Source organism: Parasteatoda tepidariorum, chromosome 4 (assembly GCF_043381705.1).
Source record: "Parasteatoda tepidariorum isolate YZ-2023 chromosome 4, CAS_Ptep_4.0, whole genome shotgun sequence".
In the NCBI taxonomy this organism is placed as follows: Eukaryota; Metazoa; Arthropoda; class Arachnida; order Araneae; family Theridiidae; genus Parasteatoda; species Parasteatoda tepidariorum.
The window spans coordinates 51,211,816-51,273,752 of record NC_092207.1 but is presented as its reverse complement, the minus strand read 5'-3'; the positions used below and the strand labels follow the sequence as shown (position 1 = coordinate 51,273,752).

General features: G+C 29.4%; 4 protein-coding genes across 6 annotated transcripts; 2 read left to right on the top strand and 2 right to left on the bottom strand.

Moving 5' to 3' along the window:
* Positions 1-2,516: 2,516 nt before the first annotated feature.
* Positions 2,517-18,017, top strand: LOC107457005 (tektin-2). 2 transcript variants are annotated; one of them, XM_016075021.3, is made up of 6 exons: positions 2,517-2,596; positions 9,023-9,236; positions 10,107-10,349; positions 12,630-13,046; positions 13,466-13,722; positions 17,468-18,017. In XM_016075021.3, the coding sequence occupies exons 2-6, from the start codon at positions 9,060-9,062 to the stop codon at positions 17,775-17,777; spliced, it is 1,404 nt and encodes a 467-aa protein (XP_015930507.2). In that variant the 5' UTR covers positions 2,517-2,596; positions 9,023-9,059; the 3' UTR covers positions 17,778-18,017. The 2 variants fall into 2 exon arrangements, with proteins under 2 accessions (XP_015930507.2, XP_042898092.1); XM_043042158.2 differs by lacking the exon at positions 2,517-2,596 and adding an exon at positions 7,157-7,237.
* Positions 18,018-22,777: 4,760 nt separating this feature from the next.
* Positions 22,778-23,679, bottom strand: LOC107457001 (tRNA 2'-phosphotransferase). The gene has a single exon (XM_016075018.3). It carries the CDS (start codon positions 23,551-23,553, stop codon positions 22,927-22,929), a length of 627 nt encoding a protein of 208 aa, XP_015930504.2. The 5' UTR covers positions 23,554-23,679; the 3' UTR covers positions 22,778-22,926.
* A 3,903-nt stretch (positions 23,680-27,582) lies between these two features.
* LOC107457008 (R3H domain-containing protein 4) lies at positions 27,583-37,360 on the top strand. The gene is made up of 7 exons (XM_043042159.2): positions 27,583-27,832; positions 30,202-30,350; positions 30,525-30,643; positions 31,841-31,955; positions 32,676-32,761; positions 34,124-34,265; positions 36,643-37,360. The coding sequence occupies exons 1-7, from the start codon at positions 27,765-27,767 to the stop codon at positions 36,756-36,758; spliced, it is 795 nt and encodes a 264-aa protein (XP_042898093.1). The 5' UTR covers positions 27,583-27,764; the 3' UTR covers positions 36,759-37,360.
* Positions 37,361-39,533: 2,173 nt separating this feature from the next.
* Positions 39,534-53,020, bottom strand: LOC107457007 (transcription elongation factor A N-terminal and central domain-containing protein 2). Of its 2 annotated transcripts, none has more exons than XM_016075025.2 (5): positions 52,525-53,020; positions 49,455-49,547; positions 48,653-48,794; positions 46,964-47,157; positions 39,534-42,120 (listed from the first exon to the last, which is right to left on the bottom strand). In XM_016075025.2, the coding sequence occupies exons 2-5, from the start codon at positions 49,491-49,493 to the stop codon at positions 41,932-41,934; spliced, it is 564 nt and encodes a 187-aa protein (XP_015930511.1). In that variant the 5' UTR covers positions 49,494-49,547; positions 52,525-53,020; the 3' UTR covers positions 39,534-41,931. The 2 variants fall into 2 exon arrangements, with proteins under 2 accessions (XP_015930511.1, XP_071035884.1); XM_071179783.1 differs by lacking the exon at positions 52,525-53,020 and adding an exon at positions 52,339-52,391 and having other exon boundaries at positions 41,754-42,120.
* Positions 53,021-61,937: the final 8,917 nt, after the last annotated feature.

Sequence of the window (61,937 nt, the reverse complement as noted above, 5' to 3'; positions counted from 1 at the left end):
AAAATGTCACATGCCAAATCTAGCTGAGGTGGCTCAACATATAGCGCTTTTAAAAACGGAAACTGAAATAACCAGAGAGCATCAGTTGCGGCAATCTCATACTATTAAGCTAGGCAGAAGTGAGTAGTCTTTGCCGATAGATCTTTTTTAACGCATTTATATATTACGAATATATTTGACGATTTTTTATTTATATCACGAATTATACTATAGCACATTTCTAATAGGTTTAACGAATTACATGTCATTTATTTGAATTAAAATTTATTTTAATGACTTAGTATTTACTAAAAAGATGTAATTTTTTTTAAAAAAAAAAAGTTTTTATATAGATTTGAATGATTGCTTTGAATTCTTAGAATTTTGTGCATTTGCAATGTGCCTAAGTAAGTAGCGAGCAAAGCAAACCATATAAGACTGCGTAGCAATTTTCGGGGGTTGGCGAGCGTTAGCGAGAAGTGGGCGCAGCCCACTAGTATAACAAAACTCTGTAACGTATTGGGAATTTGAACTGTAAAACACAAAAGTGACATTGTTGGAAGCTACTTAATATCACGTCAGCTGTAATATATAAATGAAAGATTTCAAATGAAAAAAAATTGTTTTTATTTAATTAGAAATAGACAAAACCAATGATCTCTATGTTATTTCTTTAAACCACTTAATGATTCTGCAAGCATTATTCACGCTCTTATGATGAATGGTTGAACTGACACTTTCATTAGCAGCCATATGTTCATCAGTACGTGCTTAAAATATCAAAAAGAGTAACTGGGTGTATGAAAGTTATGCTCATCCCATTACATTCTGAGTCATCAAGCTATGTGGAATATCGGTGATTTAGCATTGTTCACCGGTGTGCTTCATTTTAAAAATAAATGATTTTAGATTTGAAGAAAAGTTTTCAAAAAAAGGATTATATCTCAACGATTTTATGGTGATAAGAAATCTGAAACCCACCATACTTAGCATTAAATGTAGTCGTAGATGAAAATAAATAGAAAGTAGAATCATTGTCAAGATAAGTTTCGGTTTATTGAAATAAGATCAAAGACAAATTTTTGAAAAATGCGATTTTTTTAAATACGTCGTATCATTTTAATTCTTTCAAGTATAACTGTTATGGAGATTTCGTACTTTTAAGTTGCATTTCTCCTCCTCCTGTACACTGTAACGAATTACGGCTCAAATTACGGTAAAAAGTGCAGAAGTTAGGGTATCTACCATGTCAACCGTCATTTATCTCAAGGTACCTTCAGATAAAATCGAGTTAACATGTTTTATGTATGGGAATTTAACGAATGAAAATTTAATAATTGCATGAATGGGAATTTAATAATTGTAATAGTAGATACGCTACAAAAGTACTGACACATTGTGTATATCATCCGTAAAATTAATTTTAACGTAAAGTCCATTTTTGCCCTAAAATTTTGATCCGTATATTTTACAGTAATAATTAAACTACTATGATTCAGGGATTTTACTATAAATATTATTGTTATAATTGTTATGCGTTATAATTTTTAGTATAAGTAACGGTTTTATCATTTTTTTTTTGTTCCTTGAAATTTTACAGTAAAGAATACCGTCACACTGGGTGTCAGAACATTTTATCATAATTTTTTACAGTGTACATAAGAATTTAAGCAAATTGCACGCGCGCACTTGAAAGCGTTAATTCTAGAGAAATGCGCATGCACTCTTGAATAGAATATCTAACTTACGTAAATGAAAATAAAAGATTTGGCAAAAACATTTAAGTTAAAAACGATAACGTAGTAGAATATCATCTTAATTTCGATCAAGAAATCGAGACAAACATTTACATTGGATGTAGGTAGTTTTGAAGTTAAGCCCCTTCGAACTAAATTGCACAATTAAAATAAATGTATTCTATAATTTAAATAACGAAAAAAATATTTAGTTTCTTAAGGATCTAGAGCAATTAGGCAACAATTATTTTAGACAAAAATCTATGAAGCTTTTTTTTAATGAAATCATCGGATTGCTGCAAAAACACACGATTCATTCTAACATTTCGTAACTACGAATCATTTATTTTCATTTTGTGTTGGTGTTCTTCTTGATCTATCTATCCATATGGTTATATGTCCTATATCCTATGTCCATATGGTTATATTTATATTCAATCTGTCCTTAGCGTTAAACTAGCTACAGCTATTGCCACGTCTCCAAACGCATGGCAACTAAATACTTCGTGTGCTGTACACTTATTGGTTTTAATAGTAAGTGGCTATTTTGTTTTTATTGTAAGTACATAGGATACTTGAATACCAAATGAACTCCGGATGAGGATAATATCATGTAATTTTAAGACTCTAAATTATTTTTCGACAAAAAGTAGAAAAAAAATAATTTAAATCTGGTAACTTAGCCCTAAAATCACTTAGTCTAGAAATATCGGTCGCCATCACATAGAAAATCGTAGCTCGTCCCTAACATTTTGTAAAATTTAACATTGAGGCAAAAAAATTACACTATTTTCTATTCCAGGGGTTTCCAATTTTCTTTTCGGGTACGGAACCCTCCAAATAATCAACCTTCTCTCGGCGGAACTCCAACTTTAAAGAAGGTAATTGTCAACTTTATGTTATAACCTATAAAAGACTATATAAGTTTTAATAAAGAGGTATGAAGATTTTTCATCGTTTCATCATTAACAATCTTAAATTAGGTTCCATGTCAAACATTTAAATTTGCAGTCCTTAAGTCATATCTAGTTTAGTAACGAATTTCCTTCTGGTGTATATAGTTCTATTCCACGGAACCCTAGGGTGTCGTGGAACACTATCTGGGAACCACTGTCTATTCCATAACATGCTATCTCCAGAAAATCGGTCAAAATTATTCATTTTTGCTGACCTTTGATCATTGAAACATGCTTTTTATTGATTGAAAAATTTCAACTGAGTTTGCCTTGTACAAACTATTTTTAATACCTATCTATTTAGAAAAGATGAACCAAGTAATACCTTACAGAATATTAAACATTTTCACTTTACAAGAAAATTAACTTTTTGGTAAAGATTATTTGGGAAAAACAATTAAAAATGAGAAAATGTCAATATAGTCATTCAAGCTTTAAAACTTTCTTTTTCAAAAACTGCGACAAAGATACTAGTAAATCATAACATTTAAGAAAGAATCTAATTATTGGTTACCATAATTCATATTATTTAAATGCTTACTATATTTCCCTACATGGATGACCCTTTTTTGCAAGTTTGTAGTAATTCTTTAGTCAGATATGTTAACCAAGTTCTCTGAACCTAAAATGTAATGAAATTAATACTTGTATGGAATCATTGTTGTCCTAGTTTTTTTTTAAGGAACACCAGTATGTCATGATAATTGTGCAATGTATGAATGAACAGCAGTTGAGCAGTACTTAAAAGATATCTATGCTGTCTTGGAACAATGTAATAAGAAATAAGATGTTGGAAGGTATTACGTTGCTATGGTTATTTTCAGTGTTTGGTTAGAGAAAGCACGCGAATCTTTTGGTCCCCTATCATTGAACCCAAGAATCACTAAGAATATACATTTCTTTCATAAACTAAACTTTATACCTTGGTAAGCATATTGTTTTGAGTCATTCTAAATAGTGAGTTGATTAATGTGTATGTGCTTATTTTCAATTCCTCTTATTATTATTTTGATTATTTTTTCCACTATATTGAAGAATTTATAAATTGTAAACTAATCTATCACTGTTGTTTAAAGAAACAATGCGAAAATAAGTTTCTCGTGCTATTGAAATTGGGAACGTTAGAATGTTAAGGATGATAATAATGTTTATGGGAAAATCGTAACGGATCTATGCTCCCCATCTTTTTTTTTTTTTTTTAAACGTTGTATCTTAGTTATTGTAGCTTATTATGGAAAGAATGATAATATTTTTGTTTAAGGAGGGTCCACAGTATATCATTCAGTGACATGTTCACTCTTAACAAAACGTTCGTATTTTTAAAGATTCAGCAATTCAAATTTTGACAAAACATTAACATTCAAATATTCAATAAAGCGGCATTCTCACTCGTGTGTCATTTCAATGCATTTCGAGAGTTTACCGACATTTTTTTATAAAAGTTCTAAGATATTTCTATTGCATGATAGAACGGTACAAGAGTTAGTGAGCTGAATTATCAAGTAGGTTTCCTGCATTTGATTCCACTCAGCGGCTGAGTACTTATTATTCGCATTTAATGCTACATTTCCTAATCAACTCTGTTAGCCGGGATAGCCTGGTTGATAAGGCACTGGGCCCCATGTCCAAGAGTTCGTGGGTTCGATCTCCGCCGGCAAAAGTAGTAAATGGTGACTGGTGCACGTTAAATCTGTCAAGTCTCTAAGCAAGTCGATGTTCCCATAATAAATCAAGTCTGTAAGTCCATGTTCCCATAATAAATCAATACCTCTGGGGGTACTGATCCAGGAGTGTCCTTGTCCTTCAGATTTGTTCAAAATTACGAGGCTAAGGAGTTGAACATTAGTAGTCGTAAACCCAAAAATTAGGTCGGCTGTTCAACGACGGATATAAAAAAATAAAAAACAACTATGTTAATTTATATCTTGAATCAAGTCTAAAGGTATTGGCGAAATTCGTATCATCAAGCAAGTGAATATAGTATGTTTATTCGAACCGTTTCTCTAGAAACTGTTCTGCCAACAACAAAGAAAATTTCGTAAATTTTGAATATTCATTTTTTACAGTATTTTTCTTTTAAATCTTTTGCACTCATTTTAATGTGGGTCTCCGTACAATTGAATACCTCTAAGTGACGCAGTGTGTGTATTGGATGCTTTGCGTGTGCTTTCGGATAATATTATAAACGGAATTATCCCTAAATCAGCTTATGATATTATAAAACTCCCAACAAGTAGGGTCCCGCAGTGGACTGATCGTTAAGACACGGTTCCCAGCAGATCACCGAAGTCAAGCATCACTGACTACGGTCAGTGTGCGGGTGGGTGACCACTTGGATAGTCTGCGTAGGGACCTAGGGTGTGCGGTATTGGTCCTCGTTAAACTGTGCTACTGTAAAGGGCTCGACTTCGCGCGCAGGTCGTCGGGCTACCGAAGCGGGGGTGCCATCCCCTCCGCAGAGGATCAAAATTGTGATGGCATGTCTTCGGATCATCCGTCGGGATGTTTCCCAGACCGTCGCCAATAGCCCAATGTGCAGCTCTAGTGCGACGTAAATTAACAACAACAACAACCAACATGTAGGGAATTACATAATAATACAATCTGATCTGGAGAAAATTCCGTTTACACTTTCATCCCTAAGCATGCGGAAGCATTTGAGACGTCATGTATCTGTGTATTAATGATCTTCTTCATTTTTTTATCTTTCTTCTTCTTAAGTTACAAGTACCCAATTGGGTACTTACAATCAACTTGCAAGTACCTAATTGGGTACTTGCAAGTTGAAAAGAATACCTATGAAATTCCATGGTTGTGGCCTAATCACATGGTTGTGGTTTACGTTGCAGTGGTTAATTATCATGCTGAATCAGTTTTCGGATCAAATATAATTAGAAAGCTACAAGCGGAATCACAGGTGTGGGACGAATTTGATTAGCTGCTGTATCGTGGCGTAAGCGAAAGCTACAATTAACTCAGGTGATTCTTCTTGCAGATAACCAACTCATTTACTGCTATTCTTCAACATATAAACACCTATGATCGAACAGAGAGATTTCTTTCTGCACCATTCATCGAACTAAAACCAGTTTTTTTATTATAGATTCTAAATGTTTATGAAAGTTTCATTAATATTTACCAGTATTTAGCTTAAAAAGTTGACATTTAATATTAAAGTATCCTTGTGAGGGAAGGTTGCCATCTTTCAATTCAATGGGCTTTAAACAATATTTCAGTAGTGAAAACAAATGCTATTGTTAATACAAGCTTTAAAAAATTATTTTGTGATTTTATTTTATAACCGTCGTTGAACAGCCTATTCAATTTTTGGGTTTACTACTACTGATGTTCAATTCCGTAACTTTGTAATTTTGAACTCGAAACAGAAGACAAGGGAACTTTTGGATCAAGTATTGGGAGAAATTTGCCTTCGTGGAGGTGTATTTTTGATGGAACTAACCCACATTTGCGTTTCATGGAGGAGAAAACCACGAAAACCTTCCACGATTAGCCTGACAGCAAAGGGACTCTAACCGATAATCCGTCTACCACCGAGGATATTTTGCGTCCGCACTGTGGTCAGTGCGAGCCGGGTGCGGAATTCGTATTGACTAGCCATCGCTGGGATTCGAACCCGGTTCACCTCATTGGATGGCGAACCCTCTATCCTCTGAGTCATCACGGCTCTTTAAAAAAGTATTGTCTATTTCTTTTTTTAGGAAAATAAGTGGAATTTTATTTAAAGATTCTAAAGATTGTTTTAAGAAAAATAGCTTTAAAGATCCACGTGATGAATAACGTGGTTTATCTAAGACTTAAATGCTTAGAAAATAAATTTCCATTTGAAAGTTTGAACCAAGAATTTTGAGCCTTAATCGAATTTCGAGACAATTATGAAAAGCAAAGAAGATCGGGAGAAAAGATCCTAATAGACTTAAAAATGACAATCACAAAATAATTTTTATTCGTCTAAAAATAATGAATGCCCACTTATAATGTGAAGAATAAAATCAGACAATGATTTAAAACTAATAGATGACAGCGCACGTTTTCGATAGAAATAATGTTGCCACCAAGAAAAATTAATTATTACAGTAAGAAAGACAGCTCACAATTACAAGCTACAGCATTTTTTTAAGGAATTTACTTGATTTAATGTAAATGAAAATACATATAAAGCTAAAATAATATCTTAAAATGAAAGAGCTGAAAATATTAAAATTATTAGAAGACAATAATTCATTTTATTTATATAATATTAAGCACTAATAAATGTCGTCATAATAATAACTTTAATAAAATTATGGACGTGCAGTGGACAATAATTATAAAAAAACGAAGTGTGTTTTCTATTTTTGACTCATAGTTAGTTTATTCGTTTTTTGGAGTAATATGTTAAATTGAACCAAAACATTACAGGTTAGCTTAGGAATTAAACAGAAAAAAAGTAGTGAGGGGTTCATGCATGCAATAAAATTAATTTAAATAACAAAAATTATTATTCATGTCTTAATGTTTGAAAATCTTTGATTGCATCAAACACCGTTTTCCCTTTTTCTATACGAGGTAAAGTTTTGAGTAAAATTATTTATAATCATTAACTAAATGTTAACTAGTTACATACTATTAACCAAACTTGTAATAAACTAAATGTTATTTCTAATGATTTCGTTAGGGTAATTACACTGAAAAATATTATTTTTAATTATCTTTTACTAACGTTGTTCAATATCGACAAGTGAAATAGCTTATCGCATATTTATTTCTTTATATTTATTATAAATTTATCTACGAAAATGCAAAACTCTATGCTTGAAGAATGCCATCTAACATTAAATTTTAAATTTTAGACAATAGTGCACTAAAAAATGTACAGTATATACTGTATAACAAGGCCCCAAAATTTTACAAAAATCAGGAGTCCATGCTACACCAGTTTCTGTACTTCGTAGAGTGAAAGGAGTTCCTACACGATATTAAGAGGTATTCCATAACTTTTGTCACCTCAGTGTATACCAGTACCAAGTAATCCAAGTATGTGGTCATATTTTTAAGTGATGAAGCAATAGAAACACTTCTGGGTAAAAATATACTAGAAGGTGCCCCTTGGCGAAATTGGCGACTTGTGTTTGGCGCCATTCCTGCTTGCTCGGAACACCATTGTAACAGGAATGGCGGTCAAAACATAATGATATTTCAATCAAACATAGGAAAATTTCAACAAAACATCGGAGGCCGGGATAGCCTGGTCGGTAGGGCACTGGGCCCATATCCAAGAGGTCGTGAGTTCGATCCTCGCCGGCCAAAGACTCCCCGTGTAGTAAATGGTGACTGATGCACGTTAAATCTGTCGAGTCTCAAAGTCCTCCANAAGAGGTATTCCATAACTTTTGTCACCTCAGTGTATACCAGTATCAAGTAATCCAAGTATGTGGTCATATTTTTAAGTGATGAAGAAATAGAAACACTTCTGGGTAAAAATATACTTGAAGGTGCCCCTTGGCAAAATTGGCGACTTATGTTTAGCGCCATTCCTGTTTGCTCGGAACACCATTGTAACAAGAATGGCGGTGAAAACATAATGATATTTCAATAAAACATACGAAAATTTCAACAAAACATCGACTAAAACCCTATAAACTTGCAATGAGCCCAATATAAGCAAAATTAATAAAACCAATAAAATGCATTTTGAAACGAAACAAAAATTAATGGAGTAAGCGCAGAAAGAAAAGGAAAAATAAAACTCACTTCTTCATTAAGCGTGAATATCCTCAGATTTAGGTGCACAGAATTCTTTAATAGCAGTTAGATACTGTCTAAATTTATCATGAATAGAATCTGTGTACCGCCATAGCCACATAAATTCGTCGAAATACGAATCGAAAATGGAGTCTGTAGTACCGGAATGGCGGTGACATTTCTTTCTAAAGTCCCTTTTTATGACTACCCACATGCCTTCAATCTTATTGACCAGAAGCAAAAGTAACCTCACCAGCCGGTATCCAACTTAGAACTAACGGACCTCTAAAATTACATATATATACCATTGAACATTTAAAAATAACGCTAAAATCTAAACCAATCAGAATCACGATTAGGCTTCAACATCGTCCAGCTTGGCTATCAACAGCTACCACAACTTGGCGGGAATCAAGGGGCACCCTCAAATATAGTCTACCCCACTTCTGGACTCAAATGTTACTGAGCAAGCGCTAATGAATGTATTAACACTCTGGAAAGTGGACTTTTAAAAAAATTTCTTTCTTTTTTTTTTTTTTTTACTGTATTGGATACTTTTGATTTATTTTGCACAAATGAGGTAAATACTTTTAAGATTATTCCTTTCAGGTTTTTTTACTCCAGAACACACGTCGTGCAATAAATTATGTACAGTCATTTTCAAGAGAAACCCTCTCCTCATTTCACACCGGGTGATTGGCATTCTTACAACAAAAATCTAGATACTGTCACTAGGAACGTAGCGATTACTGGAAACAATGTGCGCCAAGAAGCTGCGCAATGCAGAAACTCGGTCAACAATACCATGGCGTGGAAACTTAGGGTAAATCTTTGGACTTTATTAAATTGATTTTTTATGACCTTCTAAATATTTCAGACAAAATATTTATTACATTATTTTTAGGCACTTTTATGAGGGAGTTGTTAAAGTAGCGATATCATTATAGAATGAATCAAATTGAGCACTAAACTCCTGTTATATATCTTGTTATATATCCTTATCTATCCTGTTTTGTAATCACAGTCTAGAATATAAATTTTGACAATTTTCGTCGAAGAGGAAGTAAATAATGAGCACATTAAGGTTCCAAAATTAATAAAGCAAAGAAGAAACGTTCTCAATACCTGATAAATCATTAGCCAAGCCAAATATGGTGAGGATGGGATAAAAAGGTTATAACAAGTTTGATTGTTTAGTTAAAACTGTAATGCGATTTCTAGTAATCCTTCTCCATCTTCTTTCAGTTTCATTCAACAACCAAACTGATTTTGATGCTTTAAATTACCCTCAAATTGTCATTGACATCAGTAATCATTGGTTAAAAATTATTGAGCAAGCCGTTTTCAGCTGACGAAAAGAAATTTTCAACAGTATCAATTAGTTTATTTTCGTATCTTACTTTCTTTTTGAATAGCATTAAATTTTCATATTATTTTTCTTTTCCTACTTTTTATTCGAATAATAATCTCAAAAGTGTTTATGAACATGAACATTTTTAGAATAACAGTTAATTAACATAAAGCTGAGATTCTATTTTACCGTACCTTAAAAACCTTTAAAATTGAGTACAACCTTAAAAATTCACTTTTACTAAATTCTCTGATGAATAGTAAATCACAAAGGTTTTGTAAAGGTATATTGTTCCTGTATCCATGATAAAAAAACATGATAAAAAAACAAAAACATATTTAGGACACAAATAACAAATTAGCTGACCGAATCAATGAAGTAGAACAGTGGTTTCATAATTTGGACCGGAGTTTAAAAGAAGTACAGGATGCTGTGGATCAACTAGCTGAAGCCAAACAAGAGGTTGAAAAGAGTATGGGTGAGAGTTTACCACTTTTGGAAACAACAAAAGAAGCCATTAGTTTGAGGGATCGTCGCAGAGACATTGATCTAGTTGAAGATGAAGTCTATTATGAGCTCAGAAAAGTAAGATTTCCATTATCTGTTTTCAATTACTTGTACTTATATTGTTAAACAAATCTAAACGTTCAGATTGGATTTGCAAAAAGAATTTCCGAAATCAAATAGTTTTCACGACAAAACTATTTGATTTCGGCCATGTTTCTAATAACAATTTAAACGGTAAGAAAAAAATGCATATAACTTCGTAAATATTCTTATGTTGAGTTGAGATTTGTACCAATATCCATTCCTCTTCACATCATTTAAAGAATAACACTTTGAAACGTGGTTTTTTAAAAATAATTTTTTTCAGATGAACAGAACCGAAAAAACAATTTTCTTTTTATCGCATATCTAAAAGGAAAAACGTTGAGCACATTACTTTCATAAAACGTGTAGGAGTTTTAGGTAGCATAAGTGAGGCGCCACACGTTTTATGTTTAGGTGTGGGGAAAAAATTATTTTTAAATAAAAATAAAATTATTTTTTGAAAAACAGTTGGTATCTGAAAATATTTTTCTTTTATTATTTTCCTCAGTTAAATTTTGTACCACTGAATTTATGTTGAAAAGTGGCCAAATTTTTTGGGATAAATACAGCACATTGAGCTTGAAAAAATTGAAATGTATGTTACTATCAGACACAAACCAAACTTAAATGAATCTGGAGATTTGCTTAAAAAAATTCTGAAGAAAATCAGAAGATATTTAACTCACTCTTAAACCTACTTTTTTTCACACTATCTGCAATTTTTTTTTTCTACAGAAAATCTTCAGAATGAATTCTCTAAATTTACAAGGAAATTCTTAAAACATTTTCTAAAGACTGTCATTTATCGTTAAAGAGTGAAAAGACTTGACTTTTTCGGGTCAGTCAGCTCAGTGGTGCTGTTATCTATGCGTGAAAGGAAGTTTCATATTCTAATAGTCCAGGGTCCCCAATTAAGGAGTGCAGGACACTGGAAACTCCTGTGTTAAAGGAATTGAGAAAATATTGCAGCGCCAACGCAGGGATTCGAAACCCTCATTCACCCAGCTTTGAAAGTGACAGATTAGTTCTCTCGGGTAAAATGTGTACACGGCAGCGTTGAACTATGTGGCTTCATAAGATGTTCACCACAGACTTATTCAGATTAAAAAATTTTGTAATTTAATCTTAAGATTTCTAATAACCTATGAGATTATTAGATATCTTGGTTTCATTAAGAAAATTATTAAGATTAAATTAAGAACGAATTAAATTAAGAAGAAATTAAATTATTAAATCAAATTAAGATGTAAAATCTTCAGAATGAACCCTCGAATTTTCTGTAAAATTAGGCTTAAAAAGCGGGTCAAATGCCTTCAGATTTTGACTTCTACAGAATATCTTCAGAATGAATTTTTAAAATTTTTTGATATAGGCTTAAAGCAATTACTTTGAGTATTTATTTTCCTTATAATTAGCACACATACAAATTTTCTCTTTTTTTTCCCTCGAGGAACTTGTGCGTACACATTTAGGATCAAAGATATATTGCATTGTACATTAAAATATCTATTTTTTATGGAAATTTTATGTTATGCTTTTATGTGTCCACGTAAGAAAAAATTTGCTTATTTTTCACTATCACAGAAAATAGTATCATTTTAATATCATCAGTATCATTATTATCTAATATAGTAAGTTTAATCTTTTCACTCATGTTAATTACATCTGTATTTTCGACCTGGGAAGTCAAATAAGAGAAAGCTAGCATATATGCCTATGAAAAACACATGTTTTTCCAAATGTTTAAATCCTGTTTAATCGGAAGAATATTTATAGAAGACAAGTTTCACTTTCTTTCGATAATTCAATGTGATTATTGCCTAAGAAAATTCCGCAGATATTTTAAGGGAAATTTAAAACTTTCAAGATTACTATGAAGCGTGTCCAAAAAGTTTACAGTTATTTTTAAGGAAAGTTAAGTCTTCAAAAATGACTATGAAATGTCTACAAAAAAAATGCAGATATTTTAAACAAAAAGTAAAATTTTCAAATTATCTAAGATTTCTGAAGAAGAAAGTTACTTTTTCTGAAGAAATTCTTATATTATTATTATTATTCTGAACATATTTTTAGTGGGGAAGTCCCACTCGAAATTTGAGTAATCTAACTTAGCGGAACAACTATAAAAATTTCGATTTAAAAATTTGCCCCTCAAAAGTAGATACAACATTGCGTTTGATAAAACGTAATTAAATATCGTACAAAATTCGAAAAATAGCACCCGAATTACCGTTTTTTACATTAAATTGGTATTATTTTTAAATGTACTTTCAGGAAAAAGATTTGATTCAGAATATAAACAACTCTCTGAGTGAAGTAGCAAAGCATGACTGGGACCACCTAATCGAATTGAAAGAACAACGAGATCAGTTGGAAGCAGATCTCAATGATAAAGAATTAGCCATGAAAATTGATCGCTTCCAGCTCTCTTTAACTCCTACATCAACAAATGTTATTAGCTTCAAACCATGGCCAGCCGATGCTTGCTCAGCTGGACAATGTCCTGTCAGTTTGGAAACTTGGTTACAAAATTGCCTTGACAAAAGAAGAAAAGCTGAAGACGCAGTAGCTAAAGCAACACGGGCAACTAACGATTCGTGGAACTTGGTTCGGAAGTCCAAAGAAGACATTCGTCAACAAAGAGAGAATACTCAATTCGCTTTAAGGAAACGTCGCCATGAAACTTTGCAGGTAAATGAATACTAACTCTAAGTTGTTGTTTTCCTTTAATTTTAATTATAGTTAAAGGTAGGTTTAAATTTCACCCCTTTTTTAGGATGTTTGAAACAAATACGTATTTTGCCTTAGACACTGGAGTTTTAAATAGTTTTAAATTCCAGCCAAAAAAATTTTTTTTTAAAAAATGAAAACATAGAAGCAATTTACTGTTACGCTTTTTTTTAATTACATTAACATAGATAAATAAACATTTGAGAAACAGACTATGTAACCGTAGCACTTAAATGTCTTCAAAGATTACAAAGATTAATTTTTCCATTTATATATTTATATTGTGATAAAAATTTATCAGTGTATGCTGTGAAGTTTAAAAAAGCTCTTTTACATTCAATCAACTTCTGTATCATAAAATTCTATCTTCTTTCAATCAGGCACGTGATAAATTAGCTGCCCAGAGAAAAGACTTAAAAGATGAAATCGACAGGTTAGACAAAGAAATGCTAACAATTGAGCAGGATATTAATACTTCCAGAGGAAATCTGAAACTAGTTCAAACGAGACTGGAGTATAGGAAAGCAAGGCCCGGAGTAGAATTGGTAAGGGACCAACCAACATTTGGCCTCGAAGGGGAACTCAGACACGTAGTAGAATCGAGAGAATATTTGGCTCAGAGATTAAGAGATGTGAAGTAAGTACAGTGTTCCTGATTAATAGTTTTATCCAATTGGGTGCTTGCAACTCGAGAAGTGAAGTGATTATGCTTAACCATGTGATTTATATCAGATTTAATTGGATACCTGTAAGCGACGTCACACGTGTGTGAACCTGATTAGTTCCTGAATACACAGGAGCTACGATTTACCTACGCTGACGTCACTTTAAGATATCCAATGGAATACCTGCAAGTGACGTAGGGTGGGTATCTGGATCCTGTGGTTGTTGAAACGCGGCATTCGTCTTTGTTAGCAACTGTTCCTTCTACTCCATTTCGAGTCAGCTAAACCCGTCAAGCATCAATTCTCTTAAATTATACATTTTATATTCTTTCACAAAGATTTCTATTCCTTCACTATAAATTTCTTACTTAACACAAGGACAGACATGAAGCCATGCAGCACATAAACTAATTATGCATCGAAGTTGCCAGGTGCACAAAACAAAAATACACTACCCTACAATAATCGAAAAGACACTTTCAGTTTTTGAAATTTTTTGAAATTTCCCAAAAAATGCTTAAAGGATTATTTTGTAACTTCAGATGCGAGATTTTTCATACTTAGCAAAGAAAAAAAGTATTTTTGAACACACTATGCCAAAAAATCAAGCAAAAAACTTTTATCAATTACTTCCTTTGTTATTTTTAATAACTGCATAAAGTTTCGTAAACCTAGAGTAAATATTTACGAATATATGGATATTTTTATTTTAAAAAAATTACTTTTTTCTCCTAACGTTTTTGCTATAACTTCATAAATATTCAATGGAATCTAACAAAATTTTTGGAGAAATTCAAGATTAATTACAAAATTGTTAATTTAAAATTTTAAAAATATTCGTTCAAATCTGCACAACATATGAGTTATTAAGCTAGTTTTTGGATACAATGCATGCACAGAAAAAATTTAAAAAAGTTTTTTCATAATTTTGCTGAAAAAATTTTGTTAATAAAAAAGTTTTTGCATATTTGGCAACTAATGATAAAAGTTTTATTTGAATATCTTAAAAATTTAAAAAGTTTACAGTAGTTTTTGTACATTTCAAAAGAAAGCTCAAAATGGTAAGAGGAGAAATTAAAAATGAGACCGCCATTGTGGGGGACCCACACACGCCCCCATAAAATTATGTTTTCTTTCTCTATTCCATCAAAGTTTAGTTTTCGGACGATTAGGGAGGAAAACAGAGGGACTAAGAAGATATTCAAGGGGCAGTGCCAGGGCCAAAGGAAAAGAGGAAGGCCGGTCAAAAGATGGCTTGACGAGGTGGAAAAAGACCTTCAGACTCTAAAAGTCCAAAACTGGAAACAAAGAGCTAGAGACAGGCGACTTTGGAGGAAAATTGTTAGTAAGGCCATGATCCAACATGGACTGTAATGCCAGGGAGTTAGCTAGTTAGTTAGAAAAAATTAATTTTTTATAAAAATGCCCATATTTTCATAAATATTTACTCTAAGTTAAGGAAATTTTATGCATTTATTAAAAATAACACAACAACGACACAAGTTTTTGTCTTGATTTTCTGGCATAGTGTTCAAAAATACTTGTTTTATTTTGTAATTTATTGTAGGTCTCTCAAACCTCTGAAAGCTTTACATTTTATATCTAAGTATGAGAAATCACAAGAAGTAAACAGCTCTGAACTTACAAAATAATCCTTTAAGTATTTCTTGAGAAAAAAAAATTTTAAAATGTTAAAAACTGTATATCATGGTTACAATAAGTCCCGCAGTGGACTGATCGTTAAGACACGGTTCCCAGCAGATCACCGAAGTCAAGCATCATTGGCTGCTGTCAGTGTGCTGGTGGGTGACCACTAGGATCAGTCTGCGTGGGGACTGAGGGTGTGCGGTATTAGTCCTCGTTAAACTATTCTACCGTAAAGTGCTCGACTTCGCGTGCAGGTCGTCGGGCTACCGAAGCGGGGGTGCCATCCCCTCTGCAGAGGATCAAAATTGTGATGGCATGTCTTCGGATCATCCTCAGGGATGTTTCCCAGACCGTCGCAAATAGTCCATTGCGCAGCTCTAGTGCGACGTAAATGAACTATAACTACAACAACATGGTTACAATAAAATACATAAACAAATAATAAATCTGTTACGTAAAAGAGAAGGAATTATATTTCAATAAATTCGATGTGCGATACAGCACTGTGTTTAATTAACTTTACGTTAATTAACATTCTAACTTATGTGGAGAAACTTAGCTCAACTTTAACACGCCATTTTGCCTATAAATGATCAGCTGGCGCTGGCGTCATAGGTCACATGTGTGGGTATCTGTGGTCTTCTTCTTGAAGTGCAAGTAACCGAGTACAGAAGTTTAATTATTGAAAGTGTAATTTTTATAAATGGTAGGTATGTACTTTATTTACGTCGCACTAGAGCTTCACAGTGAGCTAATTGGTGACAGTCTGGGAAACATCCCTGAGGGTGATCAGACGACATGCCATCACAATTTCGATCTTCTGCAGAGGGGATAGCTCCCCTGCTTTCGTAGCCCGACGACCATCGTGCGAAGATGAGCACTTTACGGTAGAACTGTCTAACGAGTACCAATTCCGAGCAAGCTTGGTCCCTACGCAGGCTGATCTAAGTGGTCACCGACCCACTTAATGACCACAGCCAGTGGTGCTTGACTTCGGTTTTCTATTGGGAACCGTTTCTTTACGATCAGTCCTCTATGGGACTTTTATAAATGGATTTCATATAATGTTAATAATGCTAACAATATAAATACTATATAAAACTTTTAATGAAGGAAGAAAAAAGGTTTTGGCTACAATTTTGTTTAATAAAAATTGTAAATGCTTCAAAATCTTTATTCGTATTCCCTGAACATGTAATAAAATACATCGAAGAGCCATTACATTATGACCACCCTGCTAATAACATGTAGGACCACCTTTAACCCTCAAAACTGCTAGCACCCGCCGTGGAATTGATTCCACAAAGTACTGATAAGTAGTCTGAGGTATCTGGTACCAAGCGCTCACCAACTGGTCCTGCAATTCCCTCACATTGCGAGGGGGTAGCGTGGGAGCACGAATTTGGTTTTCCAATTAGAGCCACAAATGCTCTATTGAATTAAGGTCAGGTGAATTTGGGAGCCAAGACATGACTTGAAAGTCACTGGAATGTTCCTCGAACCAATTCATGACGATTTGACCCTTATGACATGGTGCATTATCCTGTTGGCAAACACCATCTCCCGCAGGAAAAACTGTTGCCATGAATGGGTGAACCTGGTCAGCAGCTATGTTCAAGTAGCTTACAGACGTCAGGGATTGTTCTATGATGATTATGGGTCCTAATGTGCCCCATGAAAACATTGCTCCTGGGCGAGAAACCATGAAAACCTGGGCGAGCCCATTGTTATAGATGGAGGGTGGTCATAATGTAATGGCTCTTCGGTGTATTTTAGTGATAAGTTAAGCCAGAATGACATCACGCATCTCAGCAAATTTTCTATGTAATTATCACAGTAACTTTTAAAACTTTGTCAGAAAACAGACGTCTGACTTTGTAGGTATATTTTATAGATTGATTTATTTTTTATTTACTAACAATCAAAATTTCACTATTCGATGAATGGATATGATGACTGTTAAAGCCAATCACACCAAAAATGTTTAGATTCTTAGTAGACTAATGAATAATGCTTTAAAACAATAAATCGTGTTTTTAAAAGATTTTTTTCCCCTCTATTTTCTAATAGAAACATGCTCAACAGAACGCAGCATCATTTGCATGAAATCGAAGATGACTTGCAGCGGAAAGAACGATCACTAGCAATAGAAATGACAACACTGGATTTACATGAGAGACCTGCTAAATCGCCTTATCAGATGGACATTGCATGGATGGCTCCGCATAATACAACCAGTTCCAGCTACTTGGGTGATTTGGTAAAGCGAGGTACAAATCAGCGAATCATGGATAGTTGCCGTTGCATGCCCGGTGATATAAAACTCGAACGATGTGTAATGTCCGAACCAACAGATGTAGAATGCTGTCTCGTTGATTAAATAGTCCTATTTGAAATTATTAATAATATTTCCAAGATGATTAAAGCATTTCTAGTTGGTTTTCATGACTGAGACTTTTGCATTGAATAATAAACGTTATCTTTATGTAATTACTATGATTCATAGAATATTGAAACAAATTTGGTGTCTCATATGAATTTTGCAATTATAAATAAGAAACTGCAAATATCTTTTTTTTCCCCACAATGAAATTGAAATTAATAAATACACTGTTTTTCATGCTTGTCTGAAAATTTCTTAACAAGTTGATGGACCTTGTATTAAATTAGTAATAGTAGTAAAATTTTATTTACGTCGTACTTGAGCATTATAATGAGCTATTGGATATGCCATCACAATTTTGAACCTTTGTAGAAGGGGTGTCCTCCCCATTTTGGTAGCCCGATGACCAGCGCCAAAATCGAACACTTTGTGGTAAAAGAATATAAGGAGGACAAAAAAATGTATTCTACTTTAGCTTCTATAGTCTTAAACCCTGATTGCATGAGTGTAGAAATTGAATTAGAATAGAACACTTGTTCTGTTTCTTATCTCCCATCTTTTATTATCTCGTTGAAGCTTGTTCCTCTTCCTCTAATAATTTAATGATTTTTTAAAATTTTCATTATATTGTAATTTTGAACAAAACGCCACTCTAAAAAGAAATCACTTTCTCCCCAATCTGAAAATAATCCATTACCCTTGAAAAGTTGACATATCAAGTATTTCAGTTTTCTAAACAATTTCAACATAAAAGTTTCAGATTTTCCTTAATCCTTACATTAAGTGTTTTTCCTAGCCAGTTATTTATATATTTCATTAAATAAATTATAATATTTTAGTAAAAATAATTATTAGCATCAATAAATTATATTGTTTTAACAGCGTTTACATCAATTACAATCAAATATATATAATAGTCGGGTATTTTACCACCAAAGAAACTGCTCCTGCACTGACAGCATGACAATGATTAGGTACTGTTCATATTATTCTGTACTGTTATACTGTACTGTTATTGATTGAATTCATATTGGGTAAATTACTTTGATTTAAATTTTCTTCTAATATATAAAGCAACAAATTTTCTGAAAAATTATTTGGAACCCCAAACATTATCACCCAGCCACATGCCTGTATAAAGTAAATAAGTTTTACTGAAATTAATAGATCAATTAACTTTCAACAGTCAACACAGAGCAGAAAAGCAAGCAATAATATAGCTTACGTAGAAAACCTATATAAACCTATAGAAAAATAAGAATGAAAAATTTTAGTTTTAAGTTTGCTATTTGTCTTCACATCGCAAGATAGTTCAATAGATAGATATCCTTCCTGTGTATGTATGACAGTTAGGTCCACACAAATATCTTTTAACAGGTAAGAGCAATATATCTCGGATTAACCCTATATCTTGGCAAGTAATTTACTTTGAATATTCCTTTCCTTTTCCCCTCCTGGAACATTCTCTAATTATTCCTCCTGATAACATCCAATCATCTTACACATACAGAAACCTCTCTCCCTTCAGTTAAACAATACACACCATATAAATATTTATATACCATGAGATGTACCTTTAAATTCTTTCAATAAACAGGTACAAAAGGTTTAAAATGTCTTGAACAACTTTAAATAGTAGGACAACAAAATAATTAAATTACTCCTATGAAGATGATCATTCAGACACATTTCTCAGCAATGCTGATGCTCAGTCAGCATTCCTAACAATTACACTCCTTGAAGGTCTTCTCATTAAAATCAATGTTTCACATGCATGTCGGTAAACGTATCTACCACACTCTTAAAACCACATAATATCTGGGTTCCCTGTAAACATTTTGCAATGGTATATGGAAAATTAAATATTCTCTTTGAATTATGATGTGCTCACATAAATCTGCGAACTTATATTTTTTAAGGAGGCCGTAAAAAGTCACCAAACTATTATTGATACAAAGGATGTGTAATTGACTATGGCAACATACATGACTGGTATTGTTGTAATAGGTACCTAATAAAGGTACTATTGAAAGGTTTAAGATTTATCATTCTATTAATTCTCACCTTGCTATACTTCATCATAAGTGGTACAATACCTTCAGTATTCCAACTATACTTCACTGTATGATAAATACATAATTTAATCATGTATAAATGAGAAGAAAAAAAATTATCTCTTTAATTAATATCTGTTCTTCCATACTGAGAAGTAAAAGAATTGAAAATGAAAAAAATGAACATTAATTTGAAATAAAAATATATTCACATTGGGGCAAAAAATTTCACATGTCATATAGTTACAGTGGCAACAAACATTCAGAAAAAAATACCCTGACTTTTCCTGATTTTATCGAATTTCTCTTTTCTTGCTTGCCAGCAGTGACATAAATTTTATTATTTAATATTTAGATATGCCTTAATATATAAATATGTGTGTGTGAGTATAATATATATGTTACTGGCAAAGTATGAAATCATCCGGCATTGTATAGAGCGACTAGGCATTGTATAGAATGCCTAAAATTAGCCGGCTAAATATGAAATGATTTATATTTCACACATTTCCTAGGCATTCTGTAGATTGCCAAATGAAAAACCAGCAAAGTATAAAATACATCTCCGATTCGTTTCAAATATCACTTGGCAAGGCTCGTGACTTTTGACTAATAACAAAAATTATTTTTTTACTGTGCTACATGGAAATGGAGGAATTTAATGAAATTTACACGGAAAAATTTAATGAAATGTAATTCAAAATGTCATTCAAGCCTGCCATGTTGCAACAAGTAGGTTAATTTAATATTTTGTTTCCCTTTATAAGAAAGGCTTAAATTTTGTTTTGCATAACTTCTTAATTTTCTTTCCACATTTTGAATAAATGTTTTTCAATGGCACTCTCAGTATTTTTTCAGAATAACATTTTTATTTTTGAGAAATGCATGTTACTGTGAATGACCGAAATCGGTAGTTTTACATTTATTCAATATTTTAATACTTACTGACAATAGATTAGAACAAACATCAGTGTAGGGTATACCAGGCAAATGTATACCAGGCAGTGGCACTTGACCTTACAAAAAACATCAGTGTAAGGTATACCGGGCAATGGCACTTAACTAGAATTCGTATGACTAGACCGTAAATGTCCGAAAAATATATACTAGGTCTAGTTAAGCGCCAGTGCCCGGTATACATTTGCCCGGGATACCTTACACTGTTTTTTTCAAGGTCAAGTGCCATTGCCCGGTATACCATACACTGATGTTTTTTTTAAGGTTAAGTGCCACTACCCGGTATACATTTGCCCGGTATACCCTACGCTGATGTTTTTTAAAAGTCAAGGGTCACTGCCCGGTATACATTTGCCCGATACTTCAAACACTGATGTTTCTTCTAATCTATTGTCAGTAAGTATTAAAATATCAAATAAATGTAATTATATCAACGAATAAATTAATATCAAATCGGATGTAATAAATATTTCGGACATTCACCAAACCGACTATGTGATTGTCAACATTCACCGGTGAAAGTCAACAACCACCAATTTCGCTCATTCACAATAACATGCACATCATTTTCATAATAACCTCATCAGGACGTTTATTTCATACTTTGCCTAAATAGCATCCGACATTGTATAGAATGCCTAGACATTCTATACAATACCTAGGCAAAGTATGTAATACTTCTCACATTTCATACTTTGCCTAAAAACGTCAGGCATTCTATACTCATTCTATACAATGCCGGCGTTTCATACTTTGCCGGTAACATATATATATAAATAATTTTGTAGCGTATCTACCACTACAAAATTACAATTACAATTCACTAGTATATAAGGCATGTTAACTCGACTCTATGTCGGGGTACCTTTTCATAGATGATGGTTGACATGGTCGATTACTCCTCATTACCACATTGGTGACCCTGACGTGATGTGAACACGCCTACCTTGGAAGTAACGCCCACTTCGATATGAATACGCCCACATCGACAGTAATGCCTACTTCGATGGATGATCCACATTGAACAGTTGACTTGCTACTTGTGACTGCGACATTATCCACCTCCTCGCACTGTTGCTACTCAGTCTCGTCTCGATCACGCACAACGTCGGCTTTCATACTTGTGATTACTCGACTGCTAACGGCAACAGAGGAGCGATAACGACCGTGAAGTTAATACACCTCTCACATTCAGCACTCAAAATATACGGTGATCTTAATACAGCTCTCCCGGCTTCTCACAAAACAGCAATGAATCAACTAGTGGTATTCGTTCATCGAATTCTATCACAGATATAATTCTAGTGGGGGAGTACTGTAGCGTATCTACCACTACAAAATTACAACTACAANTCAGGCATTCTATACAATGCCTAGTCATTCTATACAATGCCGGCGTTTCATACTTTGCCAGTAACATATATATATAAATAATTTCAATTCTTATGATAACTTCAAACTTTAATATTGATATATTTTGCTTTGGCTACATTAATACAATATTAGAAAACATTTTTTTGAGAATATAATTGTGTAAGCAGACAGCGAGATTATATTTTATTCTTATTTTGTTTCCGGGCTTTTTTATTTTTCTCTTCCAAATTTTATTAAATTTTTAAAAACAATCTATTTAGTAATGATTTTTCTTCTTCTCTTTAAAAATATTTTTTTCTTGTTTTCTTTTAACTTTTACGTATATATATATACATAAATTATAATTAATGTATAGATATATACATAATAGGAAGAAAAAAAACAGTGGATTTTTATGTACTTCCAACTCAAATTAATTCACTTTCCTTGATGAGTTAGTGAACATTTTAAATAAATTCCTAATATATTTTTTAAAATTATTCTGACTTTTCTTCATTTTTCCCGATTACCCTGATTTGAGGTTATCCTGATATTATAAACTTTTTCATTGATACACTTATTCTCTGAAATACACGAGAAGCATATTTCTTCAACTACTTGTTATAACATCAATGGCTGATACATAAAATTTATTAGAATCAACAAAAAAATATAAATAAGTGATCAATAAATATTTTAAATAAACTCTGTGTTCCAAACAATCCCATCCAAATAAGGTGTTCACATTATTAAGGAAAGGTATTCATTAATGTCTCTTAATATCATTGAGAATTTTTCAGTCTAACACTTATATCCTTAAAATACATGGGAGGTAAGAGTCCTTCAGCGTTTCCACTACATAATATAACGTTATTATCTGATATATAAAATTTAAACTCGTCTTCTATTGCTTTTATTGCATCAACTGCAATGATAACATCACAACTACCACGCATTCCGCTTATTATTTGTCCTTCATCAGGTAAACATCCAGTGAAGTGAATGTGATTTCGATTCATTTTACTTAAGCCCTTCTCTTTTATTTTCTCAAGTTTCGTAAGATAACTTCCATGGTATACACAGGATGGGATAGTATCTTTCGTTAGCAACGTTAATAATTTGTCATCATTTACCGGAATTGAATGTCCTTGATTAGCTCGGATTTGTAGAGATTTATCATCTCCTTCTTTATGGCGTAAAGTAAAACGCTTTTTGTCATTATTGTTGACAACTCTTACGATGTCGTCAAAATTATATCTTTTAAATTGTTCGAGTTTTAAGATATTTTGGATGTCAACATAACCGCCTTCATCAAGATTTAAACCATTTTTAGTTGCACCATGTCTTAAAAGCCATGACAAGGATTTCGAAAGCTGAACATCACTTGAAGGTTTTTTCGATTGAATCATTCTTATAGGATAATTAAAATTTCATTAAAACCATGAGTATTTAATTTTCTGCTTGGAATCGATGAGACGTAGAGAACACCAACGTCAATGTTTATAAACAATGATGCTCGCTTCATTTCACTTTACGTTGCATTTCGACAAAAAAAAAAAATTTATTTCAAGAAAAAAGTATTGGCGATCGAAATGGTCTGCAGGTGGCGTAGAGCAGAACTCTTTTCCTATGGCAACACTTCACANGCTTTTTTAATAAATAGAGGCATTTGATTGGTCGATTACATCATCGTTTTCATCGTTATCACTTAATCGTTTTGTCAGGTTTACTAGAATGGCGTTTTTAGCATTTTTGCTTGGCAGAATTTTAATAACGCGCATGCTCAGTTTGATAATTTATTTAAACCAATCGAAGTACTTCGTAGACAATGAATATAGATGTTTGTATCCTCTCCTTTGCTTGCGTATACTCAAACAAAGACATAAAGATGGAAAGATCAATCACTGTACCAAACAGATGTCAGGGTGAACGAAACATTGGACANTCTTAATTTATAACTCTCTTCGAGTGTTGCGATCGCGAATAAATTAAAAATAAAAATTCCTAGTTTAAGGGAATTCTCATTTTAAAAAAATAATTAAAACATGATGAAAGGTGGACATAGCGTTACTGCCTCCGCTTTTAATTAAATAGATACATCTTAATAGCTGATTATATCATCTTTGGAATCGTTATCGCTTCATCATTGCTTATGTTTACTAGATTTGGCTATTTATGCCTTTTTTTTTTAGCATTTTTTAATAATTTTTGGTTTTCATAAAGTCCTGTAGTATTTCCTTCGCATTTGACATATTGGTTAGGACGATTTTAACATTCTAGCGTCATAAGGAATCAAGTTTCAACTTCTATCTAGCTTATTGTAGAAAAGGAATCTGTTTTCAATATATAGGCGCATCTGAATCCATGTGATTCTTCTTCTTCTTTTACTATTCATTACATTTTAAAGTAAAATGATTCTTTAACAAATATTTCTTTAAAATTATTTTATTTATTACATTATAATACTTTTAAAAATATCCATTGATGGAAATGTCTCTTGAAAAATTCTTCTTGTAGAATTCCTTGATTTAAATTTAGCAGAATTATTTTGTTCTTGCTAACATGTTTTTGTTTTGTTTTTTTGTGTGTAGTTTTTAAATTACATATTAGCAATTAAATAAGTGAGGAAAACCTTAAAAGTAACATTTTTGATGCACATTAGTTATTTAAACTCCTATATCATGGGACTTAAATCAATAAATCACTAACACAGACGGTTGGAAAAAATATACTACAAAAAATGAAATGCGCAAATGTTCCAAAGTATAAATAATAACATAAAAACGCGACTCTTTTTTTGCGTATAAATGTTTTCCAGTTTACTTTTTTATCTTATAAAATATAACTATTTATTGAATAAAAGGTAACAATGATAAAGGTACAATTTACAAACTGTGCTAAAGTGACAGACACGACGAAAAAACATAGCTATAACTTTATACGTAACTCAAGTCGATTCTCATTGATTCAATTTTCAATATATTAAAAACTGAATCGTTAAAGTTAATGAATTGGATGGATTTTTACTCCCTTTTTATTCTAAAAATAGCTCGATCTAGATACAATCATCAATAAAAAAAAATTGCTAAATAGTCCCAGATTCTGGCTTTGCACCCGACCTTCACGATTTGTTATGCGACTAGTTTTATTTCTGGACGATGAACAGAATTTTACATTATGGTTAGAAACTTTTGTGTTAAAAAGTCCAATATTCTGTAGGGATAAAATTTAAACCGAATCATACAAAATTGCAACTCCATCTGTAATTTACTTCTGTATCTGTAATTTACTTTTGTTTACTTTTAATAAAAGTTCTTCAAATTGTTTCACAAACAATAATTATTTAGTAATCGTGTCAAAAGTTAATTCCTAATTTTATTAAAATAAACAATTCCTAATTTTATTTAAATAACTAATTTTATAAAATTTAGAAAGAGAAATTAGTTTCCAAACTTATTTAAAAACATATAACACTACTTACACTTATTACTTAGCAGTAGTAATGATTACAAATAAGATATACTCGATTTTATAAAGTTATTTGAATTAGAAAATGTAATCACTGTAATCACTGCTGTTCAGTAAAGGTAAATAGGTAGGATTGAAATTAATTTTTGATAAACATACATACGTTTATAGCGACCATTCTTTTCATTCAATAACAGATGATTAAAAAAATAACATTTCACCTACTGACTTTAGATTTTTCAAAAATACTTTTGGTATCTAACAGCATGACTTCTACATTTTTTTTCTCTTCATTGTTTATTGAATTTGAAATACATATTTTCTTTTTACCAAACATTACGAGGCATATCAAAAAATGTTACTTGAAACTTTATTCAAATTTTTCCAAAATTATTTCTAAGCAAAATAAATTATTCCCGCATATTTTTACTAATATTAAAATGAACAATTGTATAATTATTTCTTATGTACATTTTATATTGATAGACATTACATATCTTAACTACGTTGTGTCCCGCAGTGGACTGATCGTTAGGACACGGTTCCCAGCAGATCACCGAAGTCAAGCATCACTGGCAGAGCCGGATTATACCTTACGTAGGCCCTAGGCACAGAGCCGGATTATACCTTTCGTGGGCCCTAGGCATAGCCGTTTTTGGGCCCTTCTTCCCCTCTTTTCAAAATATATGCTCAAATTTTCTTGCATATTTTTTTTACATTTTTATTAATATGGATTTTAATTTACAAATTTGTTTATCGAACTTTATCTGCAATACCGACATACTACCGATATTGCAGTTGATATCGATAATACCATTATGATTAGTTCGATCGATAACAATGTTAAAGATAATCTTGTGAATACTTTTCCTAACGGTCACATTGCATTAAGTATATATTTGTCGATTCTTGGTGGATCAAATGCAGAAGGAGAAAGATCTTTCTCCAGATTAAAATTGATAAAAATTATTTTCGTTCAACAATGATCGTTTGGCATCGCTCGCACTTATGCCTATTGAATACGACATTTTGCGTAGTTTTGGAATTCTACAGCTAATACAAGATTTCGTTGAATCATAAGATTATATAAGATTAAGAATCGTTAGATCATAAGATTCTGCAAAATAATTTATTACCGAAAAATATTATATTTTTATATATATCTTCATAATTTTGTGCAAAATACACTTGTTGTTTTTAAAGCTAAATTATTTTTGTCAAAAAATTTTTTTCTCCCAAGTTTTTCGTAGGCCCCTGAATTTCGTAGGCCCTAGGCACGTGCCTAGTGTGCCTATAGGTTAATCCGGCCCTGATCACTGGCTACGGTCAGTGTGCGGGTGGGTGACTACTTGGATCAGTCTGCGTAGGGACCGAGGGTGTGCGGCATTGGTCCTCGTTAAACTGTTCTACCGTAAAGTGCTCGACTTCACGAGCAGGTCATCGGGCTACCGAAGCAGGGGTGCCATATCCTTCCTCAGAGGATCAAAATTGTGATGGCATGTCTTCGGATCATCCTCCGGGATGTTTCCCAGACAGTCGCCAATAGCCCATTGTGCAGCTCTAGTGTGACGTAAATGAACAACAACAATAACAACGTAGTTGTTGTTCATTTGCGTTGTTGTTGTTCATTTACTCTGCAGAGAGGATGGCACCCCCGCTTCGTCTCTTAACTACGAATTAACGTTTTTTTTAATTAAGGGAAATCAAACATTCCCGCTTGCATGCGTGAAATTTGTCTCCAGTGAGAATGGCTCCTTAGATATGTGTTTCATTAGGCCAATCAGGTAGGCACTTTCTTCAAAATGTGGATGGTTTTTCTAAAGAACCGTTTACGCTGTATGCAATTTGCGCCCTTCGGATCGCTATCCAGAGAAAGGGAAATCCTGATTGGTGAGAGTTTGAGTGTGAATATGTTTCATCAATAAAGGTTCTCATTCGCCCTTGGTGGCGATCGAATGTGTGCCATGAGNCTATTTTATGACATATCGCTAAAAATTATATCACAGGTGTTGCGATTGCGAAACAGCGTTTTTATGTTTCTTACTACATTTATCTTGCATTTCAATTGATTTTAAAAAATCGTAATCAGTTTGTTTTAAAATTTTATAATTCCTAATAAGTTTTAAAACTTTATTTTACCTAATTAAAGACGATGGGTGTAATTAAAAAATCCCACATCAGTAATCCATTTTCTGATTCTATTGAAGATGTATTGGAAAAGTTAGTATTTATTATTTTTATCTTTAATAGCCAAGTTAATAAGTGATATTTCAATTGTTATTCAGATTATGCATTTGAAATAACTTTCACCTTTAATTTTTTTATCTAATGTTTCGCGTTTTGAATATTGTTTGTAATATAATGAAAATGTGTCGATTTATCTTAAATCTCATAAGGCAAATTTTGTTTATTTAGAATACAATAAAAAGTATATGAATGATTTAAATATAATAGTTTCGTTCACAGTTTCTTAATTTATAACTCTCTATTTTTACCACCACTTTAAATAATATTTCATGGAAGTACAATGTTGAGTTAATTGTATTTGTTTTTCTTTTCTTAATGTTTTTTGTTACAAGTTCGTAAAATTTATGAAATTCCAGTACACAAAGTTTTTTTTTTTTGGAAATTCAATCCTGGAATTTTTTATTTTATGCTTTAAAATTGTAACTTATTTTAAAAAATTAAAGTCATCTGAAATGTGTTGTGTAAAAAATATGTAAATGCGATCTTATGCAAATTAAAGTGAAAAACAAAATTTTCTTTAGGCTAAAATCCTGTTATCTATTCTACATATTTGGTTCAAAATCTTGAAAATTTATAAATAAGTGAACATTTCTTGAATAAATCACAGTTTTTTTAATAATCAATCTTCCAAAACCTGTAGGTAAACCAAAAGAAATGGAGATTGTTTAAAAAAAGTAAACTTATAATCAGTAAGAAGTATAATTATAATCAGCACCTCCAATAATCAATAAGACCCCAATCAGTATTTGGCAACTAGTTTTGCACATGTACGGATTTCTAGTATTAAATTAATGTATGTAATTTTTTTAAAAAATATATAAGCTTTGAATTTGGAATTTATAAAAATGTACCGTCGCCTCCCAAAATATTTTGGTATTTATAGAAATTTTCGGTCCTCAGCCAAAAATTAGCATTAACTGAGAAGTGTAGCACACAAGAAACTAGAAAAAAGTAATAAATTAGTGAACCCTTTATAGATATTTTTTTAAAATTAATTCTAATTACAATAACCTAGAAAAAGCACTACTGATATTAAATTTGAAGATAATATACATTTAAAATATTTTCATTTTAAGAACTGATGAATAATTTAATGAAGCTAATAAGCTTCTGATTAAATCTTATATCTGAATTTTCTAAATCTGCTTCTTATAAAAAGGATAACAGATATAATTTTGTTTGCATGGTTTAATTTAAATGAATTTTTAAAAACTTAAATAGACGTCCCCTTCATCCCAAAAAATAACTGGATTTAGACTTAAAACAAAATGCTGAAAATTTTTTTTACAATAAATAATAATATATACATTTATATATAGACTCCGTGTGGTAAGATTTTTGTTGTGGAATAGTTATGTATAAAAGTTTTTGTTAATTTTAGTTCAGTGCAAAAGAATATATATATGTATATATTTAAGATTTTGTTTTTTTCAACTCATTTCAGTAAGCTTGTATTTTTTTTCTTTTCTTTTTGACATATTTATAGCATTCGCATCTATATGGGTACTTTCACCACATGAACCAGCCCAGTCTGATTGCAGTTGGAATACCCTATAAACTTTAGTTTTGAAAAATTTAAAGCTGTTTTGGGAAGAGGAAAGAGAGAATGGGGCTTAAGTAAAATACACAATTATTGTAGTTTTTTAAATTTCACAAAAAAATTGAGAATTTGTTTCTCCCGGTTTAAATTTTTTTTTCTCCATTAATATTTCTTATCTTGTTTTTAACATCGCTAAATTGAAATAGCTGATGGTTCATGAAAATTTTTTTATTAATACAAAATAATAGTAGAGAGCTCTTTAGAATTTTCCAATTTATTGAGATCTTGCATCCCCTCTGATTTATATATCAATCTGATTTATTAACTGCAAAAATGTAGTGTTCTAAATTATTTTTTAGAACATTGCAAAAAGTAAAGAAAATAGAAAGCTTTGTGTAACTGAGAGCCATTGTAAGGCTAAGACATTATTGTAGGTTACTTTAGGGGTATAAAGAATTTCTTGAGGATCATAAACAAACTATGAAATTAGTAATAAGTACATTATAAATTGATTTTTTTTTTCATTTTGTACCGAAGAATTATATAAGGTTTGAACAGTGCCAGGATCTTTGCATCAATTTGAAACTTTTGTATTCTGCAGCTTTCTTAAACTTTACCAAAAAAGCTGATTTATTCTTTAGCTTGGGTAATTGAACATGTATTTTAAGTCAGAAATTTATAATTTGGAAACATTTAAGCTTGTAAATTCTTGTATACTTTTCTCTTATTTTTAACTTATTTATGCTTTGCACTGAAAAATTTTACCAAAAAATTATAAGTAAATATTTGTATCCTTTTCCAGCATTGGTGATGAGGAACAGCAAGAACATTCAGAACCCGAGATTCGTAGACCACGGAAAATAAAGCATAGAGCTCCCCGTCCTCATCCAGTCGGAGGCATCCTTGTTTCCAATGGCAAAAGTGGCAAGAAAAAGAAAAGAGTTGAAAACTGTAATTATAGTTACCATCTTTATCATTTGCGTGAATGAGAAATCTTAAATTTTTTTTCAAATTTTTTAAAAAACTTATTAGCTTTTTTGCTGATATCAGATGATATTTAAATGAATTTTATTATTTATCTTTTATAAAGATTGTTGTTATATTTTTTTATTTGTTACTTTCTAGCTACTTTTTTGCTGTCATTGGCTGATCCAGATGAAATTCAGGAACTGTCCATTCACGATTTCATCAAGCCATCTATGTCTGTCTTCACTGAATTTTTCATGAGGAAGGATGACATTGAAGTAAATGAACTTTTTTTTTCACACTTAATCAGTAAAGTATTTTTATTGATGCATCACTGAAAAAGTTATCAACCAGTGCTTTGGTAATATTACTACATGACAAAAGAAGATACAATTAAAAGTAATTCACTTATTTATAGTTTAAGTTACCAATTTTTTCATTTCATTAGTAATTTTCTCTTATAACCTCCATAAATTCATATGAGCCTATAATTAATAATAAATAATACTTCAAAATAAATCAAGGATTTTTTTTGTTATGAATTTTTAAAATTTTCATGCAAAATAACTTAAGGTTTTTGGTATTTCTTAACAATGAAACAATAGCCAATATAATATGGTTTTGTGTTAAATTTAATGCTGTGAAATAAAATCATAAAACATTTTTAGAATAAGACCCTAACCCTTAAATAACTTTAGTTTTTAGTGTTTTTTTTTTTTTAATGAAACTATTGCAAATAGCACGTCCTTTTGTATTAAATTCACAGAAGCCCAGTTTTTGAAGGGGACAAAATAAAAATACACAGTCATAATAGCTCTTTAAATTCCACACATTTAACAGAAAAAAAAAATATTCTTTTATCTGCGTAATGAAAATGTGTACAAACTTCTGTAGTATATCTAAGATTGGGTAAAGAGATTTTGAGCAAACTGTTTCTGTTCTGTAAATGGGTCAACTCTAATAACAGATAAAATAAATCATGATTGGTAAATTAGAAAGAAAAAGCTAACTTCGTTTCAAAAATTCTTATGTGTATCATTAAATCCAATAAACTTTTGGTCTTTTCAAATATTATACACATCATATAGATTTTTAATAGTTTTAAATTATAAGTGTATATTAAACATATTGTTATTTAAAATATTTTTCTACCATAGAAATGTTTTTACTGTCTATTTTTACCTTATAACAATACAATTTTTATTTTAATTAAATGATTTTCAATATTTTTTTAAACACCACTTGTTATTCTTTTTATTCTTATGAAATAATTAAAAGGTATTGTATTTTTTGGAGAAGTAATTAAAATGTTTCTTCAATCTCTTTTTCCTGATCTACTTTAACAGGAAAGTTTCTTTAGATAAGATTTCATGATGACTTGATTTTTTATAATTTTCTGTATTTACTTATAGAATTATATATATATTTTTTACATTAAAATGACTATGCTTCAATTTTTTCTGTTTTAATTTTAGATTTGGAATGAATTTATTAACTGCACACAGGATAATGAAAAGTGGTTTATAAAAAATGTTACTATAGAAGTTGAAGAATCTAATGAGAGTGCAACAAATTATGATGGTCGTTGTGGTGAGAATATGTGCATTTAATTTTAATTAATTTTTGGAGTGCTCTGCATAAAATTGTTTTCAATATAGTCTCAAAGTTTAATTCTTTCTAAAAATCATAACTTTCCTAAAATGTTTTTTTTTTTATTTTATTTATTTATTTCCCAGAAAGAATTACTCTTTTTAACAAGTTATGCTTATAGTTTTGAAAAAACACTTAGAAAACTTTTTTATTCATTATGCAGTTGAAAATCTTTAAAAGGCAAAACGTTGCATTTTATAGAATTTTGCATTTTTTTTTTTTTTTTNTTTTTTTAACATCTTTTTGCATATCTTTAAACTTACATTTTAACAACATTAGTCTGGAGCAGATCAATCTTAAAATGTTTTTAAAATAATTTTTTGATACAAATAATGAAAAACACAAAAATATGTTCTTTAGTATTTCTTATTTAAAGAAACAAATTGAAATTTTCTAAAGCATTAGAACCGATAAGCAAATTTATAATTGATTTGTTTAGCTTTTGAAATTTTTACCTGTCAACAAATAATGTAAGAACTTAACAGTTCTTGCTCAGTAACAGAACTTTCTTAACTACAATTTTCATTGTTTACACCTTCAAAGTTTATGGAGAATTGAAGTGTATCTTAAATTACGTTATATAGACCTTCTACTGTCAATAAAAATTGCATTTATAAACCATTATTTAAGGGGATTTCTTAATTATTTATATATCAATAGATCATCCTGCATATTCTGCTTCCATCTGCTTTCGAAAAATTGATGGAGATCTTAGATTGATGCTCAAAAAAAAGCATGTGCCTATGGTAAGTATATCATTTGATGACTGGAAAAACTTTCGTTTCTTAATTAGGCTTTAAATTCTTTGCTATAAAAGTAATACCTTGAATCATTTAATGAAGTAAAGATGTTTTTGAATCATCTTATATCAACAAAATATGAATCTGTGATCGTTCCTCAACTAGTCCACCATTATTATTTAAACTTATTTGGGAGTGTGATTACAGTGATATATAATAAAATACTAAACTCTCAGTGATGACCAGGTTTTGATCCACTTGAGACAGTTTTACTATTTATTTTATGAATATTTGTTGAAAAAAACACTAGTACTGAAAATTTAAATACTAGTATTTTTCTTGCTAAATGTGTAAAAGTATAATCGTGACTATTATTCTGGTAGAAAATTCATCATAAATGTCAGTTTACAATGAAACCTGCTTATTGTAGTGCAATAAGTTTAAGATCTAATGTATATTTTAAACGGATGTTTGTATACATAGACTGGATAGAAACTTTACTTACACAACAATATTCTCTTTAATGCTTCGTGTCAGGCATTAAGTTAAATGATAAAATTTTGTGTCTACATTCTTAAGATAGTATATGAATTTCAACTTAATTTAAAATAACGCTTTATTAGACCTAAAACCTAATGAAAAAGAAAGATTTAACGCTTAATTCAAATTTTTACTTAGGGCTAAGTTTTTTAGTATAGATTTTTTTTAATAAATAGAATACACATAAAGTTTGGGGAATTGAAACAAATCACTGAATTTAAATTTAATGAATTTCATATTTAAATTTTTTAATTAAACTCACTTTTTAATTTGCTTTAATATCATGAAAAATGTAAGATAATTAATAAGTAAAGTCAATTATTAGAGATTTAAAATAATTTTAACTTCTATGAACAAAAAAAAATGTTTTTAATGTTCAAAAATTTTAAATAAGTTTATTTCATATTTTCTGAAGCTTATTTCATATTTTCTTAGTTACAAGAATTATTTTGACTTTAGAGTTGATTTTTAATTCGATACATTAGTTATACTTTATGTGCATGTTTTTTAAACAAGTTAAAGTAATATTAGGATTACTTTGTGCAAATTAAAACACACACAATTGAAAATTTATGTGAGAAAAATGCTAAGTACTTTCTTTGAAACCATTTTCATAAATAAAATACATATCAAACAATTTAAATTACAAGGAAAATAACATACTTTAATACAATATAATCTGTATACAGCAATTTCTATTTATGCCATATTGCTCTTAAAAATTATGAAATTTTATTTGTCTTAAATTAAAAACAATAGTATTTATTTTCATTCAAAATTACTTAAAAAAAATTTTTGAAATTTAATTTATAATTGTTAATGTTGTAGGGAACATTAATGCATTTAGAGAGAGAGTTGGTGACATTTTTTGTGAACCGTCCAAATTCCATATATCATTGCCAGATTCCCAATAGCTTTGAGAGGCTTATGATTCATGCTTTGAGTCAATACATGGATTTGTCATCTTTAAGTAAGCTTGTTTTATATAGTTTAATACTTGCTATTTTTTATGTGTAAGGTGTATGAATAAATTTTAATTATGTTCTTTGGAACACTTTTTGTTCAAGGAAAATGAAAAACACATACTTGCTTGCTAGAAACAAAAGTTTACATTCAAACTTTACTTACAAGCTTGCTAAAAGGAATTTTCATTTTTAAATGGATAAATAGTGAAAATATTTATAAATTGATTTGACTTTTATTTTGACCTTTTCTGATTTATATCACCTATTTTACAAGATTTTACCACCTAAATTAGATGAAAATAATTAAAAAGAATACATAATTCTCAATCTTTGCATATTTTTGTGATCCCAAACTATAAAGTGTTTTATTAACTTCAAAAATATTAAAAAGTTAAATCAAACATTTTTCTTTTCTAAGAAACTGCAACTTTTCACATATCATATGCATTTTGCACCATTTTCATACAAAGGACAGAAGACCCTGGCAAAAGATAGGCAACACTTAATGTAACATTCATGAACATTTGCCACCCAATTCCTTCAATTCTTCCTTTTTTAGCCATTGGATACTAAAAATATTTTCACGTCGTACACAACATTTTACAGCATTAAACTTATTTTTCTTTAAAATCAATATTTTGTACAATGAAAACTCTTTATGGAAAGCCTGCATTTAATGTACCACACACTAATAATTTTTTCAACACACTTTGCATAGTGTTTTATAGTCATTATCCATATCCATAGCTACAAACACAGAAGTCCTAGCCTCCCAGAATATTTTAAGTGATAGCTAAATAATAATTAAAGGCAAACTATATTTGTTTCATTTTACTCGCATTTAAAAACTGCTCATCCCAATTCATATATATGTTTAAATTGTGTGATTGTAGTTGTATACAAATTCATTCCAAATTAAATTTATTAAATCAGTAATAAAATGTAAAATCACAAAAATTGCTACCACTCTAAATATTCAAATAAATCGGAACAAGTTACAACTATGCATATCCTTGAAATGATTCATTCCATTAAAGATCAACTCATTATTTTGTTTTGGCATATATTCTGTTTGATGGAAAAGATTCAAGCCTTCTTTTTTAATGTGTATAAATAATATTAAAATTTCTGTAACAATTTATATTTGAAATAAAAATATACTATTTAATTATTATTGGCAAGTTTATCATAATCTAAAATTTCCTAACGTTGAAGATCCTCTTTCATAAGCCTTTTTGGACACATGAATATTCTTCTGAACTTTGGGGGAACATTTCATTGCTGGCCATATTTCATAATTCAGCTGTTGTTAGCTTTCAAAACCACCTATTTTTCATTCAAAAATATTGAAATTGATCAATAAATTAAATAATACCATTATAATCAAACTAAACCTTAATGCAAGTAGCAGTGTGTAAAATAAATTTTAATATATTATTTTGAAAAAATACTGAACAAAGAATATCCTGAATCCCCAATGAAACCCTAAACTACAAGGATTATCATGATTAATAAAAAAATAATCAAACTAACCAGTTAAAAATTTCGAAAGAATAATCTGAATTTTAAAATGCGGAAAATAATCACTTCATACTTACCAGTGCAAAATATTGCTGTGTAGAACAGCAGGCAATTATGAAATTGGTTAGTAAACTTTATTTCAATAAGTTAATAACTGCTTTAATGACATGTAATTTATGCAGAGCTATTTTCAATTTGGCAGTTTTCAATTCAAAATAAAATTATGAATAGTCCATATTAAAAATAAAAATTCTGTAAGTTTTTCAAGGTTTTATTGGGTTTTTCAAACTTGAGTTTTTCATCATTTCTTTTAATCTTTATACTCTTGCTGCATTAATAAATACCATTAACTTTATAATTAACCAAGCCATTAATAAATACAATTATTAATACATTTCATTGTCAATGTCATTTACATTGATAAATTAGCAATACTTTTAATGACAGTAATAGGGTCCAATTACCTTTGTTGATCATGATCCCTCATCTGAAATTTTAAAGTATTTTGTATATAATTTCTTTGTTCAGTTCAAGGCATTTTTTTTTTATTTAAATTTTTTTTTCAAACCCCTGTAATGTTTTAGTGAAATGTTTGATTTTGGAACAATATTATGGTTTCAGATCTAAAGTACATTTTATTTCACAAAAATGTATTTCTTGATTGGAAGCACTATCTGATTTTTTATAAAAGCCATGATTTATTTTTTCCATTTCATTACTTTTTAACTAGAAGAATATTTTAGGCACCACATGTAAGCTAAAAACATAGGGGTGAAATTCAAGTGAACTTTGCAGGGTCTCTTATGACCTAGAAACTTCAGTTTTTACATAATTATAATTTTAATCATCATTAATTGATAGGTTACAACAGAAGTGGGGAGCGTTGGACAAGAGTGAGAAACAAGCATCTGGAATTTTACCTTCCACCCATTTTATTGTCAACTTATCTTGAGAAGAGGCATAATCCCAGAAATTAAGTTCTCACTTTCCACTTGCCTCAGCTTCGTCCATTATTTCATAACCAGCACAATTTGCTATTTTGTACATACATATATTTATATAAATTTTTAAATTATGTTTTTGTTGTAATATATTGTATATTTTATGTTATTTTAAATATTAATGATCAGTGCATTTTAAATTTGTCTGTCACAAAGCTTTTACTGTTTGTAACAGCCACCACTTTAAAAGTTACGGCTCAAAAGGTTAGTTTTTAATCCTCTCTAAATCCAGTTGTATGCTTTCATATACTGCATTACATGTGTTAAGTTTAAAATTATGTCGTATACAAATCTTCTAAGATGCTCTTTTTAAATGCCATTCACTCACTGTTTTGCTGTAACTCATTTGCATAGTAGAAAAACATAAGTGTTTGAATATTATGTTAGAATAATTTTTTAGAATTCATAAATTCAATGTGTCTTATTGAATGTTTATAACCATTTCTTTTATTTGATATGCTTTAAAATTGTTACAAGTAACAACGAAATTATTCTACTTTAAAACTGCCATAAATAAATATACCCAAGTGCGGCATGCATTGTGTTTGCTTCAATAAATTCTCAAACAGAAAATAAAATGTATTCATTATTACATAATAGAACACACCATATTTGAAAATCATTTAAATAAGTTAATTCAATGTAACATCTGTATTGAGGTTTCAAATAATAATTGAGGATGTCGTTGGAACAGTTCATTTATTGCTGTACAACAATTTCTGGCCCAAAATGTGTCTTAGCATATTAAATTTTATTCTAAGTGCTGTTTGAAGATTGGTTCAATTATTACTTTAACTTTTAAATATTTTTTACACAATAAGGCATAACTTTATAAACTTTTTTTTTTTTGGGTGAAAGAAATGTTTACACAACTTGTAAATTCTGTAAGCAAATTTAACATGTTTCTAATAGAGATTGAAACTGTTGGATTCTATTATCATTAGTTGGATTCTATAACTGTTGGATTCTATATAAAAGATAATAAAAAAAAGATGGAGGATTTCCAACTTGGGAAAATTTATAATAAAGGAAATCAGAAAGGAGTAATAATAATAGTAGAAAAAATATTTTCAAGTACATAAAAAGTTAATTTTAATAGAGTTAATTTAAGTTTCTGGTTTTTTTTTATATTGATACAGTTTAGATTTTTCATGTAGCTGATTTATATAAGGTACAATTTAACTCACTTTTGTAAAATGTCCTGATTATTAAATTAATAATTGGGTTCAAATGCTTTTAAATTTAATGTTTTTTATTCAATGAATCTCCAGCCTACACGATTTATTTTATGCATTTGCTGAAAATAGCTGTTTTCTTAAATCACCATTTTAAAATTTTTGATTGTGGAATTTATGTTTTCAAAAGTGATTCCCAGAAAATTCCGATACAATAAATCTATCTATAGTTCAGATGCAAGAAACACTTTTGCACATTAGTGAACAATCCCTTAATTTGCCATATCAATTGTTTGTGATTTCAAAATTGTTAAAAAATTTAAATCGACTATATAAGGTGGGGATAAAAGTTTTGTCACTACAAAGATCTCTGATATTTATGACACTTGAAAATAAATTAATATTATTTTTTTACTTTTTTGGAAGTTAAAATATTTTTTAATAGGCAGCAGCTGCTGGAGAAAATCAATAAATAAATAACTAAAATAATATCAGCTTTTTGCATTACCTAATTTTCTGAAGAAAAAAAAAGGCAACTTAACAAAAACATAATTTAATCACTGACAAAAAATAATAATAAGGAAGAAAACTATAACAGTAACGCATGAAAATCATTAAAAATGAACTGAAAATTCTGAAGTTAGGAGAAAACACATTAAAGACGGATAAGAAAAGATGCCATTTTCAATTCTTAACTCTTACTAGAGTTCCAACTGCTTTAATTTTTAAAAACCAAAACTCTCAACTCCACACTAACCTTATTGTTATCCACATTTACGTAAACAGAACCCTTCATTTTATTTTTTTCCTGGATATATCAGCAGATGGGCAGACAAATAAGGTAGCAAAATAGCTTCCTATCGACATTTAAAAATTAACAAATTTAGCTTAATTTTAAAAATTCCTTTTAGAAAAAGTAAAATCTAAAAAAAAATTTTTTTCAATTTATTAAAAAATTTTATTTTCTGAAAAGTTTAAATTAGAAAGTCCAGCTGTTACTAAGAAGAAAAAAAGAATATTGATAATTTAAATGTTGCATTCTATTTTATGAAATAAAAAAATTTACTTCCAAAAATTCGTGTTACTTAAGCTTTTCAATTAGCCAAATTAGTTAAAATTTAACTATGTTTTACTAACAATAAAAAACTAACCACCTTTATTTTAAATATATACAAAAATTTTCTCACCATATACAAATATTATTTAAAAGTACAGAACTCATTTTGAATATCATGAGACAGGAGAAAAAAATATTGTAATACTTTTTTTGTTCAGACTTAGATTTAGAATTATACTAAAATCAAATTTGTATCAAAAGATAAAGCAAACAAAATGGAATATAAAAATTCTATAATTATTAAAAAACTCAGAATTTTAATCTAACTAATTAGTTTAACTTAATTTACTCTAAAAAATATTTTCAATTACTTTTTCTTAAAATTGAAGAATAATTAGTTGTGTGATGAAATATTAAATAGTTTCTACAACCCTATCAAGGTGACACAGAGTATAGTTAATCAAGCATTATGATTTAAATTTTCAACATTAATATAAAACAGGAATGAAAATTCAAAAGTAACACAAGAAATAAGACTTTATTTACAAATAGCTATACATACAATTTCAAAAATTAGCTTTCTTTTCTTGGTAACAGAATAGTTGCAGTAAATTAGAGATATAAAACTTTTGATCATTAAAGCATAACTATTTCTTCATCCATAATAAAATAAACACTTACTGGGCCTGACAAACTATTGCTATAATTATGTACAAGAATTTAATTAAAATGTAAGAGTGTTCAGTCTTACACTAATACATAATTTAAAAATTAAATTCATCATTCAAAATTAAATTAAAAATATTTCATACATTAAAATTCAAAATATCTTAACTATATTAATAATTTTTGCAGACTTTTTGGAGGAAAATTTTTTCTTTTGTAACTTATGTCATAAAAGAAAATTTTGATGTTATTAGTAATTTAGTTAATTCTACTAATAATAAAAATAATTGTATTGCACTAATAATGTAGCTAGTGTAGTAAATAAAAACGTCATTTCTAGATTTATTTAGATGCTGAATTTATTACAATGCACAAATGCCACATGCAGCTACACTGTACCAAACCTAAGTTAAAAATACTTAGAAAATCGCTTAACATGATGTAACAAAATTGCATGGTGCTGCATACTAGATTTGAGACTAAAACAAAAGGATAATGAAAATAATATAGAAGATGTTCACTTCAGTACCTCAAGGTTTTAGAAATAGTATTTACCTAAAACAAAATCCTCATGGAGCCCAATAGCAGAAAACTCTGTATTGATCTGCAACATCATGGAAAGATTCTAGAAATTTATCCTCAGAGTGTATGTATTGAAATAGACAAATATTGCACTTCATGGGTTAATACATTTTGCAATGCAAGAATGTCTTACAATAGGAAAATAGCTGCACTACTGCTAAAAAAAAATCTAATTAATAGAAATGTTTTTAGTTTAAAATTTACAACTGAAAAAAAAAATCTTTTACAGTAAAATTGATTCTTGATTTCAATAATTTTTACTTTATTGAAATAAATCAACACTAAAAACAAAAGTTTTTCAATAAATGAATAAATCCAAAGTAAACTAATTAATGTATAAAATGTTCTTAAGCTTGAGATGTTAAAAGTTTACAAAAAATGAAACAATTCTATGTTTCAAACGATGTTCTAAAAATTAAAACAGGACACAGGAAATCTTTTGAATCTCATACTCTTAAAAGTTGCCAAAATTGCATCTCACCCTTACAAATTTTTCGTAAAAACCAGCTATAGCACGAACTCTGCAAGATGGGTAGAAAAAAGAACTCTACATAAGAACATGCTCTTTTTAGTTTAATTTAATTTTTCAGCAAGCAAAAAAATTAAAGGTTCGTTTATTTTGTCTACAAGACCAAAATAAATTTGTAGTGCATTTGTGTCTGCTACTGGGCTCAGAAATAGTTACAAAAAACAAACAGTTAAAACATTGAGTAAAAAAATGCACTGGAAAATTGAGCAAGCAAAATAGGAACATAGTGAAAATCAATGATAAAACAAATGTGGCCATTAACCATCTAAGCAAAACATAACTTCTCTATCTAAATGAACTTAGTCTTATAAATACATTTTCTTTTCTTCCAAATATATCAATTTCAGCCAACACACTTAGTTATATTGTCAATAATTTATTTATAAATATAAAATTTTCAAGTTTATTGCAAATTTAAAATTAATATTCAAATTTTCAAAATAGAAATATGAATTTTGTCACATCTCATAATAATAAATGTATCTTAACATTTTTCATTATTATTACAGGGATGGAACAATCTAACCAATTTGGAGCAAGTTAATTTGATTTTTGGGGCCGATTAGAGCAAATATTTTTTATATATAGAGCAGCAAAGCACTTCTAAAATTAAAATCTTATGCAGATTTGAACATATAAATTTTCATTTCATTACATAGTTAACAAATTTTGAAAGAAAATGCATTAATAAATAGAAAGGATATAATAAAAACGCAACAATGAACTACATAAATAAAGATCCTGAAAAAAAAAAATTTCTTCCTTATGTGCTCAATTTGCAGAGATACTATTATTAATCCATATTTATTTATTTTTTCAACTCCTTAAACATAGTTTTTCCAATTTTGATATTTTTAATAAAATGTGATAACTGATTTTTGCACACAAATTCAGCATTAAATTGGGCCAAAGTTGCACTTTTCCCTCAATAAAAATGTTTTTTTTTTATGGGGGGGGGGGGGGNGGGGGGGGGAGAGATTGGAACAGAAATTTCATTATGAAACAATTTGGTGCAATTAGTGCAGCTGCTCTAACCCGTCATTATACTAATTAAATATAAGCATAACAACATAACTATAATGATAGAAATAACAATTAAATAATAAAACAATGAAATAATTCTTGAGTATTGTAATTGAATCATTGAACAATTCTTTTAACAAATTCAACTTGAGTCATTTTGTTAGTTTTCAAAGCAATTTTTTCATTTTCATTATGCCTTAATTTGAAAACAACTTTTCGTACAGTCTTTCTATAATTTTTGGATATCAAACGCTTGGTGATATGAAAAATTTCTTTTTCCAATTTATCAGCAATTTTTTCATCATCCTAAAATTAAAAATAATACTAATTAATAATAATTTGACAATGAATATAAACATGATGAAAAAATAGTATGGATTCTAAAAGCAGAATTAACTGAATCAATCTGCAGCACAATCTTCATAAATTCAAACTTGTCTGATTCCAGCACAGTCAATTAAAGACTATTAATATAATAATTGGGCTCAATCTAACAGGAATAAAACAAAATTTGAACATGAAAGAAAAATTATAGTTCTACACAAAAAATTTATGTTTTTTTTTTCCCTTTAATTTATATAACTTAAATTATGATTGTATACATCTGATACAGCATGAACCCAAGCAACAGAAAAGTATGAAGATTAATGAAAAATAACTTAATATTTTTTAAAATTTTATTAAATTCCAGTTAGTTCAATAAAATGATTTTGAATATTTGAACACCAATTCCCTTTAGCTAAATATCTGTAGACTACTTTTTTTAGTTTCAAATTTCAAAACATTTTTTGATAGTTCTGAAATCAATTAAATAGCCAAATTTTTTAACAAAAAAAAGGCACTTTAAAAAATATAATTTAGATATGCACACTATAAAAACGTTTTCTTCCTATTGTTGAAAATTCTTCTATCAACAAAATGCAAAAGCATTTTAAAAGACTTTAGATGATCCTGATAGAATAACTAGTTTCTGATTTAGAACTTTTTCCTTGATTATATTAGCTACTATAATAACAATTTATGCACTATTTTAAATAGATTCTATATTGAGTAGCTCATTCTATTTTTAAAATGAATAATTACTTTATTCTATTAAGTAAAAAAAAAAACTATATTTTAATTCAAAAGTTATCAGGTGTATTTCTCAGATTTAAATAGTTATTCATAAAAGTATATTCAACTTAACAAGATTAATATTATTAATCATACTGAATTTATAAAGAAATGAAAAGACTTAGATGCAAACTAAGATTACAAATTTAGCGAGTGGCCCATATTAAACTTTTATCAAAATTCGTTTTTGGTTCAATATTTCTTTAATGAAACAATTGAAAAAATTTTCAATAATTTTAAAATGTAAGTATACAATGAATATTGAAGCAAAACATTTTTGTGAGAAGTAAATTATTATACGGTTTCATAATATTTAACAAATAAGAGATTATAGAATTTTCTATTTTTGTTTTTAAATTAATTCAATTCAATTGCGAAAATTAAACTTTTTTTGGAATGATAGATCTGAATAACATAAGATTTTTTACTGCATTTGCTAAATGTTAAAATAGCGAAAAGTTTCTTACTTCATACTTTTTTTAAAATCTTGCCCCCAAATATTAAATTTTTAGAAAATAAATTAAGAGCACTGAAAATTTTAAAAGTAATAATAGTACAATAATAAAAGTAATAAGTAAAAAAATAATAAAGTAAAAAAAAAGTTTTAAAAAAATATGCAATTAGTGGACGGTCCTTCGGGTAAAAAAATAGATTGTTGAATGCTCTGGACCCACATGAAAAATGTAATTAGTGAATAATCCTGAAATCAAGTTCAAGGACTATGGTACAGAGCTATAAACAAAACAGCTTGAGAATAACATTGGCTTGTCAGTAACAAAGACAATGACGATTCACCAGCGATGAAATTAACAAGAGAAATAAAATTTTCTTTTGCTATAGGGAAAAACATGAGACAATGTTTAGTTGTTCCTTATGATCAGCAAAAATTTAAGATTCTTCATCTCAATTTCAGAGAGTGGAAAATGAAGCCTGAAATCTTAAATATCTTGCAAAATGCAGCAAAGCTGCACACGTAAATGCGTGACTCCTTTCGACAGAATCCAGTTCAGTGTATGCACATGCGGACCCGCAAGATATAAAATTACTTCGTCCTAATGAAAAAAGCACCTTTAAGGGCTTTTAAAAAATCAAAAATAAGCACCTTTAAGCCTTTTTTAAAAACACTATGCACCCTGTCATAGCACTTTCAAAAAGAATTTTAAAAAAATAATCTGATCTGCTATTCTTACAGCAATTTTTTTTTGTGTCAGATTCCAAAAGAGAAAAATTCTCCCGTATCTTTTATCGGAAGGAAAAAAAAATTCTTTTCCTTCATTTTTTCTTATTTGATGAAAATCTTATTTCTTATTTGTTTTCAATTTTTTAATCTTTTCCTTCACTTTCCCGAATTTGAGAGGAAAAATAATTTGCAAATGCAATAAGCTGCCGAGCTGAAAATTTTAAGTTACCTGGTGAATGATTATACTACAAAACATTAAAATCAATAAAAAAAGGTATTATTTCTTTTCAACTGTTAAGAAAATAATGTCGTAAAGAACACTTAATAGTAAACATATAGTGCCCAACAACTGTTTAGATTTTTAAGCAGCTATCCCAATATATCTAGCAATGTATTTTCACTTATAAACGAATCAAAGAAATATTATTATTTCCAAAGAACAGATAAAATCAAACACAATTTCATAGATTAAGCATAAAATAAAGAATTAAAACTAAACAATAGTAAAATAGATTAGGAATAACAGGGTGGCCATGGCTACTCTAATCAAGTTTCTAATTTTCTTGATTTTTCCAGTCAAGAATCTTAAAATTTCCAGGACAGAGTGTTTTTTTTTTTTTTTTTTTTTTCATAAAGTGTAGGATGGGTACAAGAAAGTGTCAATATTTTAAAGTATTTTATTTAAAATGTTATTTTTGTAATATATCATGTTGAAAAAATAATTAAATTTATTTTAACAATTTAGCAATTTATTTTCTAAACTTTTAATGTTTCGGTACAGCATTAATATTTTAAAAATTAAGATAGATGTAGAGAAAAAATATGTTTAGCTTATAGAATATATTGTTTTTATTGAATAAACAATGTTTTAATGTGTTACTTTAGTAGTTTTTGTACCAAATGGTAAATACAGAGTGGCCCAAAAAGCCTTGGAAAAGTACTGTATAATATATTTTCATGAAACAAAGGAAAATAATTCTGATTATACATCAATAAATTTTTATATTTATTTACCTTTCAACATAGAGCCATTTTATACTGTATTTTATCTAAAAAGAGTTTTTTTTAAAAATTTATTGATCATATTTTCTTTAAACCAATATTTAAAGTCAAATATTTAAATAATGTTGTTTCGTTTGAATGCTTCAACATTATTATTTTAAGAGATAGATATTCAGTATTCAAAGAGGAATGTAGCAAAAACAAAGTTCTTAAATTTCTTGTTGCATATTCTATAGAAAAAAACTAGATAAAATTCTTTAAATTTTAGTAATTTTCGATTTTTTTTTTCTTATTTGAAATTAAAATAATTATAGAATTCCAATCTAACTACATGGTTTCTTAGTTAAGATGAGTTAATTGCTTTTGCTTTTACAAACTAGAAAACTGTATCTGTACAGTGCATAGCATAAAAAAGAAGAGCAAAGTTTCATAAGCCTCCTTCCTAATAAACACATATGAATAAAAAAAAAATTATAAGAGTTTCTGAAATATCATCTCTGGAATGCAAGCAACATTTATAAACTTTCGACATAGTGAGAACTACAAAATTCGAATTTTGACTGAAAAATTAAAATATTTATTAATAAAATAGTAAAACTAAATGTTAAGATAAGGTTGGTTCTTAAAAGAACCTTTTGTTTTAAAAATAAAATATGCTACAAAAGGTTAAAATGAAATCAACAAAATTAGCGCCAATGCAACAATTGTAACAATTTGTCACAAACAAGGCTGTTAACGTTTGTAAGAAAATGAATTATTGATTGGATTTGCTGTGAACAAATAATCCATAGATTTCATTGGATGGGAGTGCAAAAGCTTTCAGAAAAAGTGTACAATATAAAATCAATTATTAAATTATAAACAACCAATTTTTGAAGAATTTTATAAAGTTAAAAATATTAAAACATTTTGAATCACTTTGCCAAAAAAATAAATAAATAACCCCAAAGCATAGGAAAAAACCTGAACGATAAATGGAATCAGCCAATGGACTAGGGAAAAAAAAAACTACTTTTATAAACAGAAGCAAATATTCTAACCCATTCTTTCACCTCCATCACAATTTTAGCCTTTCCTAAGCGCATAGACTCTAAAGAGGTCAAATGTTTCTCCATTCATTTAGCGACCATGAGAGAGTTCCAAGTGACAGTCTAGTTTAAAAGGGTTATATTTGATTTGATTTGTTCATTTACGTCGCACTAGAGCTGCACAATGGGCTATAATGGAGCAATTTTTAATGCAAGTAAAATATTGCTAAGTTGATATTTTCAACTTTTTAGCGAGAAATTTCTGTCAAACAAAAGTGGGTATAACAAAAGGTAAAATAATTTAAATTAAGAAAAAAATTCCAGCTTTTCTCTAAAAATTCCTGATTGACTTTTATACAAATTTCCCCGACTTTTCCAGATTATTAAATAGATTCAAAAATAATAAAAAAACTACAATATATAATTGTCTAGAAAACATACATTTTCTTTACTACATTTGATGCAAGATAAATAATTTACAAGCAAATAACATTTTTTTGTAATAATTTAAACATTTTAAGGCAAGGGAAATTTCTCCTAAATTTAAGTTAAATGGCAAAACAAGTCAAATTTCCTTGTAAAAATTATAAAAACTTATTTATAAACTAAGTATACCATCGATAAAGATTGAACTCAAAGCAAAAATAAACTAAATAGTATGTAAATAGTGTTAATAATATAAATCTTCGCCTAATTTCTAATTTATTTATTTATATTTTTTGAAGAAAAAAAAAGTTTTAAAATATATTACTTGAATACTTCATTTTAATGCACAAAGTAGAAGAATTGGTCAACCTGAAAATAGGGTATTAAAATCATAACTTACTTCTTGGCCACCTAAAGCTTCAGTAAAAAGTCTTAATGCATTTCTTCTTATATGCCGAGTTAAATTATCATATCGAACTTCGACTGTTGGTTGAACTTTAGCATTTCCTTCAAGTTCCCAATATTCACATAAATTTTTGGCCTCTTGAGCAATATCTTTATCACAGTGATTCTTCAAGATTTTTAAACTTGGTTCTGTAGAACAAAAAGAACATTTCAATATTTGAAAACTCATACTTGTACAAGAACATTACAAATGAAACTTTCTTTAAATTTATTATGTAACATTTAAAAAAATGAATTTACATCATGCTAGATTGAACAAAATTATAATTTAAACAATCAATCCTATCATTGATAGTGTGAGATACATTAGAAATGCAAACAAGTTATGGTAGTTACGTTTAAAAATTATTCATCTCAAAGAATTTTATAAAACAGTGCATAGTATAATCATTGAAACAATAAAATATCGCAATAATAATAAGTCGTTTAAACACTCTAAATTATTTTAAAAATTAAACCAAAACCTGCATAAAAATAAGAAACTGATTTTTTTTTTTTTTTTTTTTAAAGGAGGGGGAGAACCTGAGAAGTTTATATGAGAAATATATCTCTTCCCTCTTTTCAGATAGGAAAAATTGTCAGCAAAATGTTTTCTAAACAGCAATTCTGATTATGTTTTTATTAAAATATTAAAACAACGTTTGCAACAAGAGAGACAAGTTTATTAAAACAAAATAAATAAAATCGCAAAATAAATAAAATCATAGTTATTGTTATTCAAGTTCAACATGTTCAAGAATTTATAAAAACTAAAACTTAAATTTTAAGTTAAATTTAAAATCAAGATTTGAAAACAAAGTTGTATTGACCCAGTGTTTTCATCATAGAAAAAAAATGGGTGAGCATTTCTCACCCTTTCTCAAAAACAGGGTGAGATTTCAGAAAGTTAAGTGAGATTTCAGAAAGTTAAGTGAGATTTCTAAAAACTAAAAAAGCACAGATAGACTTGAAAAAAAAATCATTTCTTTTATTATAATACATTTTTAACGTCTTCTATTTTTTAAAGCATTGAATATTCTTGCTGCATCATCATAGAAGATTTTGCCTTTACTAGGTATTTGTCCATCTTACATTAGTGCATAAAAAATTTGAACGTCTTACATGAAAAAACCTTACCTACGGTAAACACGTGGTTGCAGAGAAATGTGTTCTGAAAGGGGTTCCGTGGTTCGGAGGGGTTGTGTTCTGTTGTTCGAAAAAGTTCTGAACAATACTGGTAAATAGGGAAGCTAGATAACGGGGCAAATGTTGAAAATAATGAAAGATCCAGGAAGAAAAGTGAAACAGATTTTATTCTAAATAGCGTAATTCAAAGCTCCGTCCAAAATGCGAGAAATTCGCGAATTTTGAAATTGATTTATAGAATGCGCGAATTTCTCGCAGTAATAATTTTTTAATGCGAGAAAAGAAAAAAATATGCGAGATTCTCGCGCTGTAGTGAAAACACTGATTGACCAGTCATTGCTAGGATTCAAACCTAGGTCACCTCATTGGGAGGCAAGCACTATAACCTCCAAGTCAGAATGGCTTTTGAAGCAGCATTTATCATAAAGAAAACCATAGAAATCATAAAAGAACATTAAATAGAATTAAATATTCAAGAGAAAGAAAAACAGATTCAAACCTATGCCAATTTTTTCAAGAACTTCTTTAGAAGGTTTTTTCTTTTTTAGGTAACTCAAAGTTGATAAAACAACTTCTTTTGATTCAACAGCATTTTCAAGCACATTTTTATGTCTCAAAAAATCTTCCACAACTACCACACCCTACAAAAAAAAAATGAAGAAGTGACTTATTTAAGAAACATAAAAGAGGAATAAAAATATATAATAATTATAACGTATACTAATAATTATATAATATATAATAATTATAAGTAAATATATGTCATAAAAATAAGATACAATTTATTCTAAAATTTGCACAGTTAAGTAAATTGATTTTTCTTTTATAAGAATAACATAGAAGTATAATTTTTGAATATTCTGGTAAACAAGAATGCAAAATTTAGAAGGAGTTTTTTATTTGAAAATGGTGTGAAAATTCATCTTAACTTTGTGTGTATACGAGGGTCTGTCTAGGTTTTTCTGAGAGGTACATATTTTGTGAAAATTTAGACATAATTTGTGAAAATTGAAAATTATATTAAAAAATCAACACAAAATATGGATTTCTCGTTTCACATGGGATACAAAAATAAAATTTAAAAAAAAAGTATTTTGTGAAACTACCATTTTTCCTAGAGTTAAATTTGTAAAGGTATTGCTAAACGGTAGTAAATTTGGCATGTACAGACCCCTGGTATATATACAGAATTAATTTTGTTCGTAAACAAAATACATGATTTTTATGATCAGTAAAAAATTCTTTGACTGAAAATTAAAGAAAAATAATAAAATTAATGAGCAATAAAAGAAAATACCGACCTTTAGAGAAGATAAAGTTGCTTGCTTTAATTTTGCCATTGTTGGTAAGATTTAATAGGAATATTTTCATAAACCACAAAATAAATTACCATACTAGAAACAGAAAAAAAAAATTTCAATTAAATCTGTGAAGAATAAAACACAGCATGCAAGAAAACATTTTATTTTAAATCAGATTGTAGGTGATGTTAGAGGAAACCTTTAAGATACAAAAGAAAAAACAAATATGCACCAAACTTTTCATTTCTGCTAAGAGTTGCGTTCGTTTATACGTTTTAGAAAGAAGTAAGATTTCATTTAGAGGGGCTGTAAGCTAAATCCTAGCATAAGTAATGCCGTACATTTAGAGAGAAGCTGTAGGTAAGCCTAATCGGTATAGGTGGAACTGAAAAATCGTGAATGGCTGATTAAATATCCGGTTGGAATCGACCTTAACAATTAACTTTGTCATATTTTAAAAATAAAGATAAAAAAAATCACAAATAAATTAGGCATTTAAAATAAAAATTGCAAATTTATATAGCATTTCTAGAATATATTTACAATTGGAATTTAATAAGTTTGATTTACCATTTATTAAAATTTTGTTACTCGAATGAATGAGAATGTATTAAATGAAATGAGACAATATGACACAGGTTTATAAGAATTTGCCTAAAACGATCATTACTACTACCTGCTTTTGGGAAATTACAATTACTTATGAGAGAGTAAACCCAGTTCCACCAAAAAAAAAATTACAAATAATCATGAAATCCATAAAATTGGCTGTAAAATTTCTATTGAACTTTCTTTTGCGAAGTTCACAAAGTGTAGAGGGAAAGAAGGGTTTGGTTAACGTCATTCTCATGAGTTACTTTATTGATTGAAGTTCAAGGTCAAATTATCATCGCTTCATTCATTACCTTTTTTTTTTTAACTTGGATCGTCCTAGTTTTAATTAGATTTTTTCAAAAATATATCACTAATTAAAAACTTATTGATTTATTAAGTAATTTGAAATATGTTCCCATTCCCGATTTTGAACTTCAGCGATTCTTATTACTTTTTATTAAAATTAATGAATCAATAGTTAAGAACTGTTAAATTTCAGCAATTTGGGTAAATTTTGCACTAAATCATTTGAAAATAATAGTTTTCCCCCCTCCTTTTCATTTGTACTTCAGAGATTTGATTAGGAAAAATGTTCCATTTCAACTGAAATGTTTAAATTGAGTTAATTTTATTTCATTGAACGTTTGCCATTTGGATGTATTTTGAGTTTCAAGTGAAGAAACATTATGTCAGAACTGTTTCCTTCACTTTTTTTCACATTTCTAATTTGGATGTATTTTCCATTTTAACTGAATTATTATAATAGAAATGAGTTTTTTTTCTCTCCACCCTACAACTTCCACTAATTGGATATATTTTCCATTTTAACTGAATTAATTGTTTAGAAAAACTTTTTTTTCTTTTTAGTAATCTGGGTGCAATTGGAGTTTTAACTGAATTCTGAAATTACTATTAGGTTTCCTTTCCATTTTTTATTTTAATTGTGTCTCTCAGTGATTTGGACTTTCATTAAATTATTTAATTGCTTAGAGCACCCTTTTCCACCATTTTAATGAATATTGCATATTATCTAAATTATTAAGACCTGTTTTTTTTCTTCCCCGTTCCAATTTTGTAGCTCGCGTGTTGGATATATTTTGCATGTTAACAGGATTATTAGTTTAGAATTTTTTCATTTTTATTTACATACTTCAGTGATAGGAGGTCCTAATAATGTTTCACAGAATAAGCTGAAATCACGATTTAGAAACATTGATAGTAATAAATTGTATTCAGACTGCACATTTGCAAGAAGGAATAATGTGAAATATTTGAAAAGCTGAGAGAGTAAATGTAGCATGCTTTCACTATATTAAAATATAACTTATCGTTATTCAGGGTTCCCACTCTTTAAACAAAGGAAAAATTAAGGAGTTTTTTCTTTTTTAGAAAAACTAAGGACCTTTCTTTTTTAGAAAATATTATGATTGTTAGAAAATATTATGATCATCGAATATACCACCAGTGTCAGTGCCAATTATTTATCTTTCTTAAACAAAATCAATAAATAAAAAATAATTATAAAAAACAATTTTGTTATAACGTATATACTGATATAATTGAATTATTTAACAAGGTTCGCCGAAGTAGGAGCAGTCAATTTTTGCAAACCTGGGTTGTTGTTTTTTTTTAAATATTGTCAGGTTGTTAAATGGTTTCTAAAATTAAGACTTGCAATTTTTTTTTCATACATTAAAAAAAAAAAAGAGTAAATACAGAAATTTGGGAAAAAACATCGAAAAAATTAATAAAACAAAATTTTATATTTCGCTGCTAGACATGCCTCACATATTCAGTTGTGGGCCAATCACTCTAAATATTCAGTTATGCCAGAAAGAAAACTCTCTAAAATGCTCTACCCTCAATGCATGGTTTCATTCAAGTGATAAAATAATGACTTTTTTAAAAAATATTTTTGTAAGACACCTATCAAGTACAGCCATACTAAAAATTAAGGACTTCTAAAAACCTTGTACAAAAATTATGTACTTTTAAGAGCCCTTATTTTCCAAAATAAAAATTAAGCAGTTTTTAAGCACTTTTAAGGAACCCATTGCTTACAATTTTTTTATTTTAAATTAGATAAACGAAATAGGAACAACAACAAACAACGAAACGAATAGGAATTAACAACATCCTAATAAAAAATAGACATAGAATATCTCCTTCTGATGATGAGGCAAAAATATTTAATGTATTAAAAAACAGAAGATAACAAAAAATTTTTGTATTAAGGAAATAATTTTTTTAAAGCCAATTCATGTTCTATAAAAATTTTTAAAAATCTCACACTGCCTATGGGAAAGTCTCCCTCATTTTTTTTTCAGTGATGCAAACCCTGTTAAAAATAGGTCAGGTTTATAATTAATTCATTTGTTATTTAAGTATCGAAAAGCAGCAACAGCAAAAACTAATGTGACCCCTAAAAAACTTGCAAGTAGTCTTATTTAAAATGTCTTAAATATTTTCAGATTACCTTCCACGCTTGTTTTCTTCTACAAAAACTGACGTCTCAATAAAACAGCCTCCTTATACATTTGTAAATCAATCCCGTCAACGTTTCTAACAGTTCTAGCCCTCAAAATATTGCCTGTGATTTGCCCAGCTATTTGATAGAAAGAATCTACATGTAAAGGAATTTCACGACAGTTTTTAAAATCTACATGTAAAATATGGGTTTTGCTATCCGTATCAACGAGTTCACCACGAGCAGTAACAGGAGAGTAATTTCTTAATTTTCCAACTACTCTGATAAGATGAAAGCAGGATTGAATATTGTTAAATGAACGAGTTTTTGACAGAATTTCACTTATAAAACAAATTTGGTGAAATTCTCCACAAGACATTCTTTGAAACCTTTGTTTTTATTTATACAACTCTCATTTTGAGATTAGAAAATAAAATAGCGGGAGAACGAAGTGGTAACCATTTCTACCCTACTTATGACTCTGGTGATTAAGAATAATTTGGCTAAGGACTATTCTCACTACAGCTCGTTCACCAGGAGTTGGCATTTGGCTCCGCCTTCATCACGTAGTAGGAACAAGGTTGCTATTTGGCGATCGTATGGCAAAAATATTTATTGCGCAAATTTTATCTGCATTTTTTTAACATCAATTATTTCATAAATTTGATGATATTTTGCGCCATTTTTTAGGATATTTATTTCTTTTGAGTGAATAGTTTATTCCTTTTGAGACATTTTGTTAGGAAAACGGCAGTTTTTAAATTTAAAATACATTTAATTAGCTAAAGAAACGAAAGTTTGTTACTTTTCCATTATACCGGCCCAGTCGAGAAAGTCGCTAATAATGATGTAACGAACGCCAAACGGAATATCGCTTCTGGTAACCTTCTGCTTCCGTATTTTTAAAACAAATCGCAGCCACTTTTTTTCTATCAGTCACGTCTTTTTCTTAATGCGAAAAATTAAAGCAAAAAGCAATGAGAATTTGGGATTTGCCCAAAACGGAGGAAGAAGCAGTCAGATTCTTTCAAGAGAAAGGGGATTTGCCTGAAATCGTAACTTGTGATAAGAATCATGAAATGAAGTTGTATACTGGAGATGAAATTCAATGGCGATGCAACTTTTCATCTTGTCGCTGTAAAAGAAGTGTTCGTAAAGGCACATGGTTTCAATCATCGAAATTGAGCTTTTTGAAATGTGTGAGGTTTATTTATTGTTGGTGCGAAGAATTAACTTCAGTTAAATGGTGTGAAAAGCAGTTGGAAATCAGNCTCCTTTATACCTTTAAAATATACCTTGTTTATACCTCATTTATACCTCGATTTTTTCATAAGGGATGGATCTTCGGTGGAGTTTGCCGGGAAACGAACGAATGTTTCCTTGTGGAGGTGCCAAATCGATCCATGAACACTTTATTGAAGGCAATTAAGGAAAATATCGAAAAACAAGCGATAATATATCCCGATTCATGGAAATCATACAGCACTAGTAAGCTGGAAGATGATCATCTTCCAGCCGGAAACTGGAACGCACGCTCAAAAAATAGAGAGACTGTGAGACAGAGCTAAATGGCGAAATAAGAAACAAAGAGGAGCGGCACGCCATCATCTCGAAAGTTATCTTGCAGAATTCGTATGAAGAAGGCAAACAGAGGACCTATTTGAAAAGAAATTAAGCGATATTAAAATGTTTATGCCTCCGAAATAAAAAAATTTTTGAGCCATTTATTAACATTATTATTATTATTTATTATGTGACCAATAAAATCTGCTTCGTGTGATATGTTTCGGCGACTGTGTGCCGGCGCAAACTCGTCATAAAGTCTGCTTGGTGAAATATGCTCGGCATAATGGAAAAGTACCGAAAGATTTAATAGCAGATGATAAAGCGAAGTAAGTGACTGAAAAAGAAGTCACTGTTTGTGTTTGGCTCACATTAAGGGTTGTCTCAATTTCAAGCACGGAGATGTTTCTCTTCTTACCGAGCTGAAATGAACTCTTCGTCCGAGGAGGTGGAGCCAAGTGCTAACTCCAAGGGAACTAACTATAGTTCTCCAAGTGAGAATCTGATTGGAAAGAGTTTTGGTGAGCATTCCCATTGAATGCGCTTTACGTTAAAGATTTGCAGCAGATTGGTATAAAATATTTTTTCCAGAAAATCTCACCAATCAGATTCTTGTTTTCTTGTGACTTTCACGAAAAATTGTATTTAGTGAGAATGGCCTAAAAATATGGTTGCCGAGATCTTTGGAGATGCTAAGAGATCGCCAAGTCAACTACAAGCTTCACGGCAAATCCTTACGTGAAATTGGGAGAGTAAATTTGGAAACGTTGACAGCTACGCTTGAACTTCAGACAGCATCATTTTGCATGCGAACAAAAGTGAATAGGTAAATTTTAAAGCGAATAAGAAAATTACGAAAACATTTTTACATTGTTACTTATTTATAATTCTGTTCATTACAATAAAATGTTACTGATAAGCTTTTCATTATTTAATAAATCAACTTATACTTTTAGAAATTCAAATTTCACTTCAATCGGCTTGTTAGGTTGTTATAAATATCGATTTTCGTATGTAAGATAACCTTTAAGAAACATATTTGTGTAAGCTGTAGCGGTTATTGGCAATTAATCGAGAGAAAAAAACATCAGTGTACGATATATTTGGTAGTAGCAATTAACCTTAAAAAAACATCAGTATGGAGATCAGTATACGATAAATCAGTTGATGAAATCCATTGATTAAACCGATTATTAATTATAACCATATTCCCCGCACTAATATTTTCCTAAATCTTTTGTAAGAAAAAAGTACAAAATGAGCAACAAAAAATTAGCTTAACTGTAAATCTTATCCCAACAATAATATATATATATATACACATATATATACACCGAAGAGCCTTTACATTATGACCACCCTGCTAATAATATGTAGGAGCACTTTTAGCCCTCAAAACTGCTAGCATCCGTCGCGGCATTGAGTCCACAAGGTGCTGATAGGTAGTCTGAGGTATCTGGTATCAAGCGCTCACCAACTGCCCATACAGCAAATTTCGTCCTAAAGACATCCCAAAACATTCCGAACACTCCTGGAACAGTCATATCCGTAAAGTGTCAGAAGAAAGAATTTCGTAGGATGTCACAAATAGACAGCAATATGACAGGCCTTTCAAAGGAGTGTTTTAGGAGTCTTGTAGGATCATCGTTCAGCGCATGCGTGTTAACTTCAACTTTGCCGTTAATGTTATTTCTTTTATCCAGTGACAAGAGCAATTCTGCTAGTGAAATCTAAACAATAAGGTATTTATAAGCTCAAATATCTTATTAGTTTCTTTTTTGTTTATCTTTTTTTTTTTTATAATCTATTTATATATTTGATTTATAAGTGTACTTGAACCCCGTCATTATCTTTAATATCTCATTTGCAATGTTTACATACATTACTAAATGTTTAAATGCGTGGTTTATTTAATTTTTCATAATTATTGAGGAAGTTTTACTTTTATTATTTCGTGAGGCAAATTTTTATCGGGGATATTATCATAACTACGGCAAGTTGGCGGAGAGTCACCGAAGAAGGAAGATAACGTTTCAGTCGGAGGAAACCAGTTTTCATATGCGCTTGTCATTTGCGCATCTTTCCACTCATTGGCTCCAATCTCCTGACTACTCCTTGAAACTTATCAGCTAAAATATGTCAGTTATAAAGTAACCGGTTCCGATTCCCCGTTCTTTAATAACGTGTACAAAATCTAGGTTCTTGAATAACGTGTGCGAAGTAACGGTGTAATGAAATTACTTCAATAGTTTGCAATTTCAGAAACTAATTTTATTTTATACGAGTCAAAAAGTGCAAATGTTTATAGTGTCACTAAAAATGATAAAAAATATAAAATGATATAAATACAAGAAATTTTTCACAAAAAATTTACATTTTTACACAAATAATAATAAATTATTGGTAACTTAGGAAATTGGTCTAAGAAAGCAATCCATAGATTTAAAATAATTTAAACTTTGAAAGTTACAGATGACTATTTTGATTCAACGAAGTAATATATAGAAGTTATTGTACATAATTTTAATTACTTAATAGATACTTATAAAATTAGTTGAAGTGCTATGACGCAACAGTTTCTTAGTCTTTCTTTTGAATCAGATTTTAATTACCTGCAATTCATTATTTATGAAATGACAGTGTATTTATATACTAAGGCAATAGAACTTTTACCAATATATTTGCTCTTTAATATTTATGCTATTTTTAACGAAATTTACTTAATCAATCATGATTATATCTTTAAAGAAACTTAAGTCGAATTGTTGAGATGCAATATCAGTTAACTGTCGGTAATATCGACTTTCATTTCACTTAACATTTATTTAAATTATTAAAAACATTTGTATTCTCGTAAAAATTTTGTTTCTGTGCATATTACTAATATGAGTCACATTGCCTAGATTTCAAGAATAAACTCCTAATTTAATAAATAAATAAAAAGTATAATCGTAAATGGCATAAAAAGAAACGGTTCTTCTTGCTACAGTTCTATTCAGCAATATAGATGTTGTTGAAAATTAAATCAAATCAAATCGGAAATAATTTTTTTTTTTTTTTAACGAAGTTATGTCTGCGAGATTGGAAAAATAAAATTGTTTTGAGAAAACACCGAAGCCTATCAATGCTATGCATCAGATCAATGTAAAAGTACTTGTATTTCTAATTTAACTGAGGCTTCTCTGCACTGCAAACTACTATGCTGTTTGACAAATATTTTCTAGAGTGATATACAATTAAAAGCTAAAAACTGTAAAATTCTTGGTATCTTGCCAACATTTTAATATTATCACAATAAGAGGTACAAAGAAAAGTTTCATTTGAACTTTTTAATCATTTACATGGTGTGGAAAAAATCCTTAAATCAAATTTTCACAAAACAAATAATTATACCAATATGCGACTATATAAAAATAATTTTAAAACTTGGCTACCACGGGAAGAAATTTTCCCCTAAAAAGTAGAAAATTAGTATTTCTGAATTCACTGTCTTACATCTATAAAATATAACTTCATAAAAGAATTTAAATTTCACCTAAGAGTTTCAAATAAAATTAACTATGAATGATTTACTTAAACTTATTAATTAACCTCACAAATATAATCCCCAATATCATAATATTTAATTTTTATCCTACATCAAACTTGTGGAAAAATTCCCAGAATAATTATATTTATTTCAATGAATATTTTTAATATTATTTTTAAGGAAAGTAAAAGTTGCATTTAATAAAAAATTAATAATAAATAAAATAAGTCAAGTACATAGAGTCGTATGTTACAAATCATCAAAATTTCCAAAACATCAATATTGTTTTAAATGTCATCAGAAAGTCAATATTGTGACTAGCGTTATTTCTGCATAAAATACCAGAAAAGATTATCTCTTACATTTTTGGACAAAAGTTATTTTTGAAACATCTTGTAGCATTAAAGAAATTTTAACAATATAACATTTTTTAAATGAAAACTAATACATCGTTTAAAAAGTAAATAAATGTAAATTAAATAAATAAATAAAACTTCCATAAGGATACAAACATAATTTAGGGCCAAGTAGTATTAAGAGTAAAAAATGGCATTGGAAATTAAGAGAAGTGAAAATTTGAAATTTTATTTATTGTCAAGCTAACGGAGCTGTAAGTCACTCATGTACGTATGAGACAGATTAAGAAAATTTAATTCAGTTATTCAAGCATCAAAGATACATACGATTTCTGTTATTGTCTTTTAGTTGTAAGATAAATTTTTTAATTGAAATTTTGAGCTATTTCCGACGCAAACCTGCTAACATACACAAAACTAAAACGAGAAAAATAAATTAAAGATAAAAATACGTTTTTTAAGTTAGAAAAAAAGTAATAGAAAATTTACAGCGACGAAAAATTATTTTCGCCTCTCTCATAATTTACTTCTATTACCATCGTAAATTCCCTTATATTTTTCGAAATTTAGGCTCCCGAAGTTTTTGTTTGATGTCTGACAAAACTAATATTATTTACTTCTTCTCAATCTAATTGAAAATGCTTTTTAAATAAAAATTATTCGTTATTATATATAGAATTAAGACAATTTTAGTGAATCCATTCAAGAAAATAAATGTTCTTCTAGTATTAAAATAATTTATTTAAAAATGCGAGGTTATAGCATTATTTTTTTTTTTTTTTCATTTGCACTTGTTCATCGTATAGGGTATAACAAAAAATAAATTACATAAATCGTCATTAATCACCAATACGCAATCACGCACAAAACGGAAATGCAAAAAAAGTTAGTAATTACCGATGTATGTATTTTTTTTTCTTTTTTTACTAATATTCATTGCTTTTCTCGTTGATTTTACTTTATTAGTGAGAAAATTTATTATGAGTATTTTTAAGTGAGAAAATGTACGTTTTAACCATCACGAAAATTTTACATATTTTTCGTTTTTTAAAGCTATGTTTTTGATTTCTAATTTTTTTTCCTTTGTAGGACCTCTAGAAGCATTATAAGCACTTTGAAGGAAGTAGCAGCATCTTGTTTCATACTAGCGAAATTTTTGTCCTTCGTACGGGGTTAAAAATAAATAAATAAAACTGTACTGAAGAACACTACGAAATCAAGCCAAAACTGAAAGACAAAGCATATACAAATTATCAAGTTCAAATAATTTAAAGTTTTTTTTTTTTATTTATTTCTTTAATGTAATTCTTCTGTTGACCTTCCCAGTGGTTTAACGTTATTAGAATAAGCATAACTGCAAGCTGTGCAGAATTTAAGTTTACCGGGATCTTAAACTATTGTAGGTAGTGGGGCTCTTATATATTTAACTCCATTTTCAATATACCAAGAAGCGAATTGTTATTTTTTTATTGTTAGTCATTAAACATGAAATTGCCTTATTTGAAAAAAAGTATTTAAAAATATTACTTGGTTGACGAAAATATTATATATTATAATGACTATTAAAAGAATCACAAGGGTTACTACTGTCAGAGATCAACTTTGTTTTCCTGCTCAGAAGCTATAAGATATAGAAATTTCAAGTTATGATAGGCGTGTAGACAAATTTACAGTGAGAACAAAAGTTTAAAAAAATTAACATTTGGTGATTAGTTCGAAAGTTATTAAGAGTTGAACTTAGCAAAAAGTACTATGCGCTGCAGGCTAGTAAAATTGAATTACAGACTTAAAACGTGACATTTTTATATATGAACTTAATAAAAGATTTTATGTGCTTTTTTTTATTTTATAACTGTCGTTGAACAGCCGACCTAACTTAATGGGTTTAAGACTACTAATGTTCAACTCCGTAGCCTTGAAATTTTGAACCCAATCCAGAAGACAAGGAAACTCCTGGATCGAGTATTGGGAGAAATTTGCCTTCGTGGAGGACTTTTTGATGGAGCTAACCCGCATTTGCGATACATGGAGAGGAAGACCACGAGAACCTCCCACGGTTAGCCTGACGGCAAGAGGACTCTAACCACTGAGGATATTTCATGTCAGCACTGTGGTCGGTGCAAGCCGGATGCGGAATTCGTATCGACTGGGATTCGAACCCGGTTCGCCCGATTGGAAGGCGAACGCTCTATCCCCTGAGCCATCGCGGCTCTATGTGCTTTTATTGGTGAAAACATATATCTATATATATAAATAAAATTTTGCTTCAAATAATTTCACTTTCTCAAGATATATGCTTTAAGAGCTCGCGCTTGACTAGCTTGAATAACGTGACATTTTTATATACATGTACACGTGACATTTTTATATTTAAAGAAAAGAGAGGAAAAAATTAGACGTTGTCACATTTAAATCTGAACATTTAAAGAAGAACCAGATAAATGAACCATTTTCGGAGCATCCATAACAGGGCTCATTCAGGGCTGGATTAAGACCTCTTGAGGCCCTAAGCACTGAAAATATTTTGGTGTCCATCTCTAACAATTAAAAATATATCTACTATTAAGTGACGAGTTAATTCAAAATAAAAAATCAAAATTTTTTTTAAGAAAATATTTATTCAAATTAAAACAAAAAAAAATTACATAATATAATCAATTGAAAACTTTGAAATTAATATTAAAAAAAATAATAACTTCTGTTTGTGTATATGTAATGTGCAAAAAAGTAAACACTTTGAATAACTTATGATCGAAAGTTTGAACTTTTATATACTAAGACTCAAAATACTTTAAATTAGAAAAACAGACACGTACTTTTTCTAAAAAAAGCATACCTTTTTATTTTCAATTTATTCGAATTCTTGACTCTCGAAATAAATAACCATATCTCGAGAATTTTTGAAACGAACTAAAAATTTTTTAGCACACAATAATAAAATTCATTTCAATTCATTAGTCAAATACAACTGAATTATTCAATTTTAAAAAAGTTATATATTTAACATTTTAATTTTTCAAGAACTATTCGACAGATTTCCTTCAAATTTTATAATCACCATTTAAATTAATATTCTTTAAAATTTAATTATTTATTCAAAATTGTTCCGACTATTAATAATAAATAATTTAAAAAAACAAACTATTTTTGACAGTGAATTATTTTTAGGTAAATGAATTTCATTATTAGATGCAAAAATTTTTCAATTCGTTTCAAAAGTTCTCGAGACATTGCGAAATGCAATTAAATGAAGGAGCCCAAACTTTCGACATAAAAAAAACTTTTGGGACCTTAATTTCCATATTGCGAATACCATCCATATTTTGAGGGACAAATATCCAAATTCAACAACAACATATCGATATATATCCATGTATATGAGCAATTCTACAATTAAACGCCAATTAGTCGCTATTTCTATATTAATTTTCTTCTTTTTTTACCCTAAAAAAGCAAGAAAAAATCGTGAAAATGAAATTTTTTTCCTTGTTACATACTTTAAATGACAAAATACCAATTTTTAATTTTTCCCGATTTTTTCACTTTACTAACTTTGATTAAATTTTTTTATTTCTATTTTTTATACTAAAATATAATCTTATAGTATGAAATCTCTATAATTACATTTTAGAGAAACATTATAATAATATTATATTTATGTAAAAATCGTTTTATCAGAAAAAATGGCTCAGATAAATCTGCCAAATCAGATAAACAATGCGAAAGATGTAAAATAATCTAAGCACGAACGAAGTTGAAACAAAATACTGCAAGCTAAGGTGTAAAGTGTTTACCAAAATGTTTAATTTGTGTGTGTGTACGGGGGGGGTGTAAATACGAGAAATTAGTTACTGATTACGTCTTAAATAATGTTATTGGTTAAAAATTATGTCACTTAAGAAACTTTTCTCTTCCTTGACCTCCCACTTTCTTCGATCTTAAGTGACCATTTATTTGTATCACTACCCCCCCCC

Coding starts and splice junctions, on each gene's coding strand:
- LOC107457005 (XM_016075021.3), top strand. CDS start 9,060: ATGTACAGTCATTTTCAAGAGAAACCCTCTCCTCATTTCACACCGGGT. Junction 9,237..10,106: donor CCATGGCGTGGAAACTTAGG/GTAAATCTTTGG, acceptor AAACATATTTAG/GACACAAATAACAAATTAGC. Junction 13,723..17,467: donor CAGAGATTAAGAGATGTGAA/GTAAGTACAGTG, acceptor ATTTTCTAATAG/AAACATGCTCAACAGAACGC.
- LOC107457001 (XM_016075018.3), bottom strand. CDS start 23,553: ATGATTCAATCGAAAAAACCTTCAAGTGATGTTCAGCTTTCGAAATCC.
- LOC107457008 (XM_043042159.2), top strand. CDS start 27,765: ATGGGTGTAATTAAAAAATCCCACATCAGTAATCCATTTTCTGATTCT. Junction 27,833..30,201: donor ATTGAAGATGTATTGGAAAA/GTTAGTATTTAT, acceptor ATCCTTTTCCAG/CATTGGTGATGAGGAACAGC. Junction 31,956..32,675: donor AAATTATGATGGTCGTTGTG/GTGAGAATATGT, acceptor ATATATCAATAG/ATCATCCTGCATATTCTGCT.
- LOC107457007 (XM_016075025.2), bottom strand. CDS start 49,493: ATGGCAAAATTAAAGCAAGCAACTTTATCTTCTCTAAAG. Junction 48,795..49,454: donor CAACTTTATCTTCTCTAAAG/GTCGGTATTTTC, acceptor TTTTTTTTGTAG/GGTGTGGTAGTTGTGGAAGA. Junction 42,121..46,963: donor AAGCTTTAGGTGGCCAAGAA/GTAAGTTATGAT, acceptor TTTTAATTTTAG/GATGATGAAAAAATTGCTGA.